Source organism: Alosa pseudoharengus, unplaced genomic scaffold, assembly GCF_046254945.1.
Source record: "Alosa pseudoharengus isolate Yale_2024_CS ecotype anadromous, Long Island Sound unplaced genomic scaffold, YU_APseudo_1.1 YU_APseudo_1.1_scf_8, whole genome shotgun sequence".
NCBI lineage: Eukaryota > Metazoa > Chordata > Actinopteri > Clupeiformes > Clupeidae > Alosa > Alosa pseudoharengus.
Genome location: NW_027468870.1, coordinates 16993310 through 17054257, shown reverse-complemented (window position 1 = coordinate 17054257; position 60948 = coordinate 16993310). Strand labels below are relative to the sequence as shown.

Genomic DNA, 60948 nt, shown 5'->3' with positions numbered 1-60948 from the left:
CACTCCAATATTGACTTTGGTCTGTTGTTTTTCCGGTCGCGTTGGCGTTTTAATTCTCTTTTTCGCTTCCTTGGCGACTCCTTTTCATGTCCTCGAGAATAGTTGTAATCCTCCATTTTCAACAGACTTTCAAATCTGCCGGCAGTCGCGAGTAGACTGATCATGCAATGAGTGTTGCCTACAAGCGCGAAAGGCGGAGCTGAATTTCCAGGAATGTCCCTCGTTGGCGAATGTATTTCAAAGATGGAGGCGCAACATGGATTCAGCCATTTGCGCGACTCGCGCGTATGTATTTGGAATAGCAGATTCTACACTTACGAGAATACTTTGATTAGTAAGTGGAAATAATTACACATGAATGAGCACATATTTTTGAAAGAACAAATGGGTTTTTGCTAAGAATTAACTCAAAAAAGTACACAATGTAGCTTTAAACAGCACGAGCAGGAATGCATTATTATATATTAGCAGGAAAGAATGAACAGGCAAAATCGATGGAACTTATAACTTTAATATAAAATTATCAAAAGACAAAAAAAACAATATAAAAGGCCTCACTGTGTGTGTGTATATATATATATATATATATATATATATATTAGACTTAGTGTTAGCTAAGTATATTAACATAAGGCATTTGACTTTGGTAGGTGCTACATTCAACAAATAGACACACTGTACAATAGACAATATACATTGTGGCAGATACCAACACAATATACAAAGACATAATACCAATACAAGTACACATGGAGTGGGCTGTTGAGTGCAAAGTAATAGTGCAAATGTAGAGTGCAAGACGTATATTGGAATGATAAAGTAAGTAATGTGCAGGTGTGGTCAAAGTGGGGATGACTCCACTTATCCACAGAGTGATAACAGTGCGAAAGAAGCTGCTCCTATGTGTGGTTGTTTTTGTGTGTAAAAAATACAATTGCTGTAATACAAAAAAATACTATAGCTTTGATAGACAATACTATAGCTTTAATTAAAGAAAAATACAAAAGGTTTAATACAACAAAAAAAAATACAAAAGCTTTAAAAATAATTTAAAAAAAATAGAGCTCCAGTCCTTCAAGTCCGAGTCGAGTCTCAACAAGATCAGTCCTCAGCTTGCCTAAAAAGAAAAAAAAAAGTTTGATGTCATACTAAGAATGAACATGTTGAAAAAAACAAGACAAAGTGCCTTACTAACAACCCTTTTTTTTCTGATCACAAAAAAGTAGTTTTCCCATTCCTTTGATTGTTATGAACAAATTTCAATTTACCGTCTGTGTGGGGCAAACTTCAGTGCTAGCCCAATCAGGTCCTCCGCCTCTGCAGCATTTAGCGCAGGCTAGTCCCTTGTCATGAAATTGCATTTAATTGGAAATGGAAAATTCAAAGCCGCTGTACCTTCAACTGGCACCCAAGGTGAAGAAGGGCGAGTCAAAGTTGACCCATCCAGCACTGGGCGACCGACTGGGCGAGGAGTCACCTCCCTCTGTGTGACGAGTTCTGCTATTTACAACCAAAAAAGTTAAGTTACAATCAAATCCCTTGTGATGAAATTGCATTTAATTGGAAATGGAAAAGCCGCTGTACCTTCAACTGGCACCCAAGTCCTGGAGGGAGGGCATTTTGTTCCTCCTCTCCTGCAGCTCAGTGACTGTCGAGCAGGACGACAGCAATATGTCATCGACTGGAGCAGAGGGAGGTGACTGGGAGCTCCTTAAGAGCACGAGCAGCTCATCCATCTTCTCCTCAAATGCGTCCATTCGCTGTGCCATGCGGTAATGGTTGTCCTTATTGCTATGGAAAATGGATGGTGTTAGTTTTAGTTGTTAAATACATTATATACCTGCATATGTGAACAAATTAAGTGAGTGTTCTTACCTCTTATTTCCGTCTCCATGGCCAAGCCACCTCCCTCTGTGTGATGAGTCACTTGTGCTGTTTACAAAAAAAAAAAGTTACTTACTCTCAAGTTCCTTGTCATGAAATTGTATTTACTTGGAAATGGAAAATTCAAAGACACTGTACCTTCAACTGGGTCCCAAGATGAAGTGGCAGGCGTTATAATAGACCCATCCAGCTCTGGGCAATGAGCTGGTTGCCTGTGTGGTGTTGACTCATCTAAAAAGAAAGTAAATATGAATATTGGTCAGTTAATTTATGGTAGGTTTCTTGCACATGACATTTGCAAAAGATAAACCTATGCTGTTACATTAAACAATCGCTAAAAAGAAAAACTCACATGCAGGTGGTGGAGGCAGTGACATCTGGTGACCTAATAAAAGGCAGGAAGAGACAAATACATCAGAACAGTAACATGATATGCACTAGGTTAATAAACATGAATGTCAGTAGTTCCATGGTAGGAAATATGACTCAACTGGTTTTCTTAAATAATACATGTATAAATGTTAACTTACAGACAGGGCTTCCAGGCACACGCACCATCCTGGAATGCTTTCTTGCTTGCGGAACGGATTCATCTGAAATAAAAGACCATACAATCTGCACTGATTGCAAAAAGAATATTTGAATTGTGCAAATAATGTAGTCTGTATTTAAGAGGTCTTACCATCACGTGACCATGCACTGCCTTTTGTGGACGCTCGCATCTTCTTCCGCCTCAATGCTAGAAGTGTCCATCAGACATTTTTCCATAGCTTTGGTGTATGAATCTACGTTAAGAGAACAACGTTTTTGTGAGCCAGTAGTAGAGCAAAGCAGTATTTCCATATAGAGAAAACTATTATTGATAGTATTGCAGCAATCAGTCATCTGTACACAACCAGATTTTCTTGACTGGATATTTGGCCCAGCTTTTGACTTGATTTTTGTATTGTAGCCCAGAGAATTTCTAATGGGGAGACACAGCATCCATAGAAATGCATGGGCTTAGTTTGTAAAGCCAGTATGGCAGCTGTGTATAGCCTACTACACACATTCCGCCCCTTCCTGTATGCTTCCCAACAGACCTCTGAAGTTCGCCTACAAAAAGGAACCAAAACTGCCATCTTTGCCTATAAGGAGATCAGGGTGTTAATTTAACCTAACTACCTATGACAAGTTACATTGCAAGTTAGGTCTGGGGTAGCAAAAATCTAAGTTGCTGTCTTAACGTAGGCCTGTTGAAGATCACAGTTAGCCTACCACTCGATGGCAGAGGACAAACGTGTGTTGAGCAAAATGTCTGCATTTCAGACTTCTTCGTCCCCGGGAGATTGCAATAATTCTCTCCCCATGTTATTTTCCCATAGCAAAAATTGCAAGATAGGCTACCGGATCTCAGCTTTTTGAAGGCAAAATTCAGAGGTCTATTCACTTGAATCATCTATCCGATCAACTGTGTTACAAAATGGCCGCCGACAGTGTAGCCTATACATTATCAGAGTCAGATTATTAGACATTCTCTGACATTATCTATAGCCATCTCTATGGCTCTAGTGTAGCCTACATATGCAGGACTGTTCAGTAGGTTATACCAACTTAAAAAGCATCACCATCTCAGTATACCCACTTAAAATAGACTAGGATTCATTTGGGGTTGATCACAGTATAGCCTACCCACTACAGCTAACTAGCCTACATCACTGCTGCCGAGTGACTTGCCTAAAAGGACTGACTGTACACTAAAACTAATTAAAAGAAACGGTAGCCTAGTGCTATTATTTGTAACATCAACGCGAGCAGGTTAACACGATGACACAAAACATACAATGCTGCAAAACATAACACGTTGAGAACAGCTCAAACAAAGACGAACGAGCAATGTGCTCTGGTAAATTACAAACTTGGCAGAATCGGAATATAACAAAGCCCTACAAGTGAAAGGACTTAAGGTTAAACCTCAAACTCTTGCATTACAACTACTAGGCCTACATCATGTAACATATTTCACTTACTTTCGTGAGATCGAATTCAAGACGAGTGTAATCCATTCCAAGACTTCTTCCAGCGGCGTTCAAGAATCACGGAATTCAGGACAAGACTTCAATCGATCACCTGAAAGCAGAGGCGCTGTCTTCCCCCTACTGGCGTGGGGGTAGGCCTACGTGTAAGGGAGAGCCTGTCTGATTGAACTGAAGTGAATTGTGAAATGAAAGAAGTGAATTTTCTTAGTTGTGAAAAGTGTTCTATTGATAGATTTTTGTTTAAAGTTCACCTAATACGTAAAAAAAGCACAAAAGTATATATTTTTTATTTAGTAAAATTGATATTAGCCTAAAATAAATATTATCTTGATATGATGTTTACCTTACTTAGATTTTATAAGACCAATCATTTGAGTGGATCTAAATCAACTGCAAACATTTTGTATGTTACTTCAAAAACTGAAATGGAGCTTGTGTTAGTATCGACTATAGCTGTTATTGTCTCCAGTTTCTAAAGCTGATAGAGGCGCAATCAATCACACAATGCATAACACATTTAACACGGCATGGAATTGGAATGAATAGAGACGCATTACCATTGACGTCATTGCCACATAATCAGAAGCCTCGAATGCAAATAATGTAAAATGTGTGAATGTAAAATGGTAATGGTAGGCTACAGGAACAAATGAAACATGTTCTGAATGTATTCTAGTGATAGCAGAAAACTATTATAAAAATATTTTATATTTTATTTACCGAAGTATTATTGTTTGTTTAATCCAACGTGAAACTGCAATCGGTTCTGAATGCAGACCAGGCGTCTTCCCCCTACTGGCGTGGGGGTGCACTCAGAACAACCAAAAACAACCAATAACAACTAAACGGGAACGTTGTGTGAAGGTACTGTGCAACCACAGGAGAACGTTTTGGTTGGTTGGTTCCCTTAACGTTTAGGAACGTTAAGAAACCCTTAGGTAACGTTCCCTAACCGTTAGTTTTTGGTTTGGTTCGAACTACCCTTTAGGGAACCATACACTAACGTTCCCGAACGTTCCCTTAACGTTTTGTGTTAGTGGGGTAGGCCTACATAGACCATAACTTGTACTACTGTCATCTTATTTAAGAACTTTTCCCAATATTTCCCATAGCCTATATCGCTTTTCCTGAAGGGGTGTCTTTATTATTTTAACTCGCGTCTTCAGCTTCTTTACTGTTGACTTAGCCTACTGTATTGATGCTTTACTGTATTGATGCTAGCCTTCTCGTGATATTTTAAGTAGGCCTATTTGTAGAAAATATATATTTAATTAATTTTAACTGACCCGCCCGCAAATGACCCGAATATCATTAAAATATTTGGTTTATGACCCATAACCGCGGGTGACCTGCAAGCTTACGAGGGGAGTTGTGGGAGATTCAGGTAGGGTTGCGACTTTTTGGACTCGCCCACTCTGTCAAAGAGACGTGAATCATGTTTTGGCCTACAAACCTTTTAAAATATCGAAAACGATCATTGATCAGGGAAAAAAAATATCATATGTATCAGGAAAAAATAATTTTCCTCGGCCCTCCCCCCAGGCCAAAAAAATTCTCCTGGGCCTTCCCCTAAGGCTTAAAAAATTCTCTTGGGCCCCCCCCCCCCCTGACGACCGGCCCTCCCCCCCGGTAAATATCGTACAGTCCCTAATGCAATGTAGAGCTACACCTTCCTCAGTTCCAGGGGTGTGAGGAGACTGTTCAGTTCATTCCTGGTAGTCCTTGAGCAAGGCAGTTGTTCTGGGGAGATATAAAATAAATAAATGAATAAAAAGGGATTTGAGATGCATCTTATTTTTGTTAGAGTGAATTACATGTGAATAATACAGTGTTGTGCAAGCTACTTGGGAATTGTAGTGAGCAAAACTATCAGTTACTCTGCCATGAATAAAACTTTACTACACAAAACTACCACCCCAGTCAAATGTAGCAAGCTTAGTAACACAAACACAGCAGTAGGCTAGTTCACTACATAGGAAGCTACTTTAAATTGTGCTAATTTCCCATGACAAAAGTGTAGCTTGTTTGGCCAAGCTACTTCATATAAAGAAGTTAAGCTATTGAAAAGTTACTTTATTCAGGAAATAGTGAAGCTACCACCAACACACTTATTACTAGCTAAGCTACAAGTAGCAACTGCCCGATAATAGGCCATACCTGTCAACATTTAGCTTTCCAAAAACGGGAGATTTTTTTTCGGGGGGGGTCAGTGTTTATACCGGATCTGTGTTTGCATATTTAATACGTTTCATACACGTGTTTCAACTGCATTTCGGCCGTTGCTTTTACCTTACCATTACCGTACGCATGCCAGTATCCACCAGCTGCCTGCCTGCAGCCTATACTTCCAAAACTCCAAAGCTGCTTGCTGTCAGATTTGGTTCCGAGGGAACAAGTTCAGTGTATCAACAACACTCAATAACAGTTTATGTGATGTGTTAATCAATTAAATTCCCAACAATTTCACAACAACTCTGGAGTAGGCCATTCATCTAACCAGCTTGCTTACGACGAGACTCAGGCTGCGCAGTTGGCACCCTAATGGGTTTTGGGTTGCCAGGTTTTAGCCTATGACAAAACGGTTGAAATTGAAACTAAGTGATCGTGTATGTGTAGGGTGCATTTCATACACAATCTGGCAACCTGAATGCATCAATGATTTTAAAATGAAGTTTGATGGCCATGCAAATTACGGGAGTTTTCCGGGAGAAATAACAAAACGGGAAGGTGCTGGGAGATGACCTTGAAATACAGGAGAAACCCGGGGAAAACGGGAGTGTTGACAGGTATAGGCTACAGTGTGTGCCACTTGTGTAAAATTCACTGGCCAATGTTATATTAGTAATATTTGATTCATTTCTACAATAGCATTCTTGTGTCAGTTGTAATGTAAGTCAGTGTTATGGAATATGACTCATCAAGTCTCAGTTCATAGACGGGTGAACACCTGAACACCTAGCAAGTAGCCTAGCTAGCTGGCTACGATTTACATACAATAACAAAGATCCTTGCTCCTTTTCAACTCTCTGGTAATATTGCATTCACAAAATACAACCAATAGTACGATAATGATAATGTTAAATCTTACTTGTGAAAAGTAATCCTCCGAGCCCTGTTTGCGATGGTCTGCCGATTTGAGCAAGAATATGCTGCACATTGCTCTGGCATCTTGTTTCTTCTGCTGCAACTATAGCGGCTGCATTTCCTGTTTCCAGCAGCCAATGCTGTGTCTACTCTGGCACAAAGGCTCTGGCATTGCAGCAAATCACCCAGACGTAATTTTTTTACCTCTGACGTCAGACGCAAAGTTTTTGCGCGTGGCACATGTAAAAATTTGACGTCTGACGCTCAGACGTCTATTTTTTACTCCTGAAGAAGTAAAAAATCTACACGTGGAGGCGTTATTTTGACAGACGTTTTGTCTTGAACGGCTTGCCATAGTGGAAACAGTGGCAACGTGTAATACCCCACCCCCTAGAAATGTTCTGTCACGGCCTATGTCGACATTGTTTCTAATCTAAACCGAGTGATTAATGCTGGTATTGTCATTGCCATCAGCCAAAACCTAAACCTATTGCAAGCATATAAAACAGTTAACTTAAGCAGACCAATATGAGTCATTATTTGTGTTAAATATCTATGTGTTGGAAAAAATATATAGCCTGGACAAATATCTAGGTATCCCACAGGTTATCAACTGTCTCGTGGCTTGACGGCAGCGCGTTGGTGCATTGCACGCTCGGTGGGAGTTCGCATCCTATCTCTTTTCATCTCTGAGTAAGAGTAGGCCTACGAGACGCAACAATAGGTTTTGACCATACATATTTATGTATATAGTTACTCTACATCGAGAGACCATAGGTACAATACATCAGTCAAAAACAATTGAATCTACGTGTCAGTTCTAGTTCACCTGCAGGTAGCGAGAAGCAAGAGGACAATCTCACATCATAAGAAAATCGAATCTACAACGTTGGGATAATAAGTCATCTGCTTTAGTCACTCACTACACCATTTAACACTGCTGTTGTTAGGGACTGTGAAGATTATAATACTAAAAGCAAGGCAATACTTTAATTAACATAAATAGCAAGAATGAGCCAAGTAGGGGAGCAGTGTCTTAATCAAAATTAAGTTAACTTACAGGATATATCAATCATTGAGTCACGAGATAAACATCCACTTCGCAATTTTGGTTAGGCGCTCAGGACACCAACAGGAAATACCAAGGAACGAGACAAGTGCGACTGCCTAGGGCAGTAGTTCAAACGACCAAACTTTGCGTCCTTGTTTGCGATTGAGAGTTCGAACTAGTCTAGTCGTGATCCCCATAGGCCCAATAGTAAACCCAGAAATGTTGAGTAGTTTTATTGCAGAAATGTCATCTATAGGCCTTGTGGGTGGAATTAAACTTGGTTGCCTAAAGTTGCACTTTGGGCATTTTGCATAATTAGCATAAATAGGCAATTAAGGCGAGGCAGTACAGGTGAATAGGGTAAAACATTTAAATAATAGATATCACCATGACACTTTCTGAGTTGATTACTTATGTTAAGATGAGAAAAAAATGTATTGCATGTTTTTTATATTTTAATGTTTACATATGCAAATGAGGCCCTATCTCATTAAAAATGCTCTAATTTGCATACACACAAAAGCAGATAGTGTGATAAACCAGGCTCAAAATTGTTTTTCCAAGGTAAACACGTGTACTTGGTTGGGTGAGTTGGTGAAAACCTTTAAGAAACTTGGTAAGGAGGCAGTGTTGACCTATGGACAGACAGATTAAGAAATTAAGTGTGCCATGCAAAACTAGAAAAGCACTCCGAGAGTGCAGACCTCCGCCAAGGGGGGTGCGCAGGACTGAAGTGCAATTGATTAGACAGGTAATTGGCAGAGAGTCTACAGATGTCAGATCGATGCTTGTGTCAAAATCCTGATTAGCATATGATTATCTTATGCCTTCCCCCAGGTTTGCTGGACCAGGAAGTAGGAGGAATCCTGCAGGGAGCGCTACACGTGGCTCTGACATCATCCAAAACAAACAAACTTGTGTCAGCGCTGGAAGGTGAATCCCGTGTGTTTTACTGAACATCACCTGAAAAGGTGCTGTTGCAAATGGGATTTTTATAGCTAGATTATAACACAATCACACAGTTTCACCAAGCATAAGCCCCCCCGCATTCATTTTAATGCCTTTTATTCACCTTTGTTGTACACAAGTCCCAAGATATTGAAAAGTTTTTTAGTAAAAAAAAAAATTGTAGTTAGCTTGCTCCCTTTCTTTCAATAAAGTATTGGATTTATCACAAATGCCAGCTTGTGTGAGATGAGTTTTTTTCCCCCACCCTATGTCCTTTATGCTTTCAACTATTATGAAAAGTGTTTAAATTTAAAGAAAGAAAGTGTTTAGTTTAAAGAAGTTAAATGTAAGACTTTTGAAGACCTTTTATGACCATTGTGATTGAAATTTTAAGCATACGCTTTTTGGTATAGACAACAAATACCAACTTTATTTCTTCTTTAAAAACCTGAAATGACAGACACTAAATGTATTTTGACCTAGTGCACAATTAAAGACTTTTAAGGCTTTAAACTAATTTAGATTTAAGATTTTGACCCTTTAGAAACCTAGTTCTAGTGTGTGTGTAAAATAAATGTAGACACTCAACAAGGCATTGTTACTGATTTACCATTTTTATTCAGTAAGACCAGCAAACAGATAACAAGTCAGAAAGTGCATAAAATAGGAGAACACTGCAAAACTCAGCAAACGGTGCCAAGACAACAGTCATTTGTAAGACCAGAACATGGATAACAAGTCAAAAACTATTTTACAGTTTGTACAGTCAAAACACTGCAAAGCACAGCGAAAGGTGCCAAGGCAACAGGCTTTTGTAAGACCAGAACATAGATAACAAGTTAGAAAGTGCATAATAGGAGAACACTGCAAAACACAAGTCAGAAAGTGCATAAAATAGGAGAACACTGCAAAACACAGCGAAAAGTGCCAAGGCAACGGGCTTTTGTAAGACCAGAACATAGATAACAAGTTAGAAAGTGCATAATAGGAGAACACTGCAAAACACAAGTCAGAAAGTGCATAAAATAGGAGAACACTGCAAAACACAGCGAACGGTGCCAAGGTAACGGGCATTTGTAAGACCAGAACATAGATAACAAGTCAGAAACTATTGTACAGTTTGTACAGTCAAAACACTGCAAAGCACAGCGAAAAGTGCCAAGGCAACGGGCTTTTGTAAGACCAGAACATAGATAACAAATTAGAAAGTGCATAAAATAGAACGGTGCACAACAGAGAAAAACGTGCCATGATAACGGGCACTTGTAACACAGATTACAGGTAAAAAATTATTTACAATTTGTACAGTGTCAGTCCTCCAAGCCATCTATGACGGCGACAAAGTGGGCAAAGTTTCTGTAGATCCTGTTGTCCAGGCCCTTGGAGGGTGACATGTCTTTCACAGGGCAATACGTTTTCTTTTTGTATTTTTTATGTCCCTGTATAGGCTGGCCACACACCTTGCAATTGGGGATGTGCTGGACCCTGAAAAGCTTTGCCCCAACTTGGGTGGGCTGGTCTGCCACCAGCTTCCTTTTATAATGGGTCGACCTGGACCAGGAAGCTGGAGCAGCGTGGGTCTGGCTGGAGGAAGGCCCAGCGAGAGCAGGGGCAGGCAGGATGGGCACAAGCCGAGCCAAGGGCGCAGCAGTCGGCGCGGTCTGTGTGGAGGAGGGGCCCGCCACAGACTGCGTGGGGGTGGGCACAGACCCGGTGATGCTGAAGGCGGCGGGGGGTCTCTGCAGCGGCCGCACAAGAGGCAGTGGCTGAGGAGGAGGAAGCAGTGGCTGAGGAGGAGGAAGCTGCGACGGCGCCGCCATGTCAGCCCGTCCCCTCAGCTTCTTGGTGCCGGCCGTGCTGGCCGTTGGTACGTACTCCATCACCGGGTAGTCGGGCGGAGGGAGGACGTCGGGTTGCCGTGGCGCTGGAGGAAGCTCTGTGGACGATACGGAGGTGGTCTTTGAGATCACCGAAGGTTGCCTGGTGGCGTGAAAGTTGACCAGCCTCTCTTGCTGTCGGATAAAGTCCCTGACCGTTTTGACGTTGATCTTGGGGAGAGGGATGCCCGCCTTGGACAGCACCGGGTCGTCCACCAACACCCTGTGCTGTATGAGTTCATAGGCCTTGAGGATGCTGGCCTTTTCCGGGCCGGTTCGAGAGGACTGGGGGGCACTCAACCAAAGCAGCTTGACCAGCACGTACATGAGGCGGTTGTGCTGCGCGCTGATGTCCTGCTGGGCCGGCGCGTACCTCCTGGCCATCTTCACCCGCTGGATCAGGGCGGCTTCGCCGAGGTCATCCCTCTTTGTACGGCAGTACAAAGTGTTGCCCCAGTGCGTGCGGTACAGCTGGTGGTACTTCTGTGGCTGCTTGTCGTGCTCCTCCACCGCATTCCAGGCGTCGAGGATGGCGTTGCGCTGGTCGGTGGTGAGCTGGAGCTTCTGGTCAGCACCCCCAAGCTGCACTAGCGTAGAGCAGAAGGCCTCCAGCTCCTGGAACCCAGGGAGGGGATTGGCACTGCAGGCGTCCTCCTACAAAACAGCGAGAGAGAGAGAGAGAGAGAGAGTGAGTGTAACTTGAAATGTAAACAATGTTCTTTCTAAAATAAATGTCTAATATGAATGTCTGTATATGTCTATAAATGTGTATATAAAAATGTCTTTGTGGTTCAGCAGCATCTCGGTGAGACTCACAAAGGCTGGCGGATGGACAGTGGCCGTCTCGTTGTTGGTCAGCGTGATGCGGGCAGCATCTATGTCTTCCAGGTCCTCGTCGCTTTGGTAGGCTTCGTCTGCCTCGGCGCCGGGATCATCCTCACCAGGCTGATACACCTCCTCCTCGGGGGCCGGGCCATCGTCGACGAGACCGTCGAGGGAGAAAGCCTCAGACTCCCCCGTGCTCTGGCGAAACAGGTATTCGAGCCCGAGCAGCTCGTCGGATTGAACGTTGGCCGGGGGCCGGAAATTCTGATCGACGGCCTCCCCGAAGAGCAGCTGGCAGCGAGCGTTGAGGCGGTCCACGAGCGGCGCAGAGTAGACGCTGGACCTCTGCCGACCTCCAAACACGGCCGCCGAGCTCCTGTCGGCGTTCCACCGCGCGATGCCGCTGACCAAGTACACCTGGTAGGGCCGCGCCGCACAGTGGGGACCTGCAGGCACATCACAACAACAGGCATGATATGAGCGCTGTTGTTGTGTGGGTTTTTTATTTTTTGGAGTGCAAGTATTTGTTGTGTTTTCTAGGTCACCTGGAATCATGTGGGGGAGCGAGCGGTGGAACCCCTCCAAGCTGTTGCTCCCACGCAGGCACTTGTAATATGGGACATCCACACCGTTGATGGTGGTGGTGCGGGCAACACGGTACATGCTCATGCCTGGTGGGTCCTGGATGCATTCCAGGTGTCGCTGCTGGCTGGCCCACATCTCATTGATGGCAGCTGTAAGCACAAAACACACAAACATGCATTCATTTAGCACATAATTGACTTTGAGCGTGTGTGTGTTTGTGTGTGTGTGTGTGTGTGTGTGTGTGTGTGTTTTGTCGTACCAGTGGACTTGAAGAGGCTGACGCCACTCTCGTCGAGCCCAGCCGGACCCTTCAGCTCCTCGATGATGAGGTGAATGAGGCGAAACGTCTCATGGGCGCCGAGGGTGACCCGTCGGACGTGGTGCTTTAGCTGCTCCCGCGAGATGTAGCGTCGGACCACATCCTCGTCCGACACGGCCTCCATGACGGACGAGTCTCTGGCCCTGACGGCCGCGATGAGCAGATCCAGGTCCTGGCGGTTGTAGGCCAACACCGCCCCGGCCAGCGCGGATTTCAAGGCGGGGTACTTGGAGTGGGCCTCTGTCCGCAGAGCGGCGTCAAAGCGATGGAGCCAGTGGAAGATATCCAGCCTCACCACCATCCCGTTGTCCACCCAAGGCTGGAAGAGGGTCTCCACAGCCGTCGGACCCTGCGCCCTGCAGCAGCCCCGGTCGATGTAAAGGATCTGGGGGACAGGCTGGTTGGCGAGGTGGAATCTCTCCATAACTCCACGGCACATGGGCTCCAACTTCTCCACGGACTCCTCGCAGGTGAGAACAAAGGACACGATCTGGGAGAGTTCGTTGCCGATGCTGGTGAACCACTCGGCCGAGCCCTTGCCCTCCCCAGAGAGCTTCTTCACCACCTACGACAAAACAAACAAACAAATACGAGTACAGTTTAGGTTTGCGTGATGTGGTGTTTTTCCTGTGAGTACTTGTATGCGTGCAACACACTCTTGGTTAACTTGCCTTCTTTGTGGAGTCCATTTTCAGGACCGTGCCAAACGTGGACAGAATTTGGCTCCGGTAATCCTGGACGTTGTTGGCCTCCGCCAGGAGAAAGGCGTGCCGCAGGAGCCGCTCGCAGGGAAGCTCCCTGGGAGGAGGAGGCGCCCGAAACTCTCCGTGGCCAAGCGCGGAGACGATGCTGCCCGGTCGCACCAAAGCCATGAGGAGCGTGGTGTAGAGGTCCCGCCTGCGGTTGTGTTCCTCCATGTGGTTCTCCCGCACCTGCCGCCACACCTTGGCCATGGTGTTGCCCTCTGTGCGGTCGCGCAACAGGTTGAGAACGCTCTTGTCGACCCCGCGCTTGGCCGTGAGGACAGCCGGAAACATGGCCTGGTGAGCCTCGCTCAGCTGGCGCAGGATGGCGTCGTCCCAGGCCAGCCAACGGCCCATGGGGCCACCGTCTCCCCCCCTGGCTGCCTTGAGGCACGGCCCGCAGCAGAGCACTTCGCAGCACATGGAGTACCACCCCGACACATCGCAGATGTGCCGCACCTGAGAGAGAGGAAATGTCACAATTACAGATCGGCACGGGCCAGACATGCACATAGCACTCACGCGAAGGGACCAAAGCTTACCCGAATGTGGTAACCCGACTTGGAGAGATGGGTGTTGCGTCCGGCCCCCGCGCACGCGTCACCACGCGGGCAGCTGATGGAGCACCGCCACACGCCAACAGGGCGCCAGAAGAACAAGCGGCTCCGGAAAAAGGGCTGAGGAGAGGGAACGCCGCCACCGAGGTAGCCAGGTGGCTCGGGTGGGTAAAACCACATGCGGTCCGACTTCAGGACCCGCCGCCTCTTGATTTGCCCCCTGATGTCCTTGAAGGTCTGCACCGAAGTGAAAAGCCCTCGCTCGCTGTCCTCCTTCAACCAGGTGACGTCTGCCGCTGGGATGCCGCTAGGGTCCTCCCATAGCCTCACCCAGCCTTCCAGCTCCACCTAAAAGACACATAACACAAACAGCATATATATATATAAACAGTGCATAATTAGATTGTGACTGAGGTATTTTGTAATGCATCACACTGTCATTTTTACACTTACAGGAGAGTCGCTCTGCGACAACGTGGTGGCAGAGGCAGGCTGAGACCGAGAGGCAGGCTGAGACTGGCTGTTGGAGGGCGACGGTGACAGCTGCGGCTCAGGGCGAGCGTCAGGAGCAACCTGGCTGGTGGACGTCTCGGGCTGCTGCGCTTCAGGCTGACTGGGCGAGGATGGTGCTGGCTGCTGCGTCTGACGCTTGGAGGTCCTGGAGGGCCGTTTGGGCGCAGGCTGACTGGGCGACGACGGCGGCTGTGTCTGACTCTTGGCGGACCTGGAGGGCCGTTTGGGCGCAGGCTGCTCGGTGGATGGCGCTGGCTGCTGCGTCTGACGCTTTGCGGACCTGGAGGACGGTTTGGGCGCAGGCTGACTGGGCGACGGCGGCGGCTGTGTCTGACTCTTTGCGGACTTGGAGGCCGGTGTGGTCTTCTGTGTCTGACTCTTGGCGGACTTCTTGGCCCGCTTCTCAGATGCAGCGAGGAGTGGACGCTCAGGAGTAGGAGGAGCAGCGGCAGCAGGAGGAGCAGGCTGCTGTTTCTGACTCTTCTTGGCAGACTTCTTGGCCCGCTTCTCAGTGAGGAGTGGAGGCTTAGGAGACGCAGGAGGAGCAGCGGCAGCAGGAGGAGCAGGCTGCTGTGTCTGACTCTTGGCAGACTTCTTGGCCCGCTTCCCAGATTCAGCGAGGAGTGGAGGCCCCGGAGACGCAGGAGGAGCAGCGGCAGCGGCAGGAGGAGCAGCGGCAGGAGGAGCAGGCTGTGGCTGGCTGGTGGACAGCTCGTCAGCTGGCTTCCCTTGACTACTCTCAAAGGTGACGAGGGCATCCAGCATGAGGTCATCATCATCACACCACGACGCGCAAGATGGAGCAGCGACAGCAGGTGCAGCAGCAGACGGAGTGGCTGTAGGAGGAGCAGATGGAGTGGCTGTAGGAGGAGCAGATGGAGTGGCAGCAGCAGCAGCAGCAGCAGCAGACGACGGAGTGGCAGCAGGACGAGCGGCGCCCGACTGAGACTTCTGTGAAATACAGGTAGGTATCAGCTTTATGTTTTCTGTTATGCATCAGATGTTACAGTATTATTAGGATAATTAGGACAACTCAACAAGCATACCTCTTTCTCCAAAATGTACACCCGGAAGCGCTTGAGGGACTTGGTGGTGATGTCACCCTCCTTTTTAAGCAGCCACTGCTTCACAGCGGCATGAGCATCCCGCGCCTTCTTTCTTTCTTGTTCACTCCCAGCTTGTGGGTCAGCCTGGTGGCGTTTATGCAGGCTGTACCAGCTCCACATTTCAAAGAAGGTGAAGGACTTGAACTGCCCCTGGCCGTAAATGGCCCGATCCACGTTGACCTCAAGGTGACAAGAGACGGGGGGGAACAGCGTCACATAGCTCATCAGGCTGTCCTTCAGCCACCCGTCATTGATGGGAGTTTTTCTCTTTGGGTCCTGGGTCTCCTCCAAGTGGCGGTCAAGAACACTGAAACACACACACACACACGTCATGGTTAGTTTAAGAAACGGACAACTGTATGCTGTTTGGTTTTCTTTAATGTTTTCTGCAATGTACTTACTATTTGATGTAGCCAACATCATTCTCGATCAACCACTTGAAGCTCCTCCCAAAGTACCAGCCGAATGTCAGGACCAGTTGTCCCAGGTACTGGGCCTCCGTAGGGTTGTCAATGTGACAGCGTTTTTTTGCTGGAGACAAAAAAAAAAAAAAAACATTTTATTACCTTACTGAACAAGCCAGCAAAAGCTCTGCATTAGGTTGTCATTATGCCATGATGTTACCTTCTCTGTAGGCCGTCTTTGGCTCCCGCAGCAGCTTGTTAACACTCAGGCTTTTGCCCTGCGCAGCCTTGGCCTCTTTTGAGGCCCGTAGCATGCACTGTTGCCTCTCTACTGGCACGCTAGTGTCCAGTATCTCTAACACTGGCAGCAGTGGATCCATATCTGACATTGGTAACAGTCAATTAGCATTAAAACCATTATGCTTTACTCGTCATTATGCTTTACTAATCACTTGGTAACAGTCAATTAACATTAAAACATTAAAATCATGTATTTGCTTTACTCGTCATTATAACTTTACGTTAGTCAACATATAACCAGTGCGCTCTCTCATTCTCCCTACTGAGAGCATCTCTCTACTCAAGTTCCCGCGCAGCCTGAGCAAGCGGCAGCTGCACTGTTCTCTAACTAAGGAAATATCAAGGAAATATATCATCCTAAATTATACCATTACGTTCACTTTTGCACAATTTTATACACACCCCATTCGTAGTGTGCTTAAATGTCCATTTTTATCATTTCTATTTAGTTTTACTTTTTTTTCCCCTCCCCCCTCCCCCCAACTATGGCTTTCCCGCGCTAACGTTAATGAAATTGGCTTTGAAATTGGTGTACTTCACCAAGGTAAGCATAAAACCAAATTACAACGAAAACACTATAGAAAAAATTAATACCTACATAAATATGCTTAAAAAATTAAACCCTTAACTGAGCATATGGAGCATGTAATAGCAGAGTTATAAATGCTATGCTGAGAAGATGCAGGATGCTAACGTTAACGTTAAGCTACATTGGATGGATGCATGCAGGTAGGCTAACCTTTCTTTCAAATTAAGTTATCATTCCTGTACTTAAACATTAATTTAGAAGGAATTAGCTTAATAATAGTCATTACCTTGCGGTATGTGTTTGTAGAATTTTGCTTGGGTTCTCGTCGGGTAGATGAAAGGGTATGTGCACCTGCCTGAAATGTTTTTATAGACAGTCTCGCTATCGGATTGGATATAAACGTAGACTCTGGCGCAATCGGAGGCTGACTATTAACTAACGTTAACGACCGCCAAAGATGAGTTCTGCTCTCTGGTATGTTCCAAGTCTACGATGAACGTAGACTCTGGGCCAATGACGAGCCAAAAGCGTAGCCCGCGAACTTGAGTCAGGCCCCTTTACTTTAACTGGTAGTCTACGTTGGCCGCCGCGATCGTAGACAGTTTGGCTCTCTGATTGGCTCAGAGTCTACAGTGAAGCTAGACTCTGGGCCAATCCGAGAACCAAACTGTCTACTGTAGAACGTGGACTTAGCACTACGGTAGACATCACCTCTGCCAAGCGAAAACATAACCGCCTCCTGGATCCAGACGGTGATCCGGATTTAAACTTTTTGAGTTATCTTGTGAACAAACAGATGAACAGACAAACAAACAAACAGACAAACAAACCCTGATGAAAACATAACCTCCTTGGTGGAGGTAATAACTATATAACAGCATGCACACACAAACCCACAAGAACTATATACAATATGCAAAATAACCATATCCAGCATGCACACGTACACAAATACACAATAACTATATACAAGAACTATATACAACATGCAAAATAACTATATACAGCATGCACATACACACAAACCCACAAGAACTATATACAATATGCAAAACTAGATGTACCGCAGAGCGGTACAAAATATGACCGCCGCCCAGTCCAGCACATTTTTTCCACAAAAAGAAATCACGCTGAAAGGCCTACAGTATATGATTCTAACTGTCTCACTAAATTGCATTATCCACACGTACTCAATTCTCACTGATATCTGCTAGACAACAAGTACCAAAACATGATTAGTTCATAGATTTCACATGTAAAATTCATTTTATACAACCCCACCTCCATCTTGCCTGTTCATAATTCTGAGAAATTCTTGAATTGTGTGCATGTGTGCATGTTCATGTTTATGTTGTGTGTGTGTGTGTGTGTGTGTGTGTGTGTGTGCGTGTGCGTGCGTGCGTGTGCGTGCGCTTGTGTGTGTGCCTGCGTATGTGCCTGTGCAAGCGTACATATGTCTACTGTGTGAGTATGTGTCATACGTATGATTACTGTGAATGTATGTGTGTGTGTGTATCTGTTTGTGCACATGTGTGTACATGAAATGGGTTAACATGACCCCTGGAGGCAAACATACGGAAAAAAATGGTCATCCTAGTCCCTACAGTTCTCAAGATATTCACAGAGAACTGTGTCTGCCCTACCCTCCTTTCGGGGGTCCAGTCCAGCGGGGGGGCTACAGATCAAAACGAAAAACGACGGTTCCATGCTATCCATGTGGGGTTACATGCCCACCAAGTTTTGTGTACCCCGGTCTTTCAGTGTCCCGGGAATCATTGTTGGTGTACGTCACTAAATGTACACATACATTATTTTATTGTAAGGCCCCCCATGAACGAAAGTACACAAAACTTGGCATGCATTCGGAGGGTGTCATAATGATCCTACACTTTTAATTTCGTGCAGTTTTGACCTTGTCAGCCAGAGATATTGTGATGAAAACACCTAATTTTTTGCTTTTTAATTTTTAACTAGGTGGCGCTATACATGAAATAAGTGGTAATGGGATGGGTTGACATGCCCCGTTAAGACCAACATACATAAAAAAGGTGGACCTCCTAGGCCCTACGGTTCTCGAGATATTCACAGAAAACTGTCTCCGGCCACCTACAGGCCAGTTGGTGTATAGTAATAGTATAGTACACCAAGTTTCGTGTACCCCGGTCTTTCAGTGTCCCGGGACTCATTGACGGAAATTTGGGCATGCGAAAAAGAAAAAAAAAAAAGAAAAAAAAAAAAAAAAAATCTGACTAAACCTATATGACCGCCGCTTCGCTGCGCGGCGGTCATAAAAAAAAAATCTGACTAAACCTATATGACCGCCGCTTCACTGCGCGGCGGTCATAATAACTATATCCAGCATGCACACGTACACAAATGCACAATAACTATATAGAACATGCAACGCGCGCACACACACACACACTGTAAACTATATACAGTATGTACACACACACACACACACACACATATTTAACAACAACCACACAATCCCACTCAATAGCCTTCACCAGCTTCATCATTTCTTTCCTCATTCCCTTCAGTCTCACTCTCATCATCTTCTTGATCTTTATTATTGTATTGTGAATGGGTTGCAGCATCGGACCTCACCCCCTTCACACTTGCAATAGTCAGTACAACTGACTGACTGCAACTGAGGCTCTCTGACCTGCAGCCTTCCACAACATGACCTGAAGATGAGCACGCAGTATGTGCATCATCAGGTTGGCATCTGTTGGAGGAAGCTTTTGAAGCTTAGGAGGCTTTTTGCTGCGACTGTAAATCTGGTAGCGAGTGTTGTTCATCGACTAGGCCTTCTTCTGCCCATACAGTGCAACAAAGAACTCGGTCCCAGTATCTTTTAGGTCACTATGAGTGGCATCAGGTTCCCCAAGCACTGTATTGAGACCAGGAATGGTATTTCCTAGGAGTACTTTCAGCGCAGATGTCTTGCCCTTCCCATGGGATGTGACACTGCCTCCTATCCTTGTGAGAAGGGTAAGACATCTGCGCTGAAAGTACTCCTAGGAAATACCATTCCTGGTCTCAATGAACAACACTCGCTACCAGATTTACAGTCGCAGCAAAAAGCCTCCTAAGCTTAAAAAGCTTCCTCCAACAGATGACAACCTGATGCTGCACATACTGCATGCTCATCTTCAGGTCATGTTGTGGAAGGCTGCAGGTCAGAGAGAGCCTCCTGCAGAGGCCAGAGACATCACACAGTTTGGGTGGGAGGTTGCTAGTGAAGGGGCTGTCATGCCCGCTCTTGCCATTCAGGCAGTGGCTCCAGTAAATTTGCTTGATGTCACCAGCTGTAGCTGCAGCACATTGAAAGCCTGCAGCAAAGGAAACTGCAGCTGCCATGCTGCAAGTCTCAGTTGCACTGACTATTGCAAGTGTGAAGGAGGTGAGGTCCACTGCTGCAACCCATTCACAATACATTCAGATAAAGATCAAGAAGATGATGAGACTGAAGGGAATGAGGAAAGAAATGATGAAGATGGTGAAGGCTATTGAGTGGGATTGTGTGGTTGTTGTTAAATATGTGTGTGTGTGTGTGTGTATACTGTATATAGTTATATAGTTTACAGTGTGTGTGTGTGTGTGTGCGTGTGCACGCGCGTTGCATATTGTATATAGTTCTTGTATATAGTTCTTGTGCATTTGTGTACGTGTGCATGCTGGATATAGTTATTTTGCATATTGAGTTCTTGTGGGTTTGTGTGTGTGCATGCTGTTATATAGTTATTACCTCCGCCAAGGAGGTTATGTTTTCATCGGGGTTTGTTTGTCTGTTTGTTTGTTTGTTTGTCTGTGTGTCTGTTCATCTGTTTGTTCGCAAGATAACTCAAAAAGTTTGGGAGTGATCCGGATCACCGTCTGGATCCAGGAGGCGGTTATGTTTTCACTTGGCGGAGGTCTGCACTCTCGGAGTGCTTTTCTAGTTTTGCATGGCACACTTAATTTCTTAATCTGTCTGTCCATAGGTCAACACTGCCTCCTTACAAAGTTTCTTAAAGGTTTTCACCAACTCACCCAACCAAGTACACGTGTTTACCTTGGAAAAACAATTTTGAGCCTGGCTTTATCACACTATCTGCTTTTGTGTGTATGCAAATTAGAGCATTTTTAATGAGATAGGGCCTCATTTGCATATGTAAACATTAAAATATAAAAAAACATGCAATACATTTTTTTCTCATCTTAACATAAGTAATGAACTCAGAAAGTTTCATGGTGATATCTATTATTTAAATTTTTTACCCTATTCACCTGTACTGCCTCGCCTTAATTGACCGATCCCAAGCCCCGCCCCCTTTTACTATGTCACAATGAGGACTTCGGAGGACCTCGGTCAATTTTGAATTTTCTAGTGTCCATTCTGTATGACAATACGCCGGTTATGCGAATGCTATAATGCTTCTTTTGCGAGTAGCCTAAGTAACTAAATAACTAAAGAGCTCAAAAAGGTTCAAAGATAAGCCTGGGATACTTGTAGAAGTGACATCCGATATCCTGACCGTGTGAAACGTTAACACACATAGCAAAGGCCTAACTTTGCATAACTTTGGATAGCTACTTTTCAGTAAAGAAATCTGAGTGTGTACGAAAATGTTGCCTTTATTTGTGTTCATAACTACACACAAAAACATAACTAAATCTGGTTTCCACTGATGAAACGACAACATAAGCCTACGCAAAAAATTATACCTACCTTGCAGGAACTGAACTCGCACATTCATACGAAAGACGCGCAAAAGGCTACACCTTCAATCACGTATCGCCTTACACACAACAAGAATAAGCCTACTTTCAGCTTTGCTACCTTGCCATGTTTAACTTGGGATAGAAGACTGTTCACAGAAATAAGCTAACGATCATTTTTTCACATGAACGCAATAATAGCCTACTACTGCATGGCTGAACGAGATAGCCAATGTCTTCTAAAGATCGAATCGTGCAAATTCAAAACTATGCCTTGCTATATAGGCTATGCAGTCTCGAAATTGCCAATATTAGACCTAGGCTACTACATTGCCTATGTTTAAATTAATTATAGCATAAGCGGGCACTGATGAAGTCTAGTGCAAGACAAATCACGTCTACAAACATATGTCATGCGTGATATGGGTTTGAACTCGGAGTGGTTTCTTTTCAATACACTTGTATCATGTTTATTTGAACTCTTCCTTCTAAAGCAGCCATTCAAAATAATAAGTAGGCTATCGGCCTACCGAAGAGAAGCTATCTCTCCACCCCAACATGAGCTGCTTATAACAGGCTAGTCACTCTCCTAAGTTGCGTGGGAACTTGGATCTGCAGCACTTGGTCCCGTCTTATTAATCCTCGAAATATGGTTAGATTTTGTTATGGACACGTCGACACCATATTTTTGCACAGACCTGTTTATTGAATCAGAGTCACATCTGCAGCAAATACGGTAAACTACCTGCTCGTGATAACGTGCTAATTGTTTATCCCCAGTTAACAAAGATCCACGACACCGGATTGGTTTGTCCTCAATTTGTGGTGTTCCACCTCGTTGATAACAGCGGACATTGTGAATGTGTCCATCTGCATACTGAAGGCTTTTCTGACCTCTGTTTTTTGAATATATCAATATTACTTGACGCCCAGAAATCCAGCATACTGTTGCACTCGGCTAAATGGGGGTGCTGCGTCCCCATGTTGAACACGCGTTCTCGCACACTTTCCTGCAAACTTGTCCGACTTAGCAACAGTAACTATGGGACTGACAATGGGAGGAGGGGCTTGGGATCGGTCAATCGATCCCAAGCCCCTCCTCCCATTGTCAGTCCCATAGTTACTGTTGCTAAGTCGGACAAGTTTGCAGGAAAGTGTGGGAGAACGCGTGTTCAACATGGGGACGCAGCACCCCCATTTAGCCGAGTGCAACAGTATGCTGGATTTCTGGGCGTCAAGTAATATTGATATATTCAAAAAACAGAGGTCAGAAAAGCCTTCAGTATGCAGATGGACACATTCACAATGTCCGCTGTTATCAACGAGGTGGAACACCACAAATTGAGGACAAACCAATCCGGTGTCGTGGATCTTATGGGATGCATGTTAACTGGGGATAAACAATTAGCACGTTATCACGAGCAGGTAGTTTACCGTATTTGCTGCAGATGTGACTCTGATTCAATAAACAGACTGTGCAAAAATATGGTGTCGACGTGTCCATAACAAAATCTAACCATATTTCGAGGATTAATAAACGGGACCAAGTGCTGCAGATCCAAGTTCCCACGCAACTTAGGAGAGTGACTAGCCTGTTAAGCAGCTCATGTTGGGGTGGAGAGATAGCTTCTCTTCGGTAGGCCGATAGCCTACTTATTATTTTGAATGGCTGCTTTAGAAGGAAGAGTTCAAATAAACATGATACAAGTGTATTGAAAAGAAACCACTCCGAGTTCAAACCCATATCACGCATGACATATGTTTGCAGACGTGATTTGTCTTGCACTAGACTTCATCAGTGCCCGCTTATGCTATAATTAATTTAAACATAGGCAATGTAGTAGCCTAGGTCTAATATTGGCGATTTCGAGACTGCATAGCCTATATAGCAAGGCATAGTTTTGAATTTGCACGATTCGATCTTTAGAAGACATTGCTATCTCTCGTTCAGCCATGCAGTAGGCTATTATTGCGTTTGTTGAAAAAATGATCATTAGCTTATTTCTGTGAACAGTCTTCCTTCTATCCCAAGTTAAACATGGCAAGGTAGCAAAGCTGAAAGTAGGCTTATTCTTGTTGTGTGTAAGGCGATACGTGATTGAAGGTGTACTGTAGCCTTTTGTGCGTCTTTCGTATGAATGTGCGAGTTCAGTTCCTGCAAGGTAGGTATAATTTTTTGCGTAGGCTTATGTTGTCGTTTCATCAGTGGAAACCAGATTTAGTTATGTTTTTGTGTGTAGTTATGAACACAAATAAAGGCAACATTTTCGTACACACTCGATTTCTTTACTTGAAAAGTAGCTATCCAAAGTTATGCAAAGTTAGGCCTATGCTATGTGTGTCAACGTTTCACACGGTCAGGATATCGGATGTCACTTCTACAAGTATCCCAGGCTTATCTTTGAACCTTTTTGAGCTCTTCAGTTATTTAGTTACTTAGGCTACTCGCAAAAGAAGCATTATAGCATTCGCATAACCGGCGTATTGTCATACAGAATGGACACCAGAAAATTCAAAATTGACCGAGGTTGACCGAGGTCCTCCGAAGTCCTCATTGTGACATATTAAAAGGGGGCGTGGCTTGGGGTCGGTCAATTGCCTATTTATGCTAATTATGCAAATTGCCCAAAGTGCAACTTTAGGCAACCAAGTTGAATTCCACCCACTAGGCCTATAGACAGGCGCGCGGGAACCTATTTTTGACCAGGGGTGCTGAATAACAAAAATAATGGATGTCCGACGATCCCCCCCCCCCACCCCCCGGACATATTCCGGATTTTGACTGCTAAATAGCCTACGTCATTTTAGTGCGGTGTGCGGGTGATAGTGAGAAGTTTTAGAAAAGTCCTGGGCAGCCACAAATTACAATGTTCCGCGACAGCACTCCGAGTCCACTGCGCCCACCCTAACCCCACAGAATCGCACTTCACATCATTTAGTATAGCTAAGGAAAAATTCTGACTTTTCTGATCGTCAAAACCACACCAGAGATGTTAGGTAAGGGATAATGCCCGACGAGGTGTCCATTATCAGAAATAAATGGACGACGCGGAGGTGAACTGTCCGATGCGAAGCGGAGGACGGTTCTGCGAAGTCCATTTATTTAATGGACGCATCGAAGGGCATTATCCCGTTTATACCATGGTCACTTACGAAATAAATAAATATGAAATCAATTATTAATACTAAATGAGTTTTAGAGTTAAAATCGTTCGTTTTTTCAGCTGTTTTTGCAATGTGGAATGTTGATAAGTCACAGCTGAGCGGACTAACTCAGGCGTTGTCAAGCAACGTCATAATAATTTTATAGGCCTAGGTGTAGTATAGGCTATCACTTTTTAAATGACACCCTTTTCAACCTAGACCATGGTATAAGCAGAGACGGTTGATAAAGCTATAATGCATATTAAGGATCTTTGGTATAAGCTTTAAATATAGGCTAATAACCAGGCTGCAATGATCTCGCAAATAATTAAAAAAAAAGTGTTGTCTCTACAGCAAGTATGTGTCCTAATAATTTCTATCTAAGCGACTAGGATAGTGAAATGATTTCACTAGCTATACATTTATTAGTTTCTTTCAGCTTATCCATGCTTTTTTTGAACGAGTAAATCGCATAGAATATGTAGGCCTATATCAACCGTAGGCCTACACACTTGATCGCTATCACATAGCTGAAACCACGCTACGGTTCTTAGCCTACAGTAGGCTAACTGACTCACGTTCACGTTGATCTCTATAACTGTTAATTTTTAGTAGCCTATATTCAAACCTATCCATAACCCTTTTTTGCTATTTGACTCATCATTTCACATACAAAAATATAAATAATGTCAGACAGCGAATTAGTAATTATTTAAAAAAATATATAGGCCTAATCATTTAAAAAAAATCTATCTCCTGCCAGCAGGGGGTGCTGCAGCACCCTCAGCACCCCCCTTCCCACGCCCTTGCCTATAGATGACATTTCTGCAATAAAACTTTAGGGTACTCAACATTTCTGGGTTCATGAAATCACGACTAGACTACTACCCTTTCTAGAAACACCAAATCCAAAAAACGATGGAGCGAACTAGCAAGGTTGCGACGCAAGTTAGCAAACGATTAGCCTAGAAATCTAGACGCGCCCCTAGCGGCAGCAGGGCTAGTCTAGCAACTCTCCGTTGACTTGTGAGCTCTAGAAATCGAAACTAAATCTGGCATTGAAATCGTGTATAGAGTCGTTTGTTGGGCTTAACATAATGATTGATGGCAGAGTTGCAACGGTTTGGCTTGAATTCCCTGCTACTTGAAAACAAATATCCTATTGCGTCCTATTGCGTGCAGAGGGAATTTGAAAGACAACTGATTATCCCGACCCTCGGACTGAGCACTGCGAACGGTGAGTGCCCAGACCCTACATTTTAATGTGGGTCTGGCTCGCCAGGCTAGCAAACGATGCTTTCTAGAAACGACCCCCTGGTTAGCTCAGTAAAAGCCACTGTTTCCTTACCTCATGTGATTGTGTGCCATAATGTGTTGGCATATTACTAGTCATATTATAGTGATATTACTACCTCACTCATATTGAAAATTACCAGTAGGCTATCCCTCACCCCTCAAATGCAAGTCATAATAAGTTATCATGAAAACCATATCATGGATTTTGGAATATCGTAAACCACATACAAAAGGAGACAACAGTCTTTTACACATTTTTATTTGGCTCAGTGACATATCAATCAAAAACATCAAACATGACAAACATTACAGTGTAGTTACGTTTTCTTCTTTCGCTTGGAATACGAACATCTGTTCTAATTAAGGAGGACTAGACAAGTAAACACAAATATTCTAAGGACATTACATGCAAATCCCATCCACTTTCTTTTAGTTTTAGAGAGAACACACTTTTAGTTCTGAGTTTCCTCATCACACAAAACAGGTGAGAGGATGTGATGTGATGAAATATCACAATCTTCAACAGTTTCAGATAAAACGTCTGCTGACAACTGTGTGGACATCAATGTATCAATGTGCACATTTCAGTGTTGGTTGGACAGAATTCTTTAAGTTGCACCTATCTGACTCACATATTACATATCTGACTGGATATTTTTTGTGATGACAGACATCTGTAGTTGAAGATCCCTGATCCCTTTTCTTTCACTGGTGTCTGGGTGTATCACTGTCCATCCAGTCCATTCTTCCCATTTATTTGATCCTTTTCCAGTAGCTATACAGTATGTCGTTCCGCATCCTCTGTTGTGTTTCCAGCGTGGTCCATTTTATGCTGTGGGGAATCTACATGGGGAATAGGCTATGTGTCCTGTAAGAATGACAAAATGGAACAATAAGCAAAAATAAATATCAAAATGAATATTAGCAATCGAGAAGATAGAGTCAGTGGGTATAATGGGACAACTCACCTTTGTGTTGAGGGGAACTCTACACCTTGTGAGCTTGGGGAGCAAGATCAGAACCTTTCATTAATTTAGGAAATCTTTGGCAGCAAGTTTTAGGAAAAGCAATGAAGATCATACATGTTGCACTGAATGCGATGAGCTACTTACACATGAGCTCATTCTGCAGAGGGAGGTGGCGATGGTAGAAGTGGTGGTGTTGGGGGGGGGGGGGGTGTTGCAAGAGAATTACATTAGGAAAAGTTTGCAAAATGGCAATTCTGTGGCCAATAAATATCTCAGGATGTGGCCAGCAACTTACCTGAGGGTTTGGGGTTCATCAGAGTGAGGGGAAGCTCTACTGTCACATCACTGGATAGGAAAACCAAAGCAATGTAAACATGCCGTATCACATACGTAAATCACAAAGGTTTACTCTTACACAGTAAAACCAACTATAATGTTTTGCAAGAGACTTCAGTGACTTACGTAGATGTCAAACCTCCCAGCAGACTGAAAAGAAAACCGATAAAATCCATATGATTTCAAACAAATTACATCTTTGATTATTTCATACGGAGACAACTAAAGACTTTGAGTGCTTGGGTGGGCTGTTTAAGAAGTGACTTACCCTCCACCACCTGCCACCAAAGTGACTTTAATTATGTAGGTAACCAAGATTCCCAAAACCTCCTTCTCCATTCCTGGCCTCAGGCTATGGAGATCAGCAGATAAACATGTATGATATAAATAGTGAAATAAGGACCATAGTCTATAAATACAAATTATTTGAGCACCGTGAAAACATTCTGTGGATTTAACAACTCTGTACTTACACTGTGGTTGAGGCCAGGTTAGTATCCTCATCTTTGAGTCTGCCGTCCAGAGCCAAGCCTTGTTTGTTCTTATTTTGGGCCAATAATGGAGTGACAGAGAAAGTCTTGTCCAGTGATTCGCCAGACTCCATTGATTCACTGTAATGCACAACTTTGAGTGAGTCCCTTGCAAGATGAGCCCTTAACTACTCACACTTGTCTGTGAAGAGATTAATCAAATGTAAGCATGTACTGTACGCAAGTCACACTTTAGGGAGAAAAGAAACTTACGTGAATTCTTCATTTAAGACAGACTTGGTATATTTGTCTGCAGAGTACAGCACGACATCTGTGGTCTGTTCAACTGAAATTGAGAGAAACCAAGGCCCATCACAAACCCTCAAATACATTATCTATAGTTTTAATATCATTATAACAATATTTAACAGTCAGCTACGTACTGTTAATTTTGACTTTCTTCACTGGTTTGCCACCATCATTCTTTGCTTTGACTTTAATGGGAATTGCCTCGCCGTGGTAATAGATCTGAAACCAAAGGAAGTAGTAAGCGTTCATCCACACAGTGATGCTGTTACTATGATATGAAGGAACAATGTGCTCATGCTTACCCCCTTATCTGTGGAGGCTGTGACGCTAATAGAATTTTTGTCGGTTTGTGCGGAGACTCCAGCGGAGGCCTTGTCAGGAGCAAACTGAATCTTGCGGATGACCAGGCGGCAGGTATCCCTGAAGAGGTAGAATTAAAAGAGAAAAAGAGAGAAAGATAACAATTGAAAGGATGTCTATCATTAGCAGAGGTGAGAATCACCAGCTTCAGAGAGTAAAAGTCCTGTCAAAACTCAGGTCTACACAATTCTATCACTTATTTAGTTGGAACAAATATGTGACAGGATTTTTACTTTCTGAAGTCTGTTAAAATAACTGAGAAAATGCTTAATTAGTTTCATAATATAACAATACTGGCAAGTATGACATGAACAAAAAAAAAAAGACTCTTACTTCTTCTCAACGGTCTCATCGGGGTCGTCTGCCGCGTTGGCGACATAGCCCTTGACTTCAAAGTCCACACCACAAGCCTGTGAAACGGGAGGTCATGATATGACATGACATTCATTTCTGCTGCTCTTAATTTGCCTAATGCACAGATTCTAACATTCAGTTAAACACAAGCTCAGCTTGTGTCTCCTGTATAGCCAAGTTCCTTAGGCTTGTATAGAGCCTGGCTTCACTTACCTTGCCTTTGGCTTCCTCTCCTGGTTGGAGTGTGACAGAGCAGGGCAGGTTTGTTGGGATCTAAAACAGGAGGGATTAGAGGCAGAGATTAAGGGCTGGAAGTGTGTTTGCGTTTGAATGGTCAACGATGTGGCAGGGACGGTGGAATAATACATACATTGAATGTGAAGGGGATTCCTTGGTCACCGGCTTTGGTCATCAGAGCTTCATGCATTGCAGTCTTGGAGGGTTTGTGGTCTGCTGCGGGGTACAACTGTATCTGTTGGAACCAGATGTCTTTTCTGAAGGACAGGCCAATCACATCCAGGTCATCACGACCATAGCGGAAAGCACAGGCAAGCTGAATCCAAGCTGGACAAAGGGACAAAACATGGTTTATCGCAATGAAATAATGACGAGGTTATTTTATTGTAATAATTAAGAGAAGGTTATTTATTGTAATTCTTGCAAGTGTTACAATGTATTATTTGTGCCAAGGCTGGAAAAGAAAGTTGAAAGTTGTAAGTTAATTGTATGTAATACAATGTTGATTTACCTTTCTTGCCATCAAGACCAGCAGGATCAACTTTCAGGACACCCTCTGAAACAGAGAAAAAATATTAATTTTGGTCGGTTGGTTATTTGTTTGTTGATTGCCTGGTTGAACATGATAGCCTAGATCATATTAGAACTGAGGCCCAGAGACAGTTACTCACCAACAGTGTCAACATTATCCACGTGGTCAATATAGTCTCTCTTTCCCAAAAGCAGGGTCAGCTGTAAATGGATTTACAGACAGATTCATATGTCAGAGTTTCCGGTCACGCATTAGAGCTTAAGAGAAATATTGAAAAGGAAAACAAACAAGATGACTTACCTGGCCATTTCCACTGGTTTTCTTGAAAACCCTAAAACAAAAGAGTCAGACAAGCTCTTAAAATTAAAGTCAATAAAAAAATGCACTAAATGTAAAATACTTGAGTGGTACAAATCTTGAATATGAATAAATATACGTGGATATGTGAGAATTTCTATGAATAACACAGTAAGTAAATATACTTGTCACTATGAACCCTAAGTTCCACAACAAGATTGACCTTCTGCACAAACAAACCTCTAGTCATTAGAGCTGTCAGTCTCACACTCTTGTTAATATATAAAGACCCGTCCTGACATGGCCTTTAATCTGGCCTGTCTGAATAGAGACTTCTTAGTCTTACTCCACGATGGAAGCCTCTTAACGCATTCTGACAGATGACTTAAGATACCACTCTATGCCTGTAATGCAAGAGCACAGCTTGTGTTGTAGAGCACCTGCTTGGCAGCCAACTGCAGATAACTCAAGACTGTGATGTAATCTCTTTATGGGGAAACTTGTGTGTGTGTGTGACATAACCCCCACATCTTGGAACCTGCAGCCTATCCCAAGATGGCTATCCCTATGGCAAAGGGTTTATGTGAGTTGGAGGTGATGACACATAGATTTTTTTTGTCACACAAAAGATGCTACTCCGTCCTGTCTAACACCTTTTTTGTATTATACATAAGGGAGATTCATCTGTGAGAAGTGATGAAGATTTTGAGTATTTCAACCTCACACTATCAAGTAAACATGAGAGTGGACAGAACTGACAGTCAGAAGAATACTTACTTGGCCATTGTTTTTAATTAGATGTGTCTGTGGGTAAAGGAAAAAATAACATTTATTAGGACCTTTTCAATAACAAGGAGAAAATCAGCAAAAACATTCTTAATATAATGTTTGCAAGGTATAATATGTAATAGGTGTAATTATGTGTAATAGCTCTCTGTGTGTGTGTGTGCGTGCACACGTGTGCCTGTCTACCTGGTGTATTTTTATTTTTAGCACATACATTTACTACCCCTGCGTGCGCGAGTTTGTGACTGTGTGTGTTGTGCAGAGGGAGGACCTGTGTAAATCTTATTTAATGAGATTACAATATCATTCTGATCAAAATCTTCCCCAGAGATTACGGCAAGGGTCATTCACTGGACCACTCCTTAAGCCCGTAAGGTACACAATGGGGAAGACCCAGAGCTGAGATATTTTCATTCGGCTATTTTTACACTTTATCTGATGCACATAAGGTTAAGCAGGGACGTCAGATAATAAACTTACAAAGTCTGGCTCTAAACTAAAAGGAATATACAGAAAAGGTGAGCTGTTTTCCCACTTAATTGCATCTTCAGAATACCTATTTTAAGAGTTTAAGTTGACATGGTAGGCCGAGTATATTGTTGCTTTAATCAACAAAGGAGTGTGAATCAATTGTTTAAGCCAATTAATTATATTAGCAATACTGAAAGTCTGTGACAATAAAACAACTCTTCATGGAAGCAACTATTTCAGTTAAGTGTTTTTGCAATTGTGACAACTATGTGCTTTGAAGAAAAAGAAATAAACAATAATCAAGGCCTACCTATGTTATCTTTTCATCAGCCTTCAATTATTCCTGAAGGACCGTAAATACTACATGCGTTTGTATTATACTGACTTCTGGTGACAATTCATAGTGTCAAACCAATACCTTCCTTGTAGAATTGGATACTCAAGAGTTCTCAGAGTTAATTCTGTAAACCTGCTGTTTTCGTCAATTATAATAAGTAAAACTCAGTGTGATTAAAGTGATAAAATGCAATTGACTACATTGCTCTAATAACTCTTTAGGAGTCTACGTCAATTGATTTTAAGAGTCTATGTCAATTGAATTTTATTTTTGTGTGTCATGCAAGTGCGCAAGACGCGAGTGTATGGCATGCAATTAGAAGTGACTGCAGCGTAAGTCAATCAATCAAACAATCAGATACAGAAGACTGCTTAGACCAGGTTGCTTTGAAACTAAGAGCAGTAAGATGCAGATCCTATCAATCTAGCTGTAAAGCATCTTTTGTGCATCTTCAATCTAAATAAGATAGTCTCAAAACAGCAGTGCATACGACGCAATGTACTTACCTGTTGACTTTTTCACAGCAAATGTCAGCCTACTTGGCTATATTCCTTAAGGAACGTTCAGTGCACAGAATGCAGCACAGGTGCAGTTGCCCACGTTTTATACTGAGTCCGTCGCCCCTCCTGTAGGTTTAGGCTACCCATAGACAGCGTAATCTTGCTTTTAATCCAATTAGCAAATTAGCCGTTTACTAATTACAGCCACATAGTGTGTAAAAATAAACAAAATAGCTTCAAATAGAACCGTTATATCATCTAGTGACCGAATATAGATGGTCCAAGACCGAGTAGGCCTACAGCACATTTTCTGTACCAGAATATGCAGCTTTGGGCTCACTTGCTTACTGCCTGGATTTTGTATGGTTGCCATCAGTTGTCAAGACAATTGACTCTAGCATTCACGTCCCAACAGATTTGTGCTCAGCTGTGCTTTTTCCGTCATCCGATACTTGTATTGTACTGTCCTGATCAGATTATTTGAAGCTGTGGCCTATTGTGGAACATTTAGAGTGTGTTGACAACATACTCCATGATTGTGAGTGAAGCTGGTTGGAGAACTGATAAAGAACTGATAAAGATTTATTTGAAATCAAATATTTATTAAAGATTTATTTGAAATCAAATATTTAAACTGACTGGAAAGGTATAAGATGTGTAACCCCCTGTTTATTTGTTTGTAGATGTGCATGCACTTCATTCATTGAAGACCACTCTCTGAACCTGAAATATGTGTCGCCTTATTTAACTCCCGTGTCAACAGATGGGTTGTGACTCGTGGGTTTAAGACTCCTTGGTAACTACAGTGATCGTGGTACACCAACCCATACCCTTTCTGACCTTCTAATCGGCAGCCACTAGCCTTTTTCCTGTGATTGAAGGGCTCTTCCTTGATTGAGGATGAAATGTCACAGTACCACTGGTTGTGAAACAGTGCGGTCGTTCTAGGAATGCCATGTTTCATTTTCAAGAAAGTCTGCATGTCCTGGTGTGCTTTGTGGCCCATGTTATACTTTGTTTATAAAGGTGTAGGTTTTTGAACGTTCTAAGTTGAAAAATTCTATGTTGAATTCAATGAACCCAGATATTCTTTAGAACGTTCATTTCTCAACATTCCCATCACACTGGTGTGACGGTACTCCTTTAAGGGTTAATGGCTCTAAACCGATGGCAGAGTGATGCTTGTAAGCCAAGCCATGGGTGGAGTTGGGAACCACACAAAGGCTGCCACCATTGGAAAGACATACCACACAAAGTCCACTATTACAAATGCAGAGAAAGACACAGTGCACACATAGTATTCAACAAACATATTAGAGTGGCCTAGCATACCTTCTCAGAGTGCACAAGGCCAAGATTTGTTGATACTGCTGTCCCATAAAATATAAGAAACTTTAATGGCAAATGTAACCAAATATGACACTAAAACTTAACTTTTAACATGTGTCACTAATTAAAGCAGTATTTATCCCATTTCATATGTATCTCATGAAGCCCTTGTAAATGACCTCTAGATTTTAGAGTAGAGCATTGTAGAGCAACAGAATGATTGAAAATATGATGGGTAAAATACTGTCCAGACACTGCTACCCAACAGATAGTGTTATAAAATGCAATTAATTTAGCTTCTCTTTTTGAGATGTTTTCCATTGCATTGTATATCTGTTATTCTGACTAAATGGTGGGCTTACAGATTATGTGTAAACCACATGCTTTGCTAGACGTTTGGCTTGAATTCTGCTTAAACCCACTCACCCTGGCTGAGGGGCAGAACTTTTAGCTATACAGTCTACTGTGTGCTTACAATAATCCCATCTTTGTGCATTTAGTAGCCAAACTACACAATGCTGCCAAAGTGCCATTTGCTCAAAGGACACGTGGAAAAGAATATATAGTAGAAGAGTGGTGGTAGTGACACTGAACATGAGAATGCTGTGAGGATATCAGGTGAATAAGATAAAGGTGCTCTAAGCGATTGTTGGGTAGCGTCACTTCTGTTCAAACAAAACACTGAGCTAGCTCACTACTTCCTCCCCCTCCCTCCCGTGCAATGGAAACTCTCCTAAACACGCATCTAGTCAGTGATTGGCTGGAACAGTTTGTTATGTTGTTATGAAAAATAAATAAAATACATTTTAAACATCACTCATTTATGTACAGCCATCTGTTTGAAGCTGAAATGGTCTAAAAGGCTATTTGTGTTATCAGACAGAACCATGTAGTATGGTTCCACTCAAATTCAGCTCCACTCTACGTTCTCAGTGGTTCTACATTATGTCTTGATGTGATCGTCACGTCAAATTTGTAGCGGTTCCATTAAGTGTTCTCCCTGCTACCGTGCCGTCTTGCCCCTTCCTAATAACGTCCAATAGCTTGGCACCTCCACCGCTGAGCATGTCATGTCCAGGAGGCCCTAACAGACGGCCTGGGCTTGTTTGGCAGGTGGACTCAGTCCCTCTGCGTGTGTGTCAGAATGATTGGCAGATAAATCTCACTCAGTCTGACTGTGGATTCTTAGCTCTTAATTGGCTTGGGATTGAGACATTAACTTTATCAAAGCAAGACTGTGAATGACAAAAGAAAAAAATGTGCTTTGTTTTAAAACTGTGTAAGGAAAGTGTTTTTTTATGATGGTTTAATATAAATAACAATTAATATGATTTAAGGTAATTACATAAATCGCCTTATAGAAATTAAGTCCTGTCCCACTATCAGTAGCTTTAAATCAATTTTAAGTTAAATCAAAGACCCATCTAATTTCTTTGGCCTTTAATGTCTATTAATTATCCCCTTGTTTTTATTTATCTTATTTCTGTTTCTTTTCAGCATTATATTAACTGCCACATTTAACTTCACTGTACATTTTGCTCTAGGCCTATAGTGGTAATAGTTTTAGTAAGTGTATCTTCTTTTATCTAATCATAATCAGTTTACAGTATCATTATCATTACTGTTATTTTTTGTATTTTATTTATTTCTTTTTTTGTCACTTATTTTTGTTTTTATTAGGCTACTATGTTTATTTTATTTCTGTGAACACCTTGGGTCAATTGTATTCCGTTTAAGGGCTGTATTTTGCACCCTGGCGCATGGTGTAAAACTCGTTTTCCAGCCGGCACAAAGTTTAATTCCTTATTTTGCATGTTTAATTTTTAAACAATGCGCCCAGGGGTGTGACAATTAACAACTTAGGGAGTGGCTTAGCGCATTGTCAATCGCTATTGTACACCTGGTCAGAAGTCTATGGTGAGTTGTTTATATGTAATTATAAGAGCGCATTGTCAACAGTCATATTGGCGGGTGCACCTATCATCCATGAATAAACACCAGCGCACGTCCAAGCAAAACATTACAAATTGCATGATTACAATGGGAAACATAATTAGAATAAAGATATTACGAAATACTGTGCATCTCATGATGACTACCGTAATTATTCTCCATCATTTGTGAATTGGTAATGATGGTTAAAAGGGATTAGGGGAGAGGCGAGAGACATGTATGGAGCACAGCTGAAGACACACTGTCACGAGATATAAGCAACTCCTCTGCAGGATTTCAGTCATTTGAGCAATATTAGCGTAAGTGTTGCTTTTTCCAGCCTATGTTTTTAATGGTAATCCATTGTCAGTCAATAATGAAAGTAACTGCATATAACTTTCTTGTCGTTGACTGACACCATGGTGAAGTTAGTTTCACTTTGCCAATGAGTTCAAATAATAGGAGTGCAAATGTGTGAAGGCTATGCTAGGCTTTAGTAAAGCATGGTTTAGTGGAATGACTATTCCATACGGTCTCGCAAGCAGCCTCCTTCAAATGCGCTGTCGAATGTCAAAATACCAATGCATTTATTTGACATCACGCTTTGCACCGTTAAAGGGAATGACAGATGTCATTCTCGTTGGTTTAAATGATGTTACGCCCCTAATACACCCACGACTTATTAAAAAACCTAGGAACACCTTGTTGCGCCATGCGCTCGATGTTTGATAACGAAAACCCTCCCAATGTGGACTGGACACATCCTACTAAATTTGAATAAGTTTTTGACGAGTGAAGATGCGCTTTTGACTGTCATAATAGGGCCCTTAAGTGTTATATAAATAAATGTGTCTTGACTTGACATACTCTACTTTATATGATCATGTATGACAACATTTATTGTCTTTACTAATGATTGTTTACAAATGGTGATTGTGATGTCACACTTATAATAGTTCATATAGGCATTTTTTTGGTATCACTGCTGCTATGATACTAAATCTAAAGAGCTAGCCATAGCAAAGTTATTTATTTCATTTTCAAAAAAGTAGACAGCAATATACAGTGATAGCTAAACAATGGACTTGGGCCATTCTTAATGAGCCCAACACTGGCTTGTCAGACATATTATAGGCATAACATTGCTTTCCAGCCATTTAAAACATGCCCATTTCAAAAGTAATGCTGCACCAGGTTAACATTTAAACTTCTCAACACAAAATGACAATAATCCAATCCTAGGTTTAGATGAAAACTCCGTACTTCTGTTTCAATGTGTCCACGTGCACCTGTAGTGCATAAGGTGCTCACCCTTTATACTAACCTTTATATTATAGGTGTCTGCTACCTTTGGGTAGTATTTTGTACCTAACTGAATTTTGTGTGTTGTATAGCAGGCTTGTGCACAAGTGATCTGACGCTGAAATATAAAATATCTTTTGGCAGAGTAAGAGTGTACTTGAATTCCAAGAATAAGAGCTGACGTGTGGTCTGTTTAGAAGAGAACATTACAGTCTTTCCTACATTGCCTTAAACTCTTAAGCATTTGTTGATGGTCCTGAAATTGGATTTAAAAACTGCTGCTATCTGGGTGCTGGGGTGTGCCCAAATCAGATCCTAAATAGTGACCTTATTAACAGATCTCCCTGGCACTTCCAGTTACTTCCAGGTATATGGTCCTAAGTATCCCTTTATTATTTCTCTAAACCACTATCTGAATATAGTAATAGACCAACAAAATGTTCAGAAGTTGTCATGTACTCATAAAAGGATTTATCAGTAATGAAATGTCTTATGCTTGAGAGCCAGCTCAACTTTAAAGAATAAGTTAAACAGCAGTAATTATATTATGGGGGCAAAGTGGCAAGTGCAAAATAAAACACAGAGGAGGTGTGAGGTTGATGCCATTAGGCATGAGGAAGAGAATGGCAGTTCACGATCCTTATGGCTTGTGGATAGAAACAGGTCCAGGTCCGAATGCTCTACTTTCTATAGGAGGGTAAAGAGACTGTGGCTGGGATGACTGGGGTCAGCTGCCTTTTTGACCATTCCTATATGGTGTGACCAGCTCAGATCCTCGCTGATGTTAGTTCCGAAGAATCTGAAGCAGCTGACTCTCTCCACTGCTGTGCCCCCAATGTAATTTCAAATATACACAGAGATGTTCAATTCCTCATGCTATAGGTAGAGGATTTCACACAGCGGCCAATGAGCAACCAAGCCTATTTACCGTCAAAGCCAAAATCACTAACAAATCATAAATCACTAACAAAAAAACAGAACAGCCTTAAAGAGCATTTCACTGGGGTTATCAAGCAGGCACCTTCCTTCATAGGCGTTTCATTTAATTAGGCCTACGACACCTCCAGAAGGCTCAACAGTGGTCTCTGGACTCAACCCCCTCCACACTCATGATAAGTCCGTTATACCAAAAAATGCCGACAAATTAACCAAACCAGACCAGACAACGCAAAATCATCACAAAATCACCGCAAAAAACACAGCAGCCTCTGTGTGCAACAAATAGGTTTTCCCAGCAAGGTGACTTTCCTAATGTAAATGGGTGTGAGCTCCTCTATTTTTCATCAATACATGTTTCTCTTTATTCATCAAGGTGACAATGAATAGATGCAAATATATAGTGTAAACCTGCTGCTAATGTTGTGTGATATAACTAGACTGATGGAAATGACTGATTAAAGGTACATAATTCATAACTGCAAACCACATTTACAGTCATCATTAATTTAGTGTCATAATACATCGACTCTCTTTGATATTAGTCATTAAATGCTAATTGATTCCTAAACATACTTTTGTGTGGTGTTTGCTTGTGTGTTATTGTGTCCAATAAAGACATTGTTTAAAGAAATGATTAGGTGTATTGCAAGGCGTTTTGGTATTCTAATTTATTGGTACCGTCTGTTTTTTGTTTTTTTTAAGAAGAGCTCTTTTATTTCATTTTTTTTATTATGTTACTTTTTTTTAAATATAGTGCTTTCATTTATGATCCAATCATTATGAAAGGTCTTCTTCTACTGCACTACTATTTAACATTTTTACATTTTGCCCAGACAGAAACAAAACACAAAGAACATTACATTGACAGACAATCATTGACAGACATTACATTGACAGAAAAAAAACAAAAAACAGAAGGAACATCACAACAAAAGCAAAGCATCCACAACAAATGACAGAGACAAAGACATAAATACAAAACATAAATAAATAAAAACATAAATAAATTGGCTTACCTGTGTTCATGTGTGTATGTATATATGAGTGTATGCATGTGTGCATGAGTGTGAGCCTGTATGAGTGTCATAGTAGAGTGTCAGTATGTATGAGTGTCATTGTAGAGGCAGGTCTATTATACACATGTATTTCAAAGTAGTTATTTATTTTGTTGAATATGTGTTCTGGATAAGTTGTATTCTGTATTTCTGAACGGTTTCTATTTTTTAGTATAATTTTTTCCATTTCCAAAACTTTTTCTATTTTATTGTACCATGTAAGTATTACAGGTTTTTTTGGTTGTTTCCAAAGCCTTTTGAATTGCTTAAGTGCCGTTAGTCTCAGGATATTAAAGAGTTTGCAGTACTTTGCTTTAATCTTGGATTTTATGCCAATGCCTAAAGTTTTCTAGTGTCAGGGGTTCTTTTAAATCCAAGATGTGTGAAACGGCTCTTCCTACCTCTTCCCAAAAGGACCTTATTACCGGACATGAGAAAAAAATGTGAGTGGGATTACCTTCACCACATCCTCTCCAACAAGCTGTTCCTAAACTGTGTTTTCCACATTGGTCAGGTGTAGTGAAGTACCTCTGGCTTATTTTCCATGCAAACTCTTTCCAGTGTTTTGACTGTGTTGTTTTAAAGTTTTCTTTTAAAGAGTCACTCCAGGCCTCATCTGATATGTTTACAGATAGCTCTTTTCCCCATTTTTCTTTTGCTTTATATTCTACATTTTCATTTTTTGCAATATCTTCAGCAAGGAAAAAAACAACCTAGACATTGGATTGTGGATGACAACAACAGTAGTATGGATGAGCCAATAACATGGATGGATGAGGCAACTACAGTATGTGAGATGTGGAGAACATAAGAGGATGCTGGGAGAGATGCTTGATTCATTTAATTAAAGCAGTGGGCATAGTGTTGTGTGCTTCCTTGTTAGTGGCAGATTCATTAGGAGTACAAAAAAATTATCAACTACAAATTTATACATCTCCATTTTACAATGAAGCAGGAAGAGTACTGGCTTTCAGAGTCTATCCACCCAATTGAGGTGTTCCCTTTAAGGTCAGACAAAAAGACCTGTCATATCTGTAAGAAGTATAGGGAATGGGTTGATATCTGTACATAGCTCTGCATATCTTAAAATCTAGCAAGAGATCCAGATGCCTCCAAAGTCAAATCCAACATTAACTTTACATATAAAGTATATCAAGTTTGAGGAGAAATTACATGAAACAGAAATGTTAAGGGATGACATTTAGGCAAATTGAGGCTAACAACAGCAAATAAACATGTTTTTTCCTTCGGTATGATTACTCCAGGCTAGGTGGTAGCTATAGACATCATGATATATGCTTAACCATCCCACTCGGTTAAAAAATAAAAAGTGAAAAAATCTATCTACTTTAAAAGAAGAAGGGATGTTTCAGTGTATTTCTGGACATCCAGTCAGGAAAGGTCAAGGGATTCCCTAATCCCTGTGCAATAAGAGGGGATTTAGAGATTACGTACTGAGCAGGGGTTACTTCTTTTATACGTAAACACTGCCCTCAGTGTTGGACTGCTGCTGAGAGCTTTGTGTGTATATGCGTGTATGTGCCTAGGTGTGCACTCAAGATGATTGCTCATTTCATTACAGTGAGTAGGGTGCCCCCACTGGTACTGAGAGCAATTGGAAAATAAAAAAACAGGGAGGAAAAGAAAGACTGAGAGAGGGGGGGGGGCAGGAGAGGAGGAGAGTTGCTCCACTTAACCTACTGTGCCTACTGCATCATAGTGTGGTACTCCAGCTACACCAAATGCAGAAAAGTAGAAGTTCCAGAGGATAATCCACTCCGCACAAACGATCGTTGGCTGCCCACTCCCCTCCCTGCAGGACCTCTACAGCTCACGCTGCCTTAGCAGAGCCAAACATAGGGCAAAGGGCCATTCTCATCCTAGTTTCCACCTGTTGCCTTCTGGAAGGCCCTTCAGATAATCAGACCCAGGATAAGCAGACTCAGGGGGACAGCTGATCCACCCAATTACACGTACACATATCCATTACAGCCATCTTCCCCCTGGCCTGCCCTATCAAACCTCCTTTTTTACATATAATATAGGCTATATTCATATTCATATGATATAATATTTATATCAATATTTTTATATAATGTGGACACTTATTTATTGTACGGGAAATTTGCAATATTTTAATCCCTGCAGTATATCCAATTATGGAACCTCAGGACTATGCTGCTAAAAACTTTTAGTAGGCTATTGTATGTGGTGCTGCTAAAACCGTTTTTTAGTATGTAGCCTACTAAATAGTGGTGCTGCTAAAACTGTTTTTTTGTATGTACTATATGTAGTGGTGCTGCTAAAACTGGTTTTAGTATGTACTACAGTCCTGCATATGTGTAGTTCTACTGCATAAAGTTTCGCAAATAAATTAGTTTGTTTTACAGAAATGGCCTACTGTCACACTGCATGGTGGGCTATAACCGAAAGCACACATTTTGTAAATAAGCGGGTCGGATTGCGGGTAGGGTATAATTTTGTCCTGATTAATATTCGCGGCCCTAGTTGCGGTCGGGTTGATTGAAATATCAGGTGAGCTCGGGCCGCTTGTGACCAAACCCACGCAACACTGGAAGCCATCTATCTCCTTCTAGCCACAGCATTTTTATTGCAAACAAAATCAACCTAAGCGTGCTCAGATGATGTGATAGACGAGGCATTGTTGCTGCTCACCTGTCCATCATCGTAAAGCCCAATTTGATTGGTCCTAACAGCTCTGGTTCGAGCATAGTTGCTCCACACAGCGGTAGCCTAGAAATCTAGACGCACCCTAGCGGCTGCCAGGGTAGTCTAGCAACTCTCCATTGGCTTGCGAGCTGGAAAAATTAAACTTCGATAAGACCAACCACATCGTGAGTCGGTAGGCGGGCTTAACATAATGATTGATGGCAGAGTTGCGACGGTTCGGCTTGAATTCCCTGCTACTTGAAAACAAAGAAGATGGATGTTGTTGCTGTTGGCAAACAGCGTGACACGAGTTAAGCTTTTTTTTAAGTTGGCAAAAGTTTGAACTAGCCAACTAGCTCCGCTGGTGGGAAAATGCATGGGACTCATGAATTGTAGGGCTATCCTATTGCATGCAGAGGGAATTTGAAAGACAACCGATTATCCCGCCCCTCGGACAGAGCACTGCGAATGGTGTGTCCACAAACCCTACATCTTGATGTGGGTCTGGCTCGTCAGGCTACCACAACGGAACAATGCCAGACCGAACTTCCCGACCTCATGTTGTGGGCGGGGCTAAGTTCGGCTGGCACCCAGGCTAATATGGTGGGTATGTACAGTATGTCTTGTGTGGTCTAATGTTGGGTGTTGGGTCGATGTTGGGTAACGTCACTTTTGTTGACGTTCAAACAAAACAGATAGCTAGCTCACCCCTCCCTCACGTGCAATTAAAACTCTCCTGAACACACATCTCGTTAGTGAATGGCGGGACAAGATTTTTATGTTTCATGGTCCAGGCTAGCCTAGAAATCTAGACGCGCCCCTAGCGGCTGCCAGGGCTAGTCTAGCAACTCTCCGTTGGCTTGTGAGCTCCAGAAATCGAAACTTAATCAGGCCATTGAAATCGTGTATACAGTCGTTTGGTGGGCTTAACATAATGATTGATGGCAGAGTTGCAATGGTTTGGCTTGAATTCCCTGCTACTTGAAAACAAATATCCTATTGCGTCCTATTGCGTGCAGAGGGAATTTGAAAGACAACTGATTATCCCGCCCCTCGGACTGAGCCCTGCGAACGGTGAGTGCCCAGACCCTACATTTTAATGTGGGTCTGGCTCGCCAGGCTAGGTCCAGGCTGCATCAGGCTCTTTTTGTTGCTGTTTTTGGAGTCTGGGCTGTCTACAGAGACCGTGTTTTTTTAATGTTTGCTGTATGTGACAAAACATTTTTAGCGTAGAAACCGTTGCTTAGATCATTGCTTAGAGCACCTTTAATTGAAATGACATCATTGTGGTGCACCTTAAGGGAAAGCTCTTCAAATGTCATAGTATCATGTGTACAATGACAATAAAGATAAACTAAACTAAACTAAAACATTGCACAAAAATGTAAGATACATTTCAAAATGTATGCACTAAAAAAACCTAGCTAATTCACTGTAATGACTGAAGTCAATATCATCAACACACACAAAAATAGATGACAGGATACCAGTAAATATTAAACTGTATCTGTGACTGCTTTTGTGACTGTAAGGACCACATGTAATCTCTTTTTGTACAATTACTTTATATAGAGCATTGGCATCCAAATATATTGTGATTTATATGAGCAAACCTGTGCTTTTGAATGCAGTTTAGAGCTATTAAGGTGGTAACTATTAAGATCCAGTATAAAAAAAATCTGAATAGAAATACAGATCAACATTCATAGGGTGTTTCCCAGAATGTCTACAAATGATTTCCGCATGACCTCGGAAGTGAGACAATGTGCTGCTATTTGTGTTATATAAAGACAAAGACTTACCCTGCCGCCAGTAGTACTACTGATCTTCCATCCTGATACTGACCTACTGACAGTATCTTGTACAATGTATGTTAGGGGCAGCCGTGGCCTACTGGTTAGCGCTTCGGACTTGTAACCGGAGGGTTGCCGGTTCGAACCCCGACTAGTAGGCACGGCTGAAGTGCCCTTAAGCAAGGCACCTAACCCCTCACTGTGTGCTTCACCTTACTGTGTGCTAAGTGTGTTTCACTAATTCACGGATTGGGATAAATGCAGAGACCAAATTTCCCTCACGGGATCAAAAGAGTATATATACTTATATATCTGCCAATATGCTTTACATGTTGTAAGACCGAAGAGAAGGAATTTGCATAATTTTCTCGAGGCTGCCATCATTAGTCATTTCAGTGTAAATGATTTTCAGTCTAAATACGTGTTTTGAAACAGTATAGAGACTGCATAGTGATGGGTTGTTGACCTTATTGTTTAGGTCCATTTAAATCTTCCCTTCCACTCACTGACGATCACAGGAGATTAAATGTTAAACACATACTATATTAAGCAAGCATCTGTTACTAATTTTGAAAAACTTCTTTAGAATAATTATGAAAAAGCTCATAATAATTACAACATCAATAATAATACTAGTTTACTAATATCAGTAATGAAATATAACAACTGGATCATCATACTCAAAAGCATATTTTTTATTGAAAAAAAAAGAAAAATGCAATTTCTTTGTAAATTAAGCAAATAAGAGGATTAGTTACCATTATAGTATTGTATCAAGCAATGGACCAAATCTAAATTTCAAATTGAAAATAATAATATAATCTCAAAAGTGGATCAATATTAGTAAGCTTTACCAAATTTCCAGATAATCAAGTACAGATAACATGACTAGATTTTAAAAATGACATGTAAGTCTTTGTTTAGTCCTACGGTATATCTAATCTTTAGAACACACCTTATTTCACTAGTCACAGGTTCTGCTGGAACTTGATGAGTTAAATAGTGTGTGTTATGCCTTGGGCCAAACAATACATACCCTCATATTTGGCAAATATTTTTCCCTTCTGGTGGTTAGGATTAGATATGAGAGTTTACGGAAAATAACTTGAGTCAGACCTATATGTGAGTAAAGCTGTGAGTTTAGCTGTCTGCACCATGTTGAACCCTCCAAGTTTCAGAGGAGGCCAACAATATCAAGCGAAACAATAGAACACATACAAAAAGCTTATCATACATGTAAAAGACTCATAAATGTATCACTTAAAAATTAGTGCAAAAAATACATTTTCAGCGTTTTGAGTTCATATGCACAGTATAGCTGAAAGGGTTAGGTTATTTGTGAATTGACAAACTGTTGACAGTGACATTCTGTTCTGGCTAAAGCACAAAAGTACAAAGATATACAGAAAATCAGTCAATAACTACCAAGCAACATGAGGAAGGAGACAAAGCTGTATCTTGATGTAACCTTACACATATACCCTGTCAATCTAATGCCATCAAAACAAGGAATTTCACAACTAACAATCTAGCTGAAACCAAATACATCCTTTCGAAAAAGTGAAGTCCTCTCCAGTGAACAAACACTTCCTCCTAGGAAAAAAGGAACACGAGGGAAGAAATACAACACAACAATTTCTGAACAGTGAACACAAATATAATACGGATTCTAATCTATCCATCTGCTATTATATATGTAGGGTACAGCAGTCTTGATAAGCAATATTTTTTTTTCAATCTCCATAACACTTAAAGTTGTGAAAGAATAAATAATACTGAAATTAACTAAACTCACCTTCATGTGCAGAGGAACTGACCTAAACCCCATGAGGAGATACTCATGTCAGTCCACTCAACATAAAATAATAACAATAGTAAAACTGAATTATAGTAAATTCTTTAGCCAGTTGATCAGTGTTTTACTTACAGCACATATTCAGTTCATGCTGAGAAAGGAGAAAAAAAACTGTTAATACCCTTTACCACATGAAATAAATGTCTAAACTACTAAACACTACTACATTGAAAGATGGCTGAAATGTTACCTTTTGGTTTGGGGTGCATTAAAATCAGCGGTACTTCTCCTGTCACCTCGCTAGGAGAGAGAGAGAGAGGGAGGGAATACAGAAAGGGCTAAATACACCACTGAAGATGACATAGATAAACTATTATAACAATTAAACAAATTAATTTATGATCAACTATTGTAGAAATGAAATTTAAATACAATGTTAACTGCTAAAAAGTAATTTATTACACAAAGAAAACAAAAACTCACCTAGCTGTTAGTCCTCCCAAAAAACTGTATGGAGACACAATAATGTTATTAAGTCATTCCATAGTTTAATGACATGTTGGTTTGGAACATACAGTACTGTATACTCCTTAATGTAAGGCTTTTATGTCAGGAAAAGTAATGTCGACAAACCCAACCATTCATTCAGATTCTCAAACAAATGATTTTAAACAAACAGTACGATGCACATTATGAAATTGACCTGTTATCATTTGCTCATAGGCTCAATCTAACTGCACGCAGCTAAAAAGCCAATCCCATTTTAGCATGGGCTTCTTTATACTGGAAAATAATATGTATTTCTCCAGCTGAGTGATAGAGATAGGACAGAGAGGATCTTAGAAGTCTTACCCGCCGCCTCCAGACACCAAGTTGACCTTAATTTTGTAGGAAACCAGAATTCCCATGATGTCCCTTTCCATGCCGGGTCTTATACTGGTGAAAGGATGAAAAAAAAGAAAATGTACAGAGAGAGAGAGAGAGAGAAAGAGAGAGAGAGACGTTTGACTTTTAGAAACCCTATTTCAAAATAAAACATTCCTTATGTGTGTTCCTCCCACAGGCTACGAGCACTTAGAAATCAACCAAACATGTTGTGCAAGCGGCAGCACCTGTACCACACTCAGGGTTGAATCCGACCTGTGGTCATTTCCCAATCCTACTGAGATGTTGTAATCGCAGGTATCTCTGACCTGACATGGTCAAAACTGCACGAAATTGGAAGTGTAGGATCATTATGACACCCTCTGAATATATATCATATATCCCCCTGGCAGTACTTCCTACATTTTCCATGACCACTGTGCCATAATGCTACGTGATAACATTTCATACGGTCATTGGCTGCAGGCATTTTTGCAGTGAAACCAGCGCGAGAGACCATGGAAATGAACGGAGCGTTTACCAGAAAACACAAGGAATTAGAAGAATGAACAGAGCCAGAGCAGGGAGCATAGACTGAAAGAGGAGGGAGGAGGAGCCAGTAAAGTAAAAAGTACATAACACATGTACATAACACAAATACATAACATGTTACGAAATATTAACGCAATTTCCTTTGTGGGGGGGCTGATGTCATGTAACGGAGGCCGCAAAACCTGAAGCAGCAAGATCGTTCATTTTATTGTCTATGGAGTTAGCTGAAGATGGAGAGGAACGACGGAGAAATAGATAGATACTGTAGATAGATAGAAAGATAGAGATCCCAAACATGAAGTGTTTGCACTTTCTGTGTATATTTTGTGATGTGTATTCATGCCAACAATGTTAATAAAATTATCAAATGCATTCAGTGACACTCATCTCATGAACTCATAATTGTCTTATTTTCACTGGAAAAAAATTGGCTATTAGAAATTCTGATTGGCTAGTAACTTTAGAAAGTTACCAGCCACATTGGTTGGTGATCAAAAAAGTTAATTTAGAACCCTGCATGGCACTTATCGTAAAGAGTAGGTGGTTCCCTGATTTGCTTTATTTACGTACACATAAAGATGCACACACACACATACACACACACATAAAAACACACACACAAAGACACGTAAACACTCACACACACTACACATGCACACACACATACATGCACACACACGACACGCACACAAATGCATAAACACACATACACACACACACACACCCTCACTCACACAAACCCACACAAAAAACACATACACACACACACAAACACAAAAAACACACACAAAAAAAACTACTTGCATGCAGGCACACACACTCAATAAACACACACACAGAAACACACATATACACAAAAACAACCACACACTCTGCACACTCTCAATTACAAACACACACAAAAAGGAACAAAGTAGGAAATGAACACAATTTGACAAGCGTGACTTATTTTTGTGGAAAAAATGTGCTGGACTGGACGGCGGTCATATTTTGTACTGCTCTGCGGTACATCTAGTTTTCTCAATGACTGAGGAATATGTGTGCATGGCCAGAGAGGCTCCTTTGACAAGGTACAGGACAGGTTCCAGGTAATTTAGAGTTCCTCAGAAGGATTACTGGTGGAATCCCACTGCACACCCCCGCAGAGAGATTACAAAGGGGAGTTCAAAAGTTCAAAGGGGAGGAATGAGACAGGCCAAATGTCTGCCCGGATGAATGACCCAACTGAACTTAAAGGAATTATCCGGAGTAAAATGCACTTTAGATTGATTTACGGATGATTGGGGGTACATACGTTGAGTTGACATCAAAATCATGTCATTCGGATGTGTTTTGAGAAAGTTCGATTGTACCGTTTTCAGTCACAACTCGTAGCCTGGAAGTGAGCGGGGCATTTCAATTGCGCAGCTACAAAACGCTATTTTTATACCTCTTCTACAGTTCCAAACAACATAACACTTACGTGGTAGTGAGTAGATGGTCCCTTAAGCCAAACCGAAGTATCCCGAGGTCTTTATGTGGTCGAATAGAGAGTCCAGAATGAATTTCATCAAGCCAGTACCTTTCCGGAAATGTTGCCATCTGTGCCGCCATCTTCAGGGGAAAGTCCGTAGGAGTCTTATTGCTGAGTGTGTTGTAACACGCTCTGGAAATTCACAATTTGGTCGCCGTTTAAAAAAAAAAAAAAACATAGTCCAGTCCATACAACTTCATTTCAATTTCGAAAGAAATACTGGACTATGTTTTTTTTTTTTTTTTAAACGGCGACGAAATTGTGAATTTCCAGAGCGTGTCACAACTACGTGTCACTACCACGTAAGTGTTATGTTGTTTGGAACTGTAGAAGAGGTATAAAAATAGCGTTTTGTAGCGGCGCAATTGAAATGCCCCGCTCACTTGCAGGCTACGAGTTGTAACTGAAAACGGTACAATCGAACTTTCTCAAAACACATCCGAATGACATGATTTTGATGTCAACTCAACGTATGCACCCCCAATCATCCGTAAATCGATCTAAAGTGCATTTTACTCCGAATAATTCCTTTAAGGTCATCTGTTTAGGAAGGGTCACGATGCAAAAAGTAATCAGTTTTACTGTAGCCTTAGCGATAAAACTAGGCACCTTGTCTTACTCACATTGTAGTGGAGGCCAGGTTTGTGTCCTCATCTTTCAGCTTGCCGTCCAGGGCCAAGCCCTTCTTGTTCTTGTTGTTGGCATTGGCAAGTAGGGGAGTGATGGAGAGTGCCTTCTCAAACGTCCCACCAGCCTCTACGGTCTCCCTGTGACATGCGGAGATATCACACTGTCATTAAAGGCACTATACTTTTATATTCCCCCAGAGTCTTTATATTATAGAGAGTATAATAGCCCAGTGTATTTTTACATCCTAAAAAATTATTGTACATTGATCATACCTAGCCATTTAGTGTGGAATGATATAAATATGGAATCTATGAGATGTGCAATATTATTGATTTGGTATTAGGAAAACATCAATTAACCTAAGACAGATACTACTCTCTGTTAAGTAATCAAACGGAATGAAAACTTACGAAAATTCTTGGCTCAATATGTTTTTGGTATATTTATCTGCAGAATACAGCACCACATCTGTAGTTTGGTCCACTAAAAAAGAAAGGATAATAGGCATTAACACCACACATATAATGTGGATGTGCTCTAAAGTTATTCCTAATGTCCATTTACAAGAAAAAAAGCTGTATAACGTTATGTTTTTTTCAATGGAAGGCAAAAGGTGAAGAATACGGAGCCCTCCGGGTGACATGGGGGAAAAAAACATGGGTTAAAAAAAAAAAAAAAAAAAAAAAAAAGTAATGGGGGAAAAAAACATGAAGAAGAAAAAAAAACGATGCACTTTTGCGGGATCTCATTGCGGGATCTCGCAAAGTTTTGTGAGATCTCGCAAAACTTTTTTTCTACTTTTGGAACTTGCTGGGCTTCCTACTTGACCCCAATAGGCGCACAAACCACTACCGCCAGATGGCAATCATATCATGATACTATGATTGCTCTATCACTGTTGCGTTTTGTGGGTTTTCTGGACACATTACATAGGCCTATGACACGGGAGGGAGAGGGAGACACCTGCGTGCAGACACGCACACAGGCGCGTAGCAATCGTGGGGGATGTGGGTGTTATAACGTACACAGTTTTGCTGGAACACGATTCTATCCCCCACACTTTTTGTCAGATTAAATTGAAAGTAAAATATAGAAATAAACGGTCCCGTAAAGAGTTGGAACCGCATCTATAACGCACACACAGAGACACAAATAGGTCTGTTGATTTGATTGAACGGTCATCCAGCCAATCACATCAAGTTAGGTGAAGAACCAGAGCCGCTCTGATCATATTCAAAGTGTAGCCTACGTCTTTCAAGGCTATGCTGCTGCTTGGGTCTGCATTGTAACGTCTGCAGTGAGCAGATTTCAGATAGAATTTAAATGATAATTGTTACCGCATTATGCTAATTTAGTAAACCAAAATTCACTGTCTGACTGACAGTTTTTGTCACAATGCAGGGAGTCAAAGTGAAAGCGGGGTGCGTGCACCAAGGCACCTGTTTCTGCAGGAAAACCTTTGGCTACTGTTCTCAGAGCATTATGCTTTCTCTGCCTATGATCTGCAGCTTTTCTCAAACTATGGGCCTCCTCAACAATTAACCTACTACTGCTCCACGTAGCCGCGAAATTAAGTTATGCCCGGTGCTTCACACGTCTGCTCATTTGCAGCATACTTATTCATTTGGTGTCATCAACTATATAGACATAGCCCAGTCAGCACACATACAGTACGTCTCCAAGACGCTTGGAAAGGAACAGCTTAATTACATCGCGTTCCATTTAGAACGTCTTATTTGATCTGATCTTACAAACGGCGGCGTCAAGACACATTTGAGTTCTACTGTACATCGGAGATAGAACGCTTAGATCGCTCATGCAATGTGTGCGTCCCTGCAGCAAGTGAAACTGGAGGTAACGTGGGCTAGAAGCAACAATAGTTTAAACAACAACGTGGCTTCCTGTAACTATCAATGGAAAAATGCATAGAAACTGCTAATCATAATCTTTAAATTGACATTAATTAAGCTGGCTATATGCAACACAATTTATATATATTCCCTTTGCATATGTTTGGGTAGACTTCAAACGTTTTTGAATTTGAGCTTAAAGTTCTGTGTCCTTTACATTTATTTAATAGGTATTAGTGATACCTCGAAATTAGGCTGCTGTCTGTTAGGTAATTTATTGTAGCCTGCTGTATGTGCGTGTCTGCACGCAGGTGTCTCCCTCTCCCTCCCGTGTCATAGGCCTATGTAATGTGTCCAGAAAACCCACAACACGCAACAGTGATAGAGCAATCATAGTATCATGATACGATTGCCATCTGGCGTGGTTTGTGGGTCTATTGGGGTCAAGTAGGAAGCCCAGCAAGTTCCAAAAGTAGAACAAAAGTTTTGCGGGATCTCGCAAAAGTGCATCGGTTTTTTTTTTCTTCTTCATGTTTTTTTTCCCCATTACTTTTTTTTTTTTTTAACCCATGTTTTTTTCCCCATGTCACCCGGAGGGCTCCGTAGAAGAAGGGGTTTTGGAGTTGTCAGAAAAAAAATAATACTAGAAGTGGTGGAAAATATGCCCAGTGCTATCGTTTAGAAAAATATATGATATACATAATCCTGCTCAAATTCTTTGATGTTCTAAGGCCCAAGGTCATTTCTTTACATGGGTTGAAATCGACAATTTATTAATTTCTTATTCCAAGAGATTAGTCATGGCTTCTGCATGCAATATTTGGCAACACTATGTCAGGTTTGGCTATAAACACCAGGTAGTTGGAGTATACTCATTATATACAATGGACTCCCATGTGTTGTTTAAATATGATTGCTGGTGGTGTTGAACCTTTGTGTTTTCAGGTAGGGGAGAGGATCAAATAATAATCATCTGCTGTCACTGACTGAATGAAATCCAATTCTAATTAGTACTTTTATCTATTCTTTTATCTATTGGCCTTACAGTTTATCTGAGTCACTTACCAGAAATCTTGAATTTATTTATGACTTTGTTGGTTTCGTTCCTGACTTTTATTTTTACAGGGATTGGGTTGCCATGATAATAGATCTGACACGTAATAAAAAACAAAGACAGATCAAGAAAGTAAGTGAACATGTTTGATCATATGCATAGATTAACTGCCTATATGGTTTAGATCCTGCGGTTAGTGTACCTCCTTGTCCAGAGATAACTCCATATGGACGGGCTTGTCCGAGGTCATGAAACACTTCATGATGGCCAGCTTGGGTCCAGGGCCTGTCTGGTCAGGAGCATACTGGATCTTCCGAATGATGAGACGGCAGGTGTCCCTACAGAGGTTCAGTCAGTTATTTAACAGTCTCCTTTGTAATCTATAATCCTTAACTTTTACTTTGTCATGAATTAAAACTGGGCTGTATTGGCGACCTGGTAACCTGGGGTAAAGGATCATGGAAGTAGGTTGTGGGAAGAATTAGACTAAAAACAGGTGAGTAAGCCACAGCACAACCAAGTAACCAGATGTGTCTTTTTCCTCACATGTCTACCATGTTCTAATTACCGGTAAGCAATTTATGCAAAATGATTTGAATAATTGCTAATGCCAAATTACCGTATATTATTAAGTATTTTTTTTTTTATGACTCTCCTCATGAATGAATGAATACATAAATAAATAAATAAATAAATAAATACATAACTAAACGAATGAACGAACGAGATAATAATAAATTTTAAAAAAACAGTCACTCACTGCTTGTCCACTTGCTCATCTGGATCATCAGCCTCCATGGCCATGTAGGCTTTGACCTCAAAGTCTACCCCACAAGCCTAGGGACATGGTCAACACAAACAAACATCTATTTAATATGGAACACTGATAAGATGATAAACGGTGTAAAAGGACTCTACTGGGCAATATCAAACATTATTACACGGCTCTTCATAATGCTGTAGAATGCTCCATTCACTTGAATGGACCTTCCCAACGTAATTTTGTATAACAGACCGTTGCTATGTTTAACAGACGCTGTATATTTCTTTTTCATTATTTTACATGTTGGTTGTACATTTTGTTGAAAAAATATAATGTCCGCAACACTACTTTTGACTCCCAATTATTTAATGCAACGTTTCGACCCTGCTGGGTCTTTTTCAGACAAATTTGCCTGAAGAAAACCCAGCAGGGTCGAAACGTTGCATTAAATAATTGGGAGTCAAAAGCAGTGTTGCGGACATTTTATTTTTTCAATTGAGTATAGTTTTCTTTTGTCCTGCACCTGCCAGAAGGTGGGATGTGCACACTATAACTGTTTGCTGAAGGTTGTACATTTTGTCTCATTTTCTTTTAAACTTGTCAATTCCATTATGCATGGCCTGTGTTGTTGCATGGTGATAAATTGAGTTAATGATTGGATCTAAGAGTAAGGGCCCGTCCCAATACCTCCCCTACCCCTAGATTTTTGCCCTAACCCTCGTTTTTGCGCGTGCACGTGTCAGGGTGTCCCATTGCTTTAGGGAGCAAGGGGAAGTGCTATTTTCCCCTTAAAATCAACCCTCAAAACATAGCCAGGACCGATGCAGGCTTAAAACGAAGTGGGAGATGAAATTACCCTGGATACCGTGCAAGCTCAGCGAGCTGGCCAAATTTTTCATATATTTTCGCAAATAAGCATATTCACATTTCGGAATATGTTGGAATATGTTAGCTGGATGCACATCTGATGGACTGTTGAGTTTTGAACACTAATGTTAGAAAATATCTCACGAAGCTATCTGACGATGTTCATGATATCTGCTGAGTGCTTTGAGAGAGTCTGCCTATCAAACAACGTTATATATCTGATCTGGGTAGTTTCGTCAATATTTAAGGTGGGTGTTCTGGCGTTCACATGAACACGAATATCTTTGTTGATTAACTAGACGTAGATAAACCAGCACAGCCCACACAACAACGACCGCTGGAATGGGCATGTTCCTGAATGAAAATAGTAGCAGGCTACTGCCGGTAGACACGTCGGCGCTGCGCGTGACGTAGGTGAGCACGTTCGCTACGCTAATTTGCATATAGTGGTGTCCCAATTTATAGGGAAAGATCTTCACCTCCACTTCCCTTGTCGAGGGGGCTTTAATGTTGAGGGCAATCAAAACCAAGTGGAAGTTTTAAGGGGGGAGAAATGGGACGGGCCCTTAGTGTCATGCTCAGATTCTCTTACCTTGCCTTTGTCGTCCTCTCCTGGCTGAAGGGTGACAGAGCAAGGCAGATTTGTTGGGATCTAGGAGGAGCATAGCATTCATGCTCTGTTAGAATGTGTTTTACATCTATATTAAGAAAATTAGATCCTTTAACCAAAACAGATTTTTGGTCAGTCTGCATGGAGGTCAGTTTGGTCTACGCGATAGTCTGGGACAAAACAAGCTAAAGGTGGGGAGCGGGATAGAACAGAAAGCTCAAAGTACTTCAATGGTGAAGGGATGGCCCTCCTCTCCTGCCTTCTTTAGCAGGGCTTCGTGCAGTAGGGTTATGGTGGGGTTGTGACCAGCAGGAGGGAACATCTGTATGTTGTGCACCCAGATGTCTTTTCTGAAGGACATTCCAATCACATCTAGATCTTCACTGCCATAGCGGAAAGCACTGGTCATCTGTAACCAGACTGTGAGAGCAGAACCAAGACAGAAAAATGAACCAGCTGGAACTAGGTGGACAGTTGGAGGGTATTTTTCAATAAATTCAGCATCCAATGCCTGCAGTACAACACATAATTTATGGGAAATTCTGTATGTATGTATTTTACCTTTCCTTCCCCCAAGAGCCGACTGGTCGAACTTCAACACACCCTCTGTAAGGACAAACATACAAAGACAGAAAGAAGTGACACCTCGGGAACTCTTTATGGAAATACAAGGTCCAATTACTGAATGATGATACCCATTGAAATAGCTTGAAATATAATGTTTTTGTTGTGATAGGCTACTGATAAATAATGTCATGTTAACAGCAACATAAAGCATTTTGTTATATGGAACTGAGGAAAGTGCATAGGATGTGTAGGGATGACATACACTTACCGATGGGATCAACGCTTTCTACATGGTCTACGAAGTCCCTCTTCCCCAAGTAGAGTACAAGCTGAAAGGGAGGACAGGAGGTTTAGTAATAACTTGCAATATGCTTATCTATATGCAGAGTTATATTCTCTTACATTTCTTGTCTGTTGAACTGTCAAGCTGTGAGTGATTAACACTATGGCCTTAAAAACAAAAAATATATTTTACTCCAAATATCTGAATATATTGTATATAATTAATTAAATATTGCATGTATGGTGACTGTAAATCTCTGAAATGTGCAGAGATGGAAATTACCTGCCCGTTTCTACTGGCTTTCTTGAAAACCCTTAAAAATAAATGAAAAACACTGCTTATGACCAATAAATCAATAAACAGATTATTTTTTAAACATAAATCTGTTGATTAAAATGCTATCTGTATTTAACATGTGTATAATGGAATTAAGTAGACACAGTGTAATTGCATTCACATAGTAATTGTATTGATCTATGTATAGAAGAAAAGTGTGAACTCGAATTGTTGTGACAACAAAAGCCAATTTGTGGAATTAGCAGTAGTTGGCACGGTTACACGATTTGACCTTGTGCAGATGCATTCTCTCTTTTCTTCCTGTTACCATGCACCAGATGGGCACTCCCTTATTGATCATTGTTTTATGCACACTTCTTTCACTTATGTTTTATCTTTGTTTACAGATGTGTTGCCTGTGCATTCTCTGTTGAGATTTAACTAGATGTTGCCACAAAATGCTTTTGTTTTGTTGCACAAAATAAAAATACATTTTACGTCACTGAATCTTTTTTGTATTGTACATGTAATCATAACAACACCTACTTGGTCATGGTTTTGGACCTGAAGAACAGTTCTACAGAGAAAGGGGGAAAAATGCAATTATGCCATTTGTTAAGAGTACATTCTGACCAACCCAAGACTCACTGTTCAGTTGACTCATTGTTCAGTTTGGTCAATGTGTGTGTGTGTGTGTGTGTGTGTACATGCATGTATGCATTTGTTTTTGTTCACCTACAGTATCCCTGCGTACTTGCAAAGGGGCGGAGTAGGCATGATTTGTTAATCCCAGTAAATGGGATTACAAAATCACTCCCATCTCCCCTCAACTAAATCTTACACTGGGATTAGCCTTTATGCTGTTGCTCATCCAGTATGCTAAAGTCTTTACCAATACTCTGTACACTCTTAAAATGACTCTCAATTGACAAGTTCTGTTTTTGGAGAGCTGGTATCTGTCAATAAACAGAGCATGGTAGTTGTTTGAGTAGGCTACTGTTTGCTGTGAATTTGACTGCCCTCAGAATCAAAGGAGATCTGCCTGCCCAATAGCAAACCACCATGTAAGAGTCATCTTTAAAATATTATAATTCTAACTCTCCTCCAAACACAAGATAGGCCTGCCCATCATGCCAGATTATTGCAACTTTGTTGGTCCTACATTTTCTAAATATAAAATACAGCTCACACCTAGGCAAAACTTCACTAACAAGAAGGTTGTCAGAGAACCATATTACGTAACCATGCTGATCCCTACTGCTATGTACATATGTAAATGTTTGTCAAAGAAAATAGGAAACAAATGATGAGTTTGAAAGTAACACTTAAATGGCTCATTCGATCAATTAACCTACTCAGTGAGCAATAGATTCAAGAAAAATAAAGTAAAAACGTTCACGTGGCTTTCCGCTGTAACACGAACCCATGGGTGCGAGGATGACGACACTTTTAACAAATTATCTTTCCACATGATGTTAAGCGTTCGCTTCTAATCCTAATGTAAATCTATTGCTTTAATTGCTGCAATTTCAACTCAACCAAAAAACAAAACAAAAAAAAAAGACATCATCTGTGGTAAAGGCGCGAATGTTCTGCATATGGTGGCACATGTCCAGTGCCAGAAGTCAACTGAAGGAAACTGTAGCCTATGTCTTGGGTAAAATTGCACTGATACACGGTGTACGCTAACATTGTCTCTCATTGAGTGACTAAATATACACTAAAATCAGAAGGGGAGGATACTAATAGGGGAAGGGAACATTACTTACCTAAATGTCACAATAACGTCTCTCTTCTCTTCATCGGTAATCCTTGACACACAATCTGACCGGACAGTGTAGCCTACCTAATGAGGGCTGGCCAAGGAATTTATAAGCTAACAAGTGTCAGCTCCCTCCCCTGACTGCTTCGTCTATATAAATATGGGGAACCTATTTAGCACCATTAAAAAGCTATAATGGATATTATTGTCGTAGGAAAGCATAGCCCACGACATTAATGTGAAAGTACAAAGCACGTTCAGGTTTTACAAAATTAGAAGACATGCGCAAAGGAACCTGGTCTTGTAATTTTCTTAACAAAATGAAAAAAAAGAGAAATAGGTCTACTATGTTGGCAGTTACAATTGATAACGTTCATGAAGAGGTTGCAAAGCTTTTTGGTATAAATTATTTTTTACAGTATATATCACTATATGTTGTAGAGTCATGTTGTCCAGACCCAGATGTGCAATTACTGCACTCCATACACTTGAAATAGAGAAGCATAGATTATATCAGGAGCTGTCCGTGGTCCTGAAGGGCACTCTAATGCAGTGAGGATTCAAAAGCTATAAACAACAAAACAACAACAAAAATAAATAAAAGCAAACTAATGATGATTGTTTTTAAGTAGAATATTGTTTTCAATTTAAATCAGTTTATTTTGGTTGTGTCATATCCTTGTCTATTGAAATGTCAAAATTCATACTTCTATCATGTACAAAATGTGTGAGAAAGTAATACTGAAACAAAACACCTGTATATAATAAAACACAACATTTAAGTTTTTACCAACACTATATATATATATATATATGCACACAAATAAAAGTTTCAGTCAGTCAGTTAAGCTGTTTCCCTGGGCCTCTGTGGATAACACTGCCTGTGCATGGATATGAGGATTGTGGGGTATTAGCACACCATGGGCTCAAAGGCCAACGTGGTAGAAAGGCAGAGGCATCACAGCAATGTGGCCTTAGTGTGCAAGTCAAGTCAAGTCAAGTTTATTATAGCGCATTTCATACACAGAGGTCATTCAATGTGCTTTACATAAACAAAACAAAACAATAATAACAAATAAAAAGCATAGAAAGGCAATATAGTCAAAGAATAGTTAAAAGGTAAAGATCATAATAAAAAGAAAACATAAAACACAAGGTAAAATCATTTAAAAATAAAGGATAATTAGTAAGCAAAAAACGAAGGCAAAAGTAGTAAAAAAAGTAATAAAAGATAAAGTAGAATAATTATCAAGGCAGATTCAGAATTTGTAACTCGGCACAGTTAGCAGAAAGCATCTTTTTAAAGTGCACCCCTGCTTCACTTTAGTTTCGTGTTAAATACTTGACTTTGAATAGTTGAATAGTGGAGGTTTGGGGTGCACAACTATGATCTATTGCATTGCCTTGCTTTACTCTGCTACACAATATCACTGCTCATCTTTTCTTTTCTTTTTTTGCATCCGCATTCTTGAAAGTTTTATTTAAAACTACCCTGCCCTCCAAACATTGTGTGTGTGTGTGTGTGTGTGTGTGTGGAGGGGTGAGGGGGTGTGGTGTATGAGAAGAGGGATACCTGATGATTGACTGATGTGCTGAGGATAGATTTGTAGGCTAACCACAAAACTGTTTCGTTGTTGAACTTACTTGAGGGGATGATAATTACTGCTGTCGTGCCTCTGCAGCTCAGCTCAGCACGTATATCTCTGTCAATCCAATCTAGGAGGTTGACAAGATTCCTCATCTCAATGCATTGAGAAGGGATTTAGAGATTAGCTAGCAAACAAGAATGGTGCTACAGTTGCTATGGGCTTATTATACATGCAGAAGGTTAAGGTAATAGTGCCTTGGAGTTTCAGCACTGGCTGAATAGCTGTCCACACACACACACACACACACACACACACACACACACACACACACACACACACACACACACACACACACAAGTATGTGGATATTAGAGAAAGGGAGTAGAGTAGGCCCATTCCTAGCTGGTGCAAAAGGGTTTGAGGTATATTGGCAATGGTTAAGTACACTACACTGAACCTGCAGCCAATGAAGCAACTTGCATGTTTGTGGTTGCACAGAAAATCAAACAAACAAACCAAAAAAAGTATCTTTACTTGTGTTGTAACATGCACTGGAAATTCACAATTTCGTCGCCGTTTAAAAAAAAAAAAAAAAAACATAGTCCAGTATTCTTTCGAAATTGAAATGAAGTTGTATGGACTGGACTATGTTTTTTTTTTTTTTAAACGGCGACGAAATTGTGAATTTCCAGAGCGTGTTACAACACACTCAGCAATAAGACTCCTACGGACTTTCCCCTGAAGAGGCAGCAAAGATGGCAACATTTCGGGAAAGGTACTGGCTTGATGAAATTCATTCTGGACTCTCTATTCGACCACATAAAGACCTCGGGATACTTCGGTTTGGCTTTAGGGACCCTCTACTCACTACCACGTAAGTGTTATGTTGTTTGGAACTGTAGAAGAGGTATAAAAATAGCGTTTTGTAGCGGCGCAATCGAAATGCCCCGCTCACTTCCAGGCTACGAGTTGTGACTGAAAACGGTACAATCGAACTTTCTCAAAACACACCCGAATGACATGATTTTGATGTCAACTCAACGTATGCACCCCCAATCACCTGTAAATCGATCTAAAGTGCAGTTTACTCCGGATAATTCCTTTAAACATCATAGTCATTTATTATGACCGCCGCTAGCGAAGCTAGCGAAGCGGTCATATAGGGACTGTCAAAGTTTTTTTTTTTTTTTTTTCGTCATCTACTTCCTGAAATTTTGGTCAACGATACCCGGGGCACCGAAACACCGGGGCACATGAAATTTGGTGGGTATGTAGCCCCACTAGACTTTTACGGAAAAATTTCGTTTGGTCCCCGTGGGCCACTCCCCCTCCGCGCTGGGCCCCCCCGAAACCCAAAAAATGCAGTTTTTCCTAAATAACTACCTGAACCGTGGAACCGAGGATGACGAAATTTTTATGGTATGTTGGTCTCAAGGGCCCACATCAACCTAGCCCATAATCACTCATTTGTGATTTGCACCCCCCCGGTAAAAAATGAAAATGCAATATCATTCTGCTTTAATCGCCCCTCTCTTCAGTAAAGACGTTCAGAACTGCACCAAATTTTATGTGTATGATTAACCTGACATTCTCTGGGGGTATGCCAAGTTTCGTAGAATTTCATCCATGGGGGGGGGGGGGCTAAAAAATTAAGTTATGTGTATATTTAGTGACTGTAACTCTTTGGCCTGTAGATGGTGGTGCACACATATACACAAGCACACACACACACAGGCACGTATACCATCAGTATCGGCAATTAGAACGGCCGATACATAATTACAAATTCAGTAGGATTAAAGGAAAACCAAATATTCATCATAACTAGATGTACCGCATAGCGGTACAAAATATGACCGCCGCTCAGTCCTGTACATCCGAAAATAAAGCACACTTCAATTTGTCTCCATATTTTACTCCATCCCCCACTCTTGAAACTTTTGTGTATGCTTGTTTGGCATGCCTGAGTGTGTGTGTGCGGCTGCACAGAAAGTAGCCTACTGGTGCTGAAAAGGTGAATAGATTGTAGAATAGCCAAAGAAGATGTAGCATTGTTATAAAACCTTTAAAATCTCTAAACAATCACAAGTAGGGCAGTTCATCACAGTTCATCCATTGCAACTGGATTGATGAAAGGTCACTTACACCTGTAGGCTACATTGTATTTGGGAAAAGCAAAAGGTATCAGCATAATGTTATTTATTTATTTATTTGTTTATTTATTTATTTATTTACAAAAACATCTCAGCCGTTTTCAACAGCTATCAAAAACAAAGGTCATTTTTGGATGGATGGATTTTTTTGTGAATGTTTCTTCTTCTACATAAGATTTTAGTCATCTTTAGTTCATGTAATACTTTATTGTCAATGCACAAATTAAGTAACAGTAGTCTGAAACGTTATTGTTAATGCACAAATTAAGTAACAGTAGTCTGAAACGAAATGCGGTTTTACTAGTGGTGCAAATAACTGACATGTCCAAATGGGCCTTGATGAAATGCGTCGCTAGACTGTTCATACACATTTTAACGGGCCAAAGTTGAAGAGCTGTTGTCCGTTATTGTTCGTGCAAATATAGGCTGATTCATGTTCCCTTGCATTGTGTAACTGAGGTCCATGGCTAGTCTGGCTTTCACCAGACCAAGCTCAATCTTTTAAGAAATCAAAAAATAAATAGCGGGCAGATCAGGCTGGGTTCACCAAGCGAGCCTAGTCCATAGGCACCCGATATTGTTCACGCTCTGGCTATTCTAAATGCAAAAATGCATCAGGGAGTTATGACAAAACTGTAACTAACAAACTAGATCCTAATAGAAAGCTGTTAGCTTCCTTAAGCTACAGGTAGGCTTATAAGGTAGGCCTATTTACAACATAAATTGTCAATAAGCTATGCTGGCGACACAAATAAAATCTCCTTTGGAAACCAATGGCTTAAGCCTTACAGTATCAAGCGGACTTAAATTGCCATATCGTGGCGAAAAGTTGTAATAAAATTCACGCAGCTCCATGAGTCAAGGAAAGCGCGAATGAAGTAGCCACCTCTAAATGGGACCCACTAGCCTAAACAGTAGCTTATGGTGTGTTGCTAAAGCAGCCATAATGAAAT

The 60948-nt window shown here is 41.4% G+C and overlaps 3 protein-coding genes and 1 long non-coding RNA gene across 7 annotated transcripts; all 4 read right to left on the bottom strand.

The window, feature by feature from the left end:
* Positions 1–569: 569 nt before the first annotated feature.
* On the bottom strand, positions 570–3919 carry LOC143111658 (uncharacterized). Of its 4 annotated transcripts, XR_012984573.1 has the most exons (5): positions 2023–2037; positions 1876–1932; positions 1585–1791; positions 1396–1500; positions 570–1117 (listed from the first exon to the last, which is right to left on the bottom strand). It is a non-coding gene; the product is annotated as an uncharacterized LOC143111658 (long non-coding RNA). The 4 variants fall into 4 exon arrangements; XR_012984575.1 differs by lacking the exons at positions 1876–1932; positions 2023–2037 and adding an exon at positions 3894–3919 and having other exon boundaries at positions 571–1117; XR_012984574.1 differs by lacking the exon at positions 1876–1932 and having other exon boundaries at positions 571–1117; positions 2023–2040.
* Positions 3920–9623: 5704 nt separating this feature from the next.
* LOC143112621 (uncharacterized) lies at positions 9624–16303 on the bottom strand. Its single transcript, XM_076274902.1, has 10 exons — positions 16135–16303; positions 15912–16041; positions 15451–15817; positions 14345–15355; positions 13877–14239; positions 13263–13793; positions 12532–13156; positions 12233–12421; positions 11679–12133; positions 9624–11516 (listed from the first exon to the last, which is right to left on the bottom strand). Exons 1-10 carry the CDS (start codon positions 16301–16303, stop codon positions 10296–10298), a joined length of 5061 nt encoding a protein of 1686 aa, XP_076131017.1. The 3' UTR covers positions 9624–10295.
* A 10827-nt stretch (positions 16304–27130) lies between these two features.
* Positions 27131–30538, bottom strand: LOC143112620 (arrestin-C-like). The gene is made up of 14 exons (XM_076274901.1): positions 30531–30538; positions 29757–29787; positions 29596–29656; positions 29436–29480; positions 29058–29251; positions 28901–28960; positions 28667–28743; positions 28276–28393; positions 28108–28192; positions 27938–28010; positions 27668–27805; positions 27463–27546; positions 27321–27344; positions 27131–27203 (listed from the first exon to the last, which is right to left on the bottom strand). The coding sequence occupies exons 1-14, from the start codon at positions 30536–30538 to the stop codon at positions 27131–27133; spliced, it is 1071 nt and encodes a 356-aa protein (XP_076131016.1).
* A 13209-nt stretch (positions 30539–43747) lies between these two features.
* LOC143112619 (arrestin-C-like) lies at positions 43748–55045 on the bottom strand. The gene is made up of 17 exons (XM_076274900.1): positions 55038–55045; positions 54498–54552; positions 54201–54261; positions 53927–53971; positions 53592–53785; positions 53348–53407; positions 51886–51962; positions 51328–51463; positions 51137–51221; positions 48632–48704; positions 48215–48358; positions 45515–45598; positions 45146–45169; positions 44913–44962; positions 44795–44813; positions 44663–44684; positions 43748–44460 (listed from the first exon to the last, which is right to left on the bottom strand). The coding sequence occupies exons 1-15, from the start codon at positions 55043–55045 to the stop codon at positions 44809–44811; spliced, it is 1101 nt and encodes a 366-aa protein (XP_076131015.1). The 3' UTR covers positions 43748–44460; positions 44663–44684; positions 44795–44808.
* Between the last annotated feature and the right edge of the window lie 5903 nt (positions 55046–60948).

Coding starts and splice junctions, on each gene's coding strand:
- LOC143112620 (XM_076274901.1), bottom strand. Junction 27,345..27,462: donor TTGGTGGCAGGTGGTGGAGG/GTAAGTCACTTC, acceptor TTTTCTTTTCAG/TCTGCTGGGAGGTTTGACAT. Junction 27,204..27,320: donor CTGGGAGGTTTGACATCTAC/GTAAGTCACTGA, acceptor TTTCCTATCCAG/TGATGTGACAGTAGAGCTTC.
- LOC143112619 (XM_076274900.1), bottom strand. Junction 54,262..54,497: donor AAGCCAGTAGAAACGGGCAG/GTAATTTCCATC, acceptor CCTCCCTTTCAG/CTTGTACTCTACTTGGGGAA. Junction 51,464..51,885: donor GATGAGCAAGTGGACAAGCA/GTGAGTGACTGT, acceptor GAACCTCTGTAG/GGACACCTGCCGTCTCATCA.
- LOC143112621 (XM_076274902.1), bottom strand. CDS start 16,303: ATGTCAGATATGGATCCACTGCTGCCAGTGTTAGAGATACTGGACACT. Junction 15,818..15,911: donor GATGTTGGCTACATCAAATA/GTAAGTACATTG, acceptor TGTGTGTTTCAG/TGTTCTTGACCGCCACTTGG. Junction 15,356..15,450: donor TGTACATTTTGGAGAAAGAG/GTATGCTTGTTG, acceptor TGTATTTCACAG/AAGTCTCAGTCGGGCGCCGC.